Source organism: Perognathus longimembris, chromosome 5, assembly GCF_023159225.1.
Source record: "Perognathus longimembris pacificus isolate PPM17 chromosome 5, ASM2315922v1, whole genome shotgun sequence".
In the NCBI taxonomy this organism is placed as follows: Eukaryota; Metazoa; Chordata; class Mammalia; order Rodentia; family Heteromyidae; genus Perognathus; species Perognathus longimembris.
The window spans coordinates 44,831,832-44,903,920 of record NC_063165.1 but is presented as its reverse complement, the minus strand read 5'-3'; positions in this window follow the sequence as shown (position 1 = coordinate 44,903,920).

Here is a 72,089-nt window from a genome sequence, read left to right as displayed (position 1 = left end):
TGATTTATTTTCTTTGTATTGGTTAAGTATAGTAGAAAGAAGATAGATTAATTATCTAAGCCAAGGTCTTACACACTGATATGGATGCTCATTGGAGAACATGAGTTTATAGTTCATATTTCTATAGCTCTCTGTTGAATCAGTTTTCTCCTAACACAGTAGAGAGATTTCTCTGCAGTTTATATAAAAAATATCAAATTTTCCTTTTAGTAATTAAAAACAGAGTGAAGATATGAATTTATTTTTCTCCCATGTAGACCCAAACAACTTTTCTACAAGTTATTATTTTTGAATGCAAGGAGAAAAGAACCAATACCAATTTGCCACTTACTATGGGATCATTGTACATGATTATCAAGACAAGCTTGAAAGATTCCCATAATTGTGTTCAAATTATAGATAAAGAAACCAGAACTGATTCTTTTTCCCAACAACAGAGAAATGGAAGAAGTAGGGTGTTACTTCATGGATGTCAGATTCCAAACTTCAGTCTCCTTCCCTTTAATCCTATTGTTTTCTAACCAAAAACTACATGCAACAAGTATAATATACTTCTTTGAAATCTGTTTTAATAGAGTAAGTCTCTTATCTCTCAACTTCATATATATATATATTTATTATCAAACTAAATTACAGAGAGGTTACAGTTTCATACATTAGGCATTGGATACATTTCTTGTACTGTTTGTTACCTTGTCTCTCATTCCCCCTCCCCCCTCCTTCTTTCCCTTCCCCCTCCCCCCATGAGTTGTTCAGTTGTTCAGTTCATTTTCACCAAACAATTTGTAAGTATTGCTTTTGTAGTTGTTTGCTCCTAGCTCTCAACTTTTAAAATTCCTTTGCCATATTCTCATTGTTGGTGTAAAGTCATATTTCAGCTATTGCATATGGCAAAGCCTTTCTCCAGAGTCAGAAACACAGGTGATTACTGCTCTGTGCTGTGAGTTACGTCACATGACCACACAAGAGGGTGAAGCATTTTCTGTGTTTGTGACCAGCTGTCATACACATACATAAGGTTTTCCTGGCAGGACAGGGAATATATATGTTGTAGTCTGCCAACCATGTCAGCTCCAATGTGACACAGACTGCCTTATCAGCTTCAGTCCACTTTTTCTTCTGACTTTTTTTTAAAGTTTATTGATTGTTTCATGAGGAATCAACCTTCACTGTTTCAAGGTTTGGTGAAATAGGTTATTTCTAAGTATAATAAGAAGGTGGAGTTTTTGCTTTTATATTCATTTTAAATAGGATTATAGACACAGATAACATTTAAATTAAATGTTTTCTGTTATAAGAATGTCCTAGATGTGTCTTCAGATTACGTCAATATTTCCTTATAATTGTCTTGAAGCCTGTGAGGTTAGGCTTAGGTATGAGAATAGACAAAATAATAAAATGAAAGTTAGTTTTATAGGGTCTTATGAGGCAATTTGAAATGTGTATGTTCCTTTGACTCATCAGTTTAACTTCCATAAGCTTATTCTAAAATACCTGTAACTGGACACAAATACAAATAATGCAATGAAGGACCCATAGTAATGTATTTCTTTTAGTAATCAAAACTGAAAACACCCCAACTTCTTGTCGATTAACATAGTATGCATTGATGTATTGCCCCTATTTCTATATTGCTTCTGTTTTTATAGTGGATGCAATTTACATTTGCAATAAAAAAATTAAAGGAGTGTGATCTTGAGAAGCACATATAACCTCTCCAAGACATTATTTTCATCACTGCTGAGCTTGAAAAATTGTCTTTATCAGGAATGCGGATGTATGTATTTGCAAAGTCCACTGTAACAAATCCCAGAGGCTGGTGGCTTAAAACAAAATGTAAGATGAAAGAAGTGCTTTATGGTTCTGGAAGCTGGAAGTCTTAGATCAAAGAGCTGGTACATAAGGTTTCTTCACTGGGTATTCTACACGATTTCAAGATTTTCACCCCCTCTCCACATCTTCATATGCTTTTTCCTCTGTGTATGGACATCCTTGGCATCTGTTTTTAAACTCAAAAGGGCACCAGTTCCATTAGATTAATGCTATTTCCTTAAAATTCTAAAAGAAAATCCACATAACCAAATGCTCTTCCATTAGGGTTTAGGACATCAGTGAATGGACTCGGGAGGGAGAAACAAAATTCAGTCCAAAATATTGGGGAATGTAGACGATGTTCACAGTAGAAGAGAAACTGAGTTCACCCTCTGTCCTCATTTTTGTCTACCAAATCAGGATTTTATTAGAACCTTAAAGGAAGAAAACAAGAAACAAAGACTAGGTAGAATAAGCAGGTTCACTTGAAGATGCATTGGTGATTACTTAGTAAATTTGGGATGATATGAAAGTGTTAGGGTTGAATTGAAATGAATGGATCACTTGAATCAGAAAGTATCTATAAATTGGACAGAAACGTAGTTCATCAGCATTTCTCTTTGTTGTTCTTTCTTTTCTTTTCTTTTCTTTTTGTCAGTTGTGGGGCTTGAACATAGGGCCTGGGTTTTGTCCCTGAACTCTTTTTCTCAAGGCCAATGCTTGACCACTTTAAACCACAACACCAGTTCCAGTTTTCTGATGGTTAATTGGAGATAAGAATCTCCTGGACTTTCCTGGTTGGGATGGCTTTGAACCTTGATCCTAGCTAGGATTATAGGCATGCACCCTCAACAATCAGCTTAAGGTTGTATTTTTAAAGAAGACTTTTTTTCCTCTACAAATTGATTTCTGAAAATATAAAAAGGTAAAATGCAGATTTTTTTCTCAAATTGAATCTGAAGGGTCCAGAGTCTTCTGTTTCTACACAGCTTCTTCATTGCTCCTCAAGTTTTGTTTGCCCTTGTGTTCCCTAAAAGTTTTATACAGGAAACACATTTTTTGGATCATTTTGTTTCCATCAACCTCTTGTAGCTTCAGTGCTGAGAAAAAGGGTATATATATATATATATATATGCATATCTGTACATATACGTATGTACGGATATATACGTATATGTACATATATACATATATTGATATATACAAAAATATATTTATATATACACATACATATATAGATATATATACACATATATTGATTATACAAAACTTATTTTAAAAGGAAGAAAGAAAGAAAAAACAAGCCTAGAGATAAAGGAAAGTACGTCAGAATGGAAAAGCAAAACCAGTGTGGTTTCTTAGGGATTGGCCCTGGAACCTGTCTTTAACATTTTCATAAATGCTTTGGAAGAAGTAGTGCATGGTGAATTATCCAAGTTTGCAGACGACACTATGCTCTTCCAGGTAGTGAAATGCCAAGCAGATGGAGATAAACTACAGGGAGGGCTTGCCAGCCTGTGTGAGTGGGCAGAAAGGGGGTAGATGATATTCAATGTGGGCAATAAAAGGTAATTCACTTAGGAAGGAATAACAATAAAATCTATGCTTACAGAAAAATAAAATGAGTTATTTATCACTCCCATAAAAGATAACAGACATTTTTATAAAGCATTCTTTGTGACAACCCTTTTGTATATTGATGAATCAAGAAGGGATTTGAAAATAAGCACAGAGAAATGGCCATCTTGAAATAAGTGATGCATTATAACATGGCATAGTTAGTCCATTTGTCAAATAATGCTTACTGAGGGCCCCATATCAGCTTCTCTTCTGGGCATTGAAATCTGTTTGGTTGTTGCATCTCAAAAGACAACAAAAGAAAATATAAAATACTTAGAAAAAGGCTACTGAGGATAGACTGCAAAATTACAAAACAAGTGTCAAATGTTGTTCTTAAAAATTACTAATGATATTTTTCAAAATGATTTCATATTCAAAGGTTTTCCTTCACTCATCTGACATGACAATTCCATCTGGGGTACAAGTCAAGATTTGTTTTTCTAGTAGGTTTACAAATGACACAGGTAAGAAGTTTGGAATGGTTTTTCTAAGTTCACACATAGTAGAGAGTTGGGTTTCTGGCTATGTTTGTCTATTTCCACAGCGCCACAGAGTTTTATATAGTAAGAGGCAAATAGGAGGAACTGGCTATACTCAAAATTGGGAAGTTTGAAATGGAACTAGGTACTGATAAGTATACAATGGGTGGTTATATCAACTTGAGATGAATCCAATGTTCACAAAGATGTCTTTAACCCTATTGCAAACCTGTATTTCTTTGAATGAGTATTTCTTTTTAAAATTTTAAAATAATGTGTGGCTTTGAGTAATCACAACTTAGCAAAAATCTGTTATAGACAAATAGGTGAGATATAAAAGTCCACAGTATTGGCAGAAAAACAAACAGAACAACCACAAAAAAAAAACCAAACACAACAAAACCACAAACGAACAATAAAACTCCTCCAAAGATAACAACAGCAAATAAGGAACACAACGCTTCAGAAAATCAGTAAAGGAGAAACACCTGCTTCCTAGGCTACCATTTTTTTTTAAGGGAATTATGCATAGGGGAACAGGTGGAGATGTGTGTTTTGGTCACAAATCAGTGAAGGATCTGCATATCTGGGAAGAATAAAATCAAACAATTTCAGCAAATAAGGTATGTGGTGGTTATGGGTCTAAATCCAAAGAGAAAGTTGTGGGAGCACCCTGTGCTAATCCCCTTGGCAAAAGCTGATGAGCTTAAATTGAAGAGAGGAAACTGGAGTGATGAAAAAGTATGTGAGACAAAAATAAAATGTGGTGAAGTTAGAATCAGCTATTTCCTGTTAAATTATTCTGGATATTCACGTCATTATGTTTCATTGTTTCATAAGCATCACCTTAGAATAACTTATTCTCATAATATCAGAAAACTATAGTCAGGATTTCTTTTAAAAAGGAAGGGACTTAGCTGGGCAAGGATGAACTACACTTATAATCATAGTTACTTAGGAGGCTAAGCACTGAGGTTTTTAGTTTGAAGCCAGCCCAAGGAGGAAGTCCATGAAACACTTATCTCCAATGAAACATTGAAAAAGCCAGCAATGGAACTGTGGCTCAAGTGATAGAGAGCCAACGTTGAGCATAAAAGCTCAGAGACAGTGCCTAGGCTCTCAGTTCAAGACCAGGATTGGAACAAAAAGGAAAAATAATATAGGAAAAAAAGTAAGGAAAACTAAAAGGAATGGATGAGGAAGATATGTCTGGCTATGGTGGTGGATAAAATCCAGATACTTTGGTTGCACGTATGAAGATGTCATTAATAAAACATCAATTTGTGCAATTAATATATACTAATAAAATGTCAATATATGAATGTACATTTTTTTCCCTGTGGTTAGAACTTTTCTTACATTTGAGCTTGTTTTTCATATATTTCCTCTGTAAACCAATTGCTGCCTCCATTTTCATTTCTGCCTATGATCTCTGGTTTGGTAAATCTTTACATATGCAATATGCTTCTGTGTCAGATCTAATTAATCAGAGCCTACCCATCACTAAATAGCAAATTCAATGACCATTTTCTTATTCCTCCACTTAAAAATATTAAAAATCTGTTGTATTAGGAGACCATTACCTATTCTCACTCAGCTATATTACATAGTTCAAATAGTTTCAGTGAAATTTCCTGTATGGGTCTTGAAAGAGATGGCAGAAAGTATGTGAACTATGGGAAAGAAGGGACTACACTTCTGAGAATTTTACTCAGTACTCTTCATAGTGTTGGCTTTTCTTTTAACTTTATGTGAGATAACCAACCCAGCTAAAGCTTTTAGCTTGTTTCCTACTTTCATCCTACTTTAAAGTTGAGAATAACTATGCATTTTGTTTTTCTGAGGAATTATCTTTTTCTTTGCAAATGAGATTTCCCAAAATACAAAGGGCAAGTAAAATAGAAAAAGAGAGAGAGAAAAGCATAGCCTTATGGCATGGTTTCCATTCCTAGTAGAGTTTTATATCTATTACACTAGTATTCAAAATTTTCCACTAAAAACTACCATTTAATTTTAGCTGTTCTCTTATTTCACCATGTAAAGCGTCCTTCCCAAATAGCCACTCTGACATCTTGCTCATCTTTCATATTCAGAAACTCCTCTTCGTCATTTATGAATAGAATTGGACTTTTTCCTAGAAAAATCCTGTTGTGACAAGTGGGTGTCCTAGCACCTGTTGCTGGTCATTTAAAATGTGAAAACTAAAAAAACAACTTTACAACCATCAGTACTCTAGTACCGAAGATCATATCATAACTGAAGGTAATAAACAACATCAAGAGACACACAGACATTCTGCATTCTGCAAAAGGATCAGCAAATAATAAGAGGCGACTGACAGAGGATTTTGAAATGCCAAGAGCAGAGTGAAAGCAGCAGTGGCATGCTAAGATGTAGACTGAGAAGTGAAGGCCATATACTGGACCACAGACTACACCAAAACAACTCATCATTCCCTAGAACAGCATTTGTAAATAGCCAGTGGGGCAGTGTTGAGCAACTGGAACAAGGGGGTTAACAGGAAAATTGAAACTGTCTTAGTACTACTTGCCAACATGGCTATTCACTGTATTCAGCTCTGCACCCCTAAAGGTACTGCCATGTGGTGACCATGAAACAGACACAGAAATTAAAGAATTAGCCACACACCTGTGGCTCGTGCCAAGACTGATATCTGAGAATCTTTGGTCAGAGCCAGCTCAGGTAGACACAATTAAGAGAATCTTGTCTTCAATGAATCAGCAAAAAGCTATAAGTGGAGGTTTGGTTCAAGTGGTAGAATACAAACTGGCCCAGTGAGAGCATGAAAGTTCTAGTCTAAGTAGCACCACAAAAGAATTATGGAATTAATCTATATGAACAGAATATGTATTTGTTATCATACCAGGAAACAGAGGTAGGGAAAAAGAGCCATGAGCCAGGAGAAGAACTTGGACTTGGTAAACCAGTGAAATGGGATAGGAAATAAGCATTTTTTTCAGTATAATGAGTCAAAAACCAAAGGATAACCATGAAAGAAGTACCAATCAATCTTAGATATGATTTTTGTTTATTATCTTTCTACAGGGTCATCACTCATTATGTCTTTGGTAGACAAACTGTGCACCTGCAAGTAGTTGGGTGGGGTCAAGGAGAAAGGGATAAAAGAATAAATAGGAGAAGCAAGGGAGAATGTAGTAAAGAATTCAAAGTATATCCTACAAAATTAAGAAAAGTAAAGGAAATGGTGGTTTGGGAAGAATGGGTGAGAATGTTGAAAGGGGTGACATTGATAAAGATGTATTATATTCATAAACTGCTTTTGTTAAATGGCAATTCCTTTGTAGAACTACTTAAAGATAATAAATAGAAAAGACTGCTCTACCAGTCTGCTTTCCCTCTGCTTTCAAATTTCACTTTCAAAAATCCGTCCAATTATTTCCCCTAGCTTATCCCATTGTACTATGCTCAATAATTCTAGCAGGGGACTCCTAATTTGTAAATGTTCAGTTGTTCCAAGTGTTTTCTTACCAGTCTTTCATCAATAGCTATTTTAGAAGTGTCTTCATTACTTCCTAATTGTTGGCTGTTCTTTGGTGCACTGCTAAAAAAATGAATTCAGTATTCTAACCATTGTTGAGTAGTCATTGATTGAATGCCTACCCCATTTATTCCGTTTCTTTCCTCTCCCTATCTTTTAGCTTCCAAATTTTAAGCATACTTAGTTTTTGTGTTTTGAATCCCCTTGGCTAATGTGAAGGCTTCTATTTCTTGTGACCATTATTAGCTTTCAGCTGTCAGAAACATTCATATCCTTCTATAATAAACTCTTGCTCATCATTAAGTGCTAAATAACAGTAATAGTGATGACAATACAAAAAGCAGAACATCATTTCCTGCCCTTCCAATGATCACAGTATAAAAAGGACAGAGAAGGCAGGAACTACCTATGACTAAAACCTGCCTACTATCGATAAACTTCTATATGTAGTAAACATTAAGTATTGGAGGATCTAAGAAATTGCCCATGGTTATTATTGATGTGGAATGATTTAGGGATGGAGCCATGTACATGGTTCATACTTTCATGGATTAAGTAAATTTTGATGAAAGTAAATGGACAATACAATGGATTATTGTGATTACATTTGTATATTTCAAAATGTCACAGATGATGTTGGGCAGTAAGGAGGAAGTAGGGATTGAGGCCAGAATTATGCCTCATATTTTTTTGATTATCCAAAAGAGACTAAAGCTAGTTTAAAATACGTTAATCATAAATTAATACAGTCTATCAGGTTGAATTTTTCCAATGTAGTTGCATTTTAAACTGAGAATAAGACAGGCATTTATTTTATATCTATCATTTTATGTTGTTTCTACATAGACTGTGGCTGTAATATAAACTAAACTAAGTGAAGATAGTCGACATGTTTCTTTTAATATTGATACTTTGTAATACAGGAAGTAAAAATATTAGGGAAATTTTCTAGAATATATAGAATATGGTTCCTTCTTGTATCCCAGTTGAGTTCTCTTTTTAATTTCTTTTCTCAAATGAACCTCACTTATATCATGAGTCCTGAAGGTATATTATCATCACTTTTTTTGTTAAATTCAGTCCTTTATTCTTCAGTCACCCCTTTCTTCGTATTATGTTACCTAAAACATACTTTTAAGAACCACTGTGATACAGTGACAAACTTAGTTATGTAATTGTTTTAGCTTTATTTTTTTTAGCTCAACTATGGATTCTTTAACCCAAGTACAGCAATTTTTCTATATTTCAAAATGGCAGGCACTGTGCAAAGGTGTAGGTTTCTAATAAAAATCTGTGGGTTGAAAAACTAAAAAAAAACGTCCATTGTTTTCATGTTATGGAAGCCAAGGGTGTCAGGGCTGAGGGTTGTGATTTTCATTGACTTTTTGGATTCTGAAGTAAGGATTTTACTCCCTAGCTAAATATTATAGCAAAGGGATATTATTTCCATGATGTCTGGACAATGAGCTGTCTCAGTGAATATAAAATGCCACTCACTTCTAAATTCCTTTCCCACAATGAGGTTCTATTCTCTTTTCTGAAGTCTTATAGCATTACATTTTATTGATTGCTGCTTGCAATAACACACTGCTGTTTTGTTCCCATTAAATAATAACAATGACAGCAACAGATAACAAAGTGATCTCTTCCTTTTAATGTCAGAATACTCTAGAGGGAATTCATTTTTCTGATGGCTTATGGTAGAGTGAGCTTATAATTTATTGTTGAAGCCAAGAGAGTTTGCAAAATATATATGAAATTTATTAGTAATTACACAAGAAAGCTGGATGTAAACTAGGACTGTTCATGACAAACTAAGATATGATTATCCTCTGTGTTAGAATTCCAGAAATTTCTTACTAATAAAAACGGTGAGTAAGAATGGAATGGATCCCATGCTAACTTCCTGATTCCTATTCCTCCCCATTTCATAATCCAGTCTTCAATAACTTTGTGGTTATCTTCAGGATTCCACAAACTGAGAATTTTACTCAGTAGAATAAAAACCAGGGGTATTGACTCCACATTTTCCAGCTTAAAATATTAATTATATATGAGACTACTTCCTCTTCTCAGTGCTGAAGTTGACATACAATTCATGTGTATTAAACTTTTCAGTGATGTCAGCCTCGCATTTCACAATATAGGACTTCAGCATTTGGTTGGTAACATGCATCTGAATTGAAGCTCATGGGACGACTGAACCCAAGGTCCAATAATGGTATTTCTAGAGCACCATATATCAGCAAAATTATTATAATTAGTGTTACTCAAAATCTATATCAGTATATTTTTGCTGGATTAATTATGATTTGACTGTTGGAACTTTGAGAGAAATAACATTTAGGAATATATATAAAGTCAAGAGAAGGGCTGGGGATATGGCCTAGTGGCAAGCGTGCCTGCTTCATATACATGAGGCCCTGGGTTCGATTCCCCAGCACCACATATACATAAAATGGCCAGAAGTGGCTCTGTGGCTCAAGTGGCAGAGTGCTAGCCTTGAGCAAAAAGAAGCCAGGGACAGTGCTCAGGCCCTGAGTCCAAGCCCCAGGACTGGCAAAAAAAAAAAAAAAAAAAAAAAAAAAGTCAAGAGAAGTCCTGCTTTATAGAGAAAGCCTGTTTTTGGAAATAGGCTTAACTCCTGATATTTCATTGATTCAAGTCTACCTCATTAATACTATTAGAACTATGGTACAGGTAAGAACTTTCTATTATACCAGTTTAATTCTATTCCTTGAAAATTATAAGTAGAAAACCAATAAGCTTTGAGTTTATAAACAAGAAGTATGTCTTGAAAATCAACCAGAATTAGCAAATTCTCTCAGCTGAGTATAAATTATACATTGTGGGTATTATGTTAAGAAGTGGCTTTAACCCTCAGTAGATGAGTGGATCAGGAAAATGTGGTACATATACACAATAGAATCAATGCCTCCATCAGAAAGAATGACACTGCCCCGTTCTTAAGGAAATGAAAGCACTTGGAAAAAGTCATATTAAGTGAACTGACCCAGACCCAAAGAAACATATACCCTATGGTGTCCTTCATAGGGAATAGCTAGTACATGATTAGGCTAGTCATGGTAGGAGATCAAAATACCCCAATAGCTACACTCATATGATCACATAAGATGATGCCAAGTGAAATGAACTCCACATTAAGGAGACAAGAATTATAACACTGTTGCAATTATTTTCAACATGCCATGTGAAACTGTACCTTTTGTCTTTTTTTATCTTGTCTGTTTGTTTGATGGTTTTGTTTAGTTTTGTTTTTCTTGTATTCCCTTCCTGTGGTTGTACCCCCACTACCACTATATCTCATCTGAGCACCCTGGATACTGTTTATATGGGTATTAGAATTGGGGAATGGAAAGGGAATATCAAAATTGAGAGACAAAGGACAAAAATACAAACCATTCCAAAAGCAATCCTTAAAAAACCATTTGGTGTAAACCAACTGCACAACTCCTGGGGGCAGAGGGGAAAAGGGAGGGGGAAAATGAAGGAAGAGGTAACAAGTTGAACAAGAAATGTTCTCACTGCCTTACATATGAATCTGTAACCCCTCTATACCACACCTTGACAGTAAGGGGAAAAAAAAACTTTAATAATAAAGAAGTGGCTTTAAGATAAGGATTTGTGGGAAATGCTCTAATTTGAAGTCTTCTCCTTGGGTATGTTGGGGTCATGAATTAGATAACAATGAGAATGTCCAGAAAACATGGACTAATAGAAACCACCTCTTAGCCACACAGGAGCATTTAGAGACCCTTTATCGGAGTGGCCTGTTAGAATAGAGAATATTGTATATAATGCATGAGGAAACATTAATCATTATTTGCTCAGGAACATTGATTGCTCTTGCCTCTAGCAAAGATTTTCTTTAGTGCTAGAGGTAAATATGTCAATCCATTGACCAAAAGATGTTTCCTCAACCTGTGTGTGAGATTGCACCAATCCTAATCTGTGTAGACCTGGCTGGTAGCTCTTTATCTGCACCTGTACCTCTATTCTTCCCAGATATTTCCAATTTCTTTCAAATAGAATATAACATTTATATTTTATGGTTTTAATGAAAAAAAGACCTCATTTTCACAAACTCTTCATTGTTGTCGCCTCGTTTGCTTAATTAAGTAATTTGTTGACACAAAGTGGATCATTGGCCCAGCAGAAGCTGTAACAGATGGCATCAAAAACCAAAACTAATAATTAACCTGTCCCATAGAAGGTATAACACAGCCTGCTTAGAATCAAGTGTGGCTGGGAGTTAGTTCTTTACAAATGTCTGAAAAATATTTTCTGTAGACATTTAGAATATAAGATGACAGGGATAAACAATGAAATAAAAAGGGACAATTAGACAAATATAGTATGAGTGAAGACACTGAGTTCTTAAGATATTAAATAAACATAATATTTTAAAACATCAAAGTATTTTATCCAGATGTAAAAGAAACATTTCTAATATGATAGATGTTGTCCTTAGCATATTCCAAATATGATTCAATATATACAACTAAAATTTGTAGCAGCTAACGTAACCCAATATACAATATTTAAATATATAAATATTAATGTTTTCATAATTATAAGTATGGATCTTGTAAGAGCAAATGCAAAGTGACTATTGGTTACCTGTATAGAGATTATTTTCCTCCGCATGGTGATCAATTTTTTTTTTTTATCATCCCACTTACTTTCTTATTTTCACTTCTTAAATTCTTTGATTTTCTTGTTTAAGATGTTGTACAAGTCAACTATGGTTGTTCAACTTAGGCTAATATTTGCATAAACAAGTATACTAAATTAAGAAAAATATAAACTCTAGGTCAAGCTTATTATGACAAAGAATATGGTATTACAAGCTATTTTTATTTTCCTCATTTATACCAGTTGAATTGTCTCAATAGTGCTATCTTCAGGTGTTAAGTACACAGTATTTGTTGTGTTATCTCCTCCAGAAAAGAGTGCTAGCTAAGCAATTCTCTAAAGAAACCACACTAGGTTATGCCTATGTCTTTGAACCATTTTGTGTTCATTTTTACATAAGTAAAAAGGGGTCCATTTTCAACCATCTGCACATGAATATCCATTGATTAAGGATATTTTTTTCTAAAACTTATTTTTAGTATATGTATTGGCAGTCAACTCCAAATGTAGTTCTGGGTTCTCTATTCTGTTCCATTGATCAACGTGTTGGTTTTTATGCAAGTATCATGCTGTTTTGGTTACTAAACCTAAATTAAGTCTGGAGATCAAGTATAATGTCTTTAGTATTGCTCTTTATACTCTGGATTGCTTTAGCTATTTACCTTTTGTTAAAAATTCTATATTCATTTTTCTCTCCTTGTGTTTTATGTAAGCACTTATATAAAAGCAATGTTGCACCTTCAATACTTTGCTTCAAAAGTTTTGCCACCTATGAATTCTCATGAATACTACAATTTATACAGTAGTAGTGCAAAAATAAAACTCAGTGAAATTCTTTTAGCTTTCTTTTTAAACTTTAAGTAGCTGTACAAAGGAATTGTCAATTAACAAAGCAGTTTATGAATATATTGCATATTTATTAATGTCACCCCTTCAACATTCTTGGCCATCTCTCCAACTCACCCCTTCCCTCACTCTTCTTAATTCTGTGGTATGTGTATTGGATTTTTGACTACATCTTTCAGTCTTTTCCTCTTCGTTCCTCTATCCCTTTCTTCTTGATCCAACTCATCCATTTCAAGTACCCATTTCCTTTTGTTTATTTTGTTGAACTTTGCCTTTGCCTTTTTAAGGAATTACACTATTTAAGTTCTCCCTTGAATCTGCTATATTTTAGTTAATTAACACATTTGTATACACTAGCATACCACCCAATTTAAGGTCAATAGAGGAGGAATTCATGTTGGATTAATGGATTAGCACCTAAACCATATTTCCTTCTGGTCATGGCTGAGTAAAATGGTCCAGTCAAAAGGGAAGATAATTGTTAAGGATATGCTTCTGAACTGATTCCATATTCTACACTCATATTTTAGGACTATTCATTTTTGGTCACTTTTCCTTAATGTCAATAATATATTCTTCAATTACATATGATAGTTCATAAAACTTGCTTTTGGCATCTACTTTTCTAACAAAACATTTTTCATGACCACTTATTCCATAGGAAGGTTGTGGCTTTCCCCTCTCCTTCTTTTCCCCTTCTATGCCCTCCTCATAGAGCCTATAGCATCACTAATTTACCTCTGTATTTCCTCTATATTTCTACATATTTGTATGAGAAGTAACCCTGCACCGTACTTCTTAGTACCAATTTTGTCTTTGCTGTGGTGATACAGTGATAGTTTTCATAATGGGTATTGGCCTTAGGATGGAACACCACAGATTATCAAGGCAGAAGTGCAGTCATCAACTGGCCAGATACAGTGTATGTACATTATGGGCAATTGCCCGAAGCTATCTGTCCTATTCTCTGATCCTCCACTTCAACAACAGTAGCCCCAATCATTAATAGCCTCTGGACCTGATGGACTGTCTTGGATTTGAGCTCCAGGAATGATTTGATCTTGATATTTTCTGAAGGGAGTAGCAAATTTGGATAATAAAAGCCACTCTGTATTCTGTAAAGGCCTTAAACCTACTAAAGTTTTCCAATGCCATTTGTTTAGAGAAAAGCATGCATAAGGCTTACTAAGCTTTTATTTTTTTTAAAGGATCTTCCCAATATTTCTGAAATGAGTGCTCTGTATTTTTACTTACTTACTTACTTACTTGCCAGTCCTAGGGCTTTAACACAGGGCCTGAGCACTGTCCCTGGCTTCTTTTTGCTCAAGTCTAGCATTCCACCACTTAAGCCACAGCACCACTCTGGCTTTTTCTGTTTATGTGTTGATGAGGAATCAAACCCGGGCTTCATGCATGCTAGGCAAGCACTCTACCACCTAGCCACATTCCCAGCCCCTCTGTATTTTAAAAGTTGAAACTGGGGTTCAGAAAGAATTTTCCCCATTTGTTAAAAACAAGTGAAAGAGTCTAGTAGCTTTTAAATTTCTGGTTTCAAGACCACTATTATACACACTTATTCTATCCCACTAAAATGTCTTTTTTTGTAAAAATGGTTGGAATCATTCATGTAAGAACAACTGGCAATTACAGGGAGAATCCTCAGCACAGACATGTGCACACCATTGTGCTGTGTCCACAAACCAGGGTATAACTAGGATAGGAGTATAAATAGGGTATGGGTATAACTAGGGTAGGAGTAGCACATAGGAAGAAAATTTTACTTCAAAAGTAAGGACATAGGGGACAATGCTTTTATTTTAATCTTACTTCCAAACTTCTCATTTCAATAAATTAAAAAAAAAGCACTTCAAACTATTAACTCAGTTGTCACTAGGAATAAGGGCCTGAGTGAGGAGAAATGACCATGACCATCCATCTTTTTATCCATTTAATATTTTTATATTGGATATTCTTGCTAGGCAATTCTTAAAGTTAATACTATAGCAAAGAAGCTAAGCAGCAGTTCCATAGTCAAGCAACTACAGTTATGCTCAGTGCAATAAAGAGTGTGACATTGAAGAATGAGATATGTAATATGGTGAAGACTTACAAACATCCACACATGTAAAAAGTATATGAAGTCTTGCCACATGTGGACTAGATGACTCTTGTCTTGTACTTACTTGCCACATGCTCTGTGATTGAAATTTGGACCTTCTCTGGCACCTGTGGATATAACCTTGAACATATCTGTGATGCCCTTCACGGTTCTGTTCAGAGCCAATGATTTATTTTAGGGGCAAAGAATCATATTAAAACATATCTCTGTTCATGACAGAGTCAAGGTTCTGTAACACTTGAGGAAAAAGCATACCTACATTTATGCCATGTGACAGGAAAAATTCTCATCTTCAGAACTTTACTTTAGATTAATTTTTATCTCCTCAATATTCAGAATGGCATCACCTTCCTAGAGTCTCTGAAAAAAATGTGGTTTTAATTTTAGTTTTTGTTTTTTTCATTTGCAAATCTCTACTCTGTCTTTAATGGTTTCCCTTAGAGTAAATCTGGAAATGAGATTGAAAGCTTGGTACTTCTGTCCCATTGACAGTATACTTGCATATGCGTTTGAACACTGGGCTCTCAGGAAGAGCTGTGAAAAGAGAAGGCATTCTAGTGTCTTGGCAGACTATTTATAGTGGCTGTGCTAATGGCCTTGCTGTTTCATTTTTGAGATTCTCTTTTTACCTGCCTAAGTAGATTCACATTGAATAAAAGGTTGCTGTGCTTGATTTTTAAAAATTTAACAAATCATTTCCTTTTTAATTTTTTTTTATTTTGTCAGTGAGATTATGAAATTTTCTAGTGACCCACAGTTCTGTTTTAAAATTTCACCCACCAATACTGATTAAGAAAGTATTTGCATTTTATGATGATGATGATGATGGTTATTAGTATGTGTTTATTTTGCAAGTTATATGAAACTGAAAGAAACATTTATTCCTTTGAGGAGAGGATAAATCCATAAAATAAAAGCATTTGTTAGCTTAGCAAAATGTTTGGTATACAGGGTAGGACATGGTGCCCATGAGATGCTAGCCCTGTTGCTGACCTTGGACAATTCACACATTCTTTCTGGATTTCACCAGTTCTTTCATTCTTTTATAAAATGAAGTCTCTCTCTTAAAGCCTATGATGTATTCCTTTGGCATTTTCCTGGCAGTTATGCTGACCCAATAAAGGGAAGTGCAATGGAAGCTAAAAAACAAAAGCCCCCCTAAACCTATTTCACAATATCACCCTTATTCAGTTTCTACCACTATAGAACTTTGCTAGTGGAGAGGAATTAAGGCCATTGTGTAGTTAACTAAATCGAGACAGACAACCAAACAGGGTAATTCAATTTTTTAAATCTACTTTGGTATCTATATTATCAAGTTTGGCCATCTGCCTTGATCTGATTAAAATGATTGCTAAGGATCTCTTCTTTTTGTGTTGAGTGCACGCAACTTTTATTTTTCAGAGACTATTCAAACTTGGAACTACATTCTTAAGTTCAACCAAGGAGACCTTCTCTACATGTAGAATGATACATTTTCTAATGTGATGTAAAGATTCTCCAGCTCCCCATAAATTGTGATGGAACATTTTGGGGGCTCCAGTCAGAGTTTATTCTACATATTATGGTGATACTAACATTCTGATGTACTAAGTGCAGAGAATACTACATTGTTAACTCATCTGATAGAGTATAGGATAATTTAATGGCTAGACAGATGCAACCCTGGCCTGCTGTCATGGTTCTGCTCTGGGTCTATGCGTATTCTAAATAGTTGTTTTTGTTGCTGTTGTGGGGGAAAGTCCCATTGTGTTGTATGTTTTGGTTAGAACCTCACTTTGAAGCTGAATGGACTGTATGGGCTCATGGGGAGAGGTGGATATGAAGTCTTCGAGTTCTGCAGTTGATATTAAGCTCCACATTTCTCTATTGCTCAGATGCTGACATTCAGAGCACACAAGCAGTTATGCAAGTATTGATTTTTTGCCATGGATGGGGTAGGAAGGGGTTGAGCAAGCATCTTGGTCAACAACCAGTTCTGGAGGGGATGTGAAACCCGTTATTGATCCAGGGCTGAGAAATCAGTGACTGTTGTATTATATAATTATTGATGGAGCCAGAAAATGCCACGGGCAAGGCACGACTTACTATTTGTTATGCTGGATTGTCTCTCTCGTCTGTGTCAGGCCGCTGTATTCAGCTCTCGAGTTCCCATACCATGTTTATTTATACTATGTGCAGTTAGCTTTCATATTTCTCTTGTGATTCTAGCTTGGAAAATGAACACTGGTTTTGTTCAGGGACTGAAAAACAATCTTTTTTCTCAGATACTCCTAAGTGCCAACCTGAATGCCAAAGTCTGGACAGAAGAGTTATGGGATGTTAAAGAAAAGAATAACTAGAGTGAGAATATCAACTTCTAGTAGCTTCCATACGCTTTCTTTGCTTATTTGTCCTTTGATTCTTTTTTTTTTTTGACAGTCCTGGGGCTCGAACTCAGGGCCTGAGCACTGTCCCTGAGCTGCTTTTGCTCAAGGCTAGAACTCTACCACTTGAGCCACAGCGCCACTTCTTATTTGTCCTTTGAAAGAAAGGTACAGGTTGTTGGTGTGGCTCACTGGTGAAGAAAACTTACTGAAAGCCTACTGTCTCTAAGGTCAAATACAATTCCATAAGGATGAGTTAAGGGGTTTGAGGACGGAAAGGTCACATAGGGCTCAGATGCTGGAATACTTTCCTGTTATGGCATTCTATAATTTCCCAGCTTCAATGGATCATCATTTGGTTGTTGTTCTTTTTCCTTTCCTACTTATCAGTATACTGATAGCTTCCAGATAAAACACCTTCTATGATGAATTCATGTACTGCAGTTGAATTTATCTGCTGAAGTGAATGTGTTAGAAACTCATTTCCTAAGAAGGGGAGACATTTAAGAGGTAATTAGTTTATGGTGCTCTACCATCATGAACAGGGTGGCAATTTATTGGACCAATGGGCTATCTTATTTTAAAAATATTAATTCCCCTTTCCTGCCACCTGATGAGCTCTCCTCCTCCTTTCTACCATATGATGATAAAAGCTAGACATCCCAGATACAGTCTCCTCATCTTTGGGCTTTCTAGCATCATAGAACTGTAAGAAATATGTTTATGCTATCTCCAAATTACGTATTGAATATTCTGCTATAGCAGTACCAATTTGACTAATACATTGCTTTGGTGATTTTCCAGCCACACATGGAATTTGTGAACTTGTGTACTATAAATATAGGACTTATTGAGAAATCTTAAGCACTATCTGTTTAAATTAACCTATCTCAGATCTACAGGGACATGAGGAGGCTATCCACATTGAATTAGGAGTATTATATTTTATATTGATCAGCTGCTGTTTGCTACAACATGGTTACAGAAAATTATTAAATTACAATTAAGGTCATAATCAAATGGTTTATTTTACTTATAGCTGCTGCCAGTGACATTAGAGAAACAAATATGTCAAAAAGTATCTCTTTGGAAATAAATAGAGCAATAACTTCTAAGTAAAATTAATAATTGAATAAAGAGCCTTTGAAAGTTTTATGCTAAAGAGAAAGTCCAAAATGGTTAGAGGAAAATATTTTCTCTTCTTTTAGATGAGAGCACTAGGGTCAAATAAAGAGGAAGCTTTAAGAGAACAACAAACTCTCACCCTTCTAAGATGCATACATAGGGATTCAAATGAACTTATTCTGTAATAGTCTATTTGAAATATGTTTAACTTGAAACTTAATAAATGTTTTCCTCAATGTCAAGTTCAATATTTTAATGTTAAACTGTTAACATGAGTACTTTGGGATGAAAACAAGGTATGGCTGTGTCACTCTGTTTCTGGATGGATAAACGCCACCACTATGTGAGTCCTGAAGAAAAGTCTCTTGCACTTGAATGTGAACTCTTTGTATATATTTTCAAGCTTCTGGCTCTTAGGGGATTTCTTTTATTTCAGAACCCACAGAACTATCTTCCAACTATTGCAATGTTAATTAACTCTTTGCTTGCTGTTTTGTTTATGCCATGCATCATGCTTATCTTTAGTTCCTTGTCTTCTATTTTGTATGCTGTCCAGAATCATTCAGTATAGTAGGAATGTCGCTTTTAAAAATTACAAGAATAATTTGGTTCCTCTAGAGTAATTTAATTCTCTTCTATTCTATTACTGAAAAATAATACACAACGAAATAGAATAAAATCAACAGAGCCTTTGTGTAAATAATACATAATTTGCTTTTCTTTTTTCTTATAGGTTTTCTATAAGAAGCTAAGTGTATATGGAGAAAGAGGCAAATAGAACTGAATAATAGAAAATTTAAAATGTTTGATAAGGAAAGGTTTCCATACAACAGGCTGATGTTTAGATCTGAGGACTGAAGAAAAATATTCCATTGTATATTTTCACCTTCAAAACTGAATCTCATACCCAAAGGTATTATTTTATCTCGAAGCCATTCCACCCTTGTAGTTATAATATTAACCACCATAATATTAAATATGTGGAAGTTGAATTTGTTTGAACATGACATTTGATTATTTTCCTTTACTCTTTTGAGAATTCCAGTGTGTGTGTGTGTGTGTGTGTGTGTGTGTGTGTGTGTGTGTACGTGTGCGTGAGAGAGAGAGAAAGAGAGAGAGACTTGGGTATAATATAGAATATAATAATGCTCAAAGATAAACTTACTAGAAATATTTAAAACTCCCACAGTTGGCTCATTATTAAATCTAATCTAACAGCCATTTTTCTCTATTTCTAAGCTTTGTCAAATGCAAAAGGTAAAAATAATCAACATTTTGCATAAGCAATTGGTCAAAGTTATTAATGAGGCAATTCTTTCTGCATAAGCCATCAGAGAAAAAGTAATGAGAGAAAATGGGACAATAAATTGAAGCCTATTTTAGATTGTGTGACATTTTTATTAATAAAAGAGTCAACTTCAATGAAAGAGATCGACTTACCATGCACTTCAAGTCCTATTCTCATACTTTTTGCATTATATACCTCTATACTTTTTTATCTTTAACCTGGGAAACATTCAGTTTTTGTTGACTCTGAAGCTTTTATAAATTGTGTCTGCTCCTAAGAGAAAGAACACACAAAAAATTTTACTCTTTTTTTTTTTTTAAATTTTACTCTTAAAATGTTACAGCCAGGCTCAGGTAGCTCATGCCTGTAATCCTAGCAACTCAAGAAGCTGACATCTAAGGACTGTGGTTTGAAGCCAGTTTAGGCAAGAAAGTTCATGAGACATTTATCTCCAATTAAACAGCAAAAGCCACAGTAAAGCTGTGGTACAAGTAGTACAGCATCAGCCTTAAGCAAAATTAGGTCAGAGACAGCACCTGGGCTCACAGAACAAGCTCCAGGATTAACACACACACACACACACACACACACACACACACACACACACACACACACACACAACACGTTATTTGGGTAGTGTCTTGGAAGGGAGCTCTACTCCTGTTTTCAATAAAATTTAACCTCCCTAGCTTCATGATAGACCTGAGGTAGCTTTCCTTCTTTCATTTAAATAATCAGAAATTTATTATTGACATCTAATATTTTTATTCTGTATATTACTCAGATCATTGAATTACATACTCATTTTATTAATCAGGGTTACTCTAGGTACTGTGCCAAATAAACACATCTCAGTGGATTAATTCAAATAAGTGTATTACATGTAGAGGTATTTGGTAATGTTGCTTGTGACAGATCTCTATGGCCCATCATAGCTCTATAGCATGGGAAATTGAACACAAATCTCACATGCACTGAGGATTTCTGCCATCAGTGAGAGTTGGTGAGGACGTGAGAAACAAACATGGGCTTTGGACTTATACAAACCTGGATTCAAACTCCTATGCCACCATGTAAGATCTATGTGACAATTTCCATGTATTACATAGTCATGGAGAATCTTTTCAAAATCTGTACTGTTTTGTCATTCAACCTACTATATACCAGATACTGTAACTGAAATTGGTGAAAAAAAATATCTAGTAAGGTATTTTTACAAACGGATCTAATGGCAGTGGAGGAACTGATAAATAGCATAAGAGAATTAATGTATAGAGAAGCTCATCCCACCCCCTTCATCTTCTTTCATAATTCTCTAATTACCAAAGTCCTTTTTTTGCATACTTCCTGTGGGATTTTAGAATCATTTATGTTGAGCTGCAGCAAATTATGCCAAGATATAAAGGAACTTCCTGGAATTAAGTTTTGAGGCATGCTTTTTTGGAGGAAACATGCACATTCTGTAAGCAATGATTTTTTTCATATTCCATTTGAGTTTTCCCAGAGGAAACAAGACTCTTTGACAAAATAAAAGTTCTTATTTAAAAAAAAATCTGTTGAACATCTATTTTGATTTTTCCCATCTCCATCAGCCTCTTATCTTACCTGCAGTCCCTGAGGATTCTTTTTTTTTTTTTTTTTTTTTTTGGCCAGTCCTGGGGCATGGACTCAGGGCCTGAGCACTGTCCCTGGCTTCTTCCCGCTCAAGGCTAGCACTCTGCCACCTGAGCCACAGCGCCCCTTCTGGCCGTTTTCCATATATGTGGTGCTGGGGAATCGAACCGAGAGTTTCATGTGTAGGAGGCAAGCACTCTTGCCACTAGGCCATATTCCCAGCCCACCCTGAGAATTCTTGTTTGTGAACAGGTCTGTCCTGACCAATTTGGGTTACCTTGGGTTATGCAAGTCAGAGTCTTAGTTTCTTCTATTTAGCTTCAGCTTCTGAAGATGACCCAGCCTTTACTTATCATGGTGGATCTTGAGTAGACTAAATGCAGGCCTGGTGGGCAAGCCATGGAAAGAAGAATACAAAACACAATTCAGTGTGATGAGTCTGGAGCCATCTACAATAAACAGTGGCATGCCACATTTAATGTTTGGGGAAAAGAATGAAATAACCTACAAGGACTCTGTAATCTGAGTATTATATCTTGTTGGCATCCAGAGGCAGCCCATTCAAACTCTTAATTATGGCTAAAGTCTGCCAATGGCCTGGGAAGTGTTGATAATCTCTGATGCAAAGCAATGCAGGTAAAAGATTTTAACCTAGGTAGATGACTTAGTAAGATAAAAAGCAATTATAGAATAATAGGATTGAAGACTGAAGGAGGGGCCTGGAACATAATTTTCTATATCTAATGAGGTGAAACAATTATTAAAAGGTAAGGTCATACCCCAATAAGCATGGCAGCTGAGGAAATAGGGCAGACCTTAAATCTACAGAAGAGACCATTTTGGGGGATCGGTATGGAATGAGAAAAGCTTGAGATTAAGTGACTATTCCATTATTTAAGATTTGTGCTACAGTGTGAAATCTCTCATCTTCTCCAGGCTTCTGTATTCTTTTTTTTTTTTTTTCAAATTTTTATTATCAAACTGATTGATGTACAGGGAGGTTACAGTTTCATACATTAGGCATTGGATACATTTCTTGTACTGTTTAAAATGCAATTAATGATTCCTCTTCAGGGCTATATTATGAACTAATGTGTTTGTAGTTGGCTCTAAGGGAGGACTCCAAAGACTTTTTTGGATACATCTTTATATCATTCTAAGAGATTTAAATAAATATATATATATATATATACATATATAAGGGAGATCTTTGACATCACATAATTGACTAGATTGAGGTTTAGAGGTCTAAGTAACTTATTAATCTTATACCATAAAGAAAGGACAGAGAAAAGTTTCTAAATTTGGAGTGATCGACCCTCACATCCAAATTTTATTATGCTATAAAAGTTTTGAGGCTTCATGTACCTTCTCTAACTGAAGCTAAAATAATCATCTTTGATAAAATTGGCTACAGAATTTACTGCCTTTCTTTTTTTATATTTATTTTATATATGTATATTTTTATTATCAAACTGAATTACAGAGAGGTTACAGTTTCATATATTAGGCATTGGTTACATTTCTTGTACTGTTTGTTACCTCGGTCCCTCATTCCCTCCTCCCCCCTCCCCCTTACCCTTCCTCCCTTCCCCCCGCCATGCGTTCTTCAGTTCATTTACACCAAACAGTTTTTCAAGTATTGCTTTTGTAGTTGTTTGTCTTTTTTTTTTTAACCTTGTGTCTGAATTTTCTAAGGGAAGTGTTTTCTACTGGTTGGGGAGCAGAACCAAAATTTTCATAGGGAAGTGAATTCTGATGGCTCTGTATAGCATGAGGAGGACAAGTTCTGGGAAGGTGGAAAAGAGAAGCTTGCAGGCAAGGCTGCACTGTTGCCCTCTGCATGCTATGGGAGGCCTCCCTTTAATGGTGAGGTTCTGTGAGAAATAAGATTGTATAATAAGGAGTATAGATGACTTTCCTTTCCTTGTGTCACTTGAATGCTGAATCAAATTTGTATTTTCAGAGTCTGTGCCAGTGTTATGTCTACTAATTTAGATGTCGATTTTCCACTCCAATGTAAATTTTACTTTTAATACACTACTCCTGTCTTCTATGACTTTTTCATCTCCTACTTTTACAGTCATTTTAAAACTTGTCCTCTTCTTTCCCCCATAGGTTATCAATTCCCGGACTCACCTCTTTTCTTAGATAAAGGAAATGTCCACCTTGGCCTTGAAACTGAGGAACTGGACAATTTTGGATACTGTTCTGATCACATTTGCTTAAATTACTAATATACAGAAATATCTCTATGGGATTCCCTTATCAGTTAGTATCAGTTATATGTTGAGGTCATGGTGAAGGAACTCTAAGGAATTTCAAAATGGCTCTAAGAAGGTTAAAACATACCATCATGGAGGACAAGTTACTTAGTATGGGATTGAGCAGAAGATGAGGGAAAAGCTTTGAAACTAGACTAATACAATACAGGCTTTGGGAGGGTAGTGATACCAGGGTGTTTTATCATCTATAAAACACTACTAATGACAAAGTTAAGAGTTAGCAAAGGGCAAGGTAGGAAACATTTCAGCCTTTGTATACCATCTAACCTCTGTTACAATTATTCACTTCTACTATTGTAGCATGAAAGTATCAAATGCAGTGTTTAAATGAAGTTGTGTGGCTGAGTTCCAGTCAAACTTCATTTATGACAGCTGAGTTCTAGATGACTAATCCCTGGCCTAAACTCACACAAAGGTGAACCTAAAATCTCATCAAATTTGACTTTCTCATTTTATAGATAACAGAACAAGAAGTCCAGAGAGTAGAGCTTTCTAGTATACCAAGAAGGTTTCTGAGAGTTCAACTTAGTTTTGTGATTTGTAGAAAGATAGAATTTTCACTGTACTAACCATCTGGACCCTATTGATTCATCTTTCTCCAGAAATGCCTTCTCTACTTCTAATTACGATGTGAAGTTCTTTGTATTGCTGAGGCTGGCAAAGACAGTTCTGAAGGGAATATTATTCTTAAAATCATGCAAAACTTATTTTTTAATTATATTGCTCTTGTCGAAATTTTACATAGAAAAATCACTCTAAATTTGAGTGGCAGAATTCTTACTCTGAAGCATGAATTCATATAAAAGGAGATATTGCTGGAAACTTTTTTTTTTCTTCTGCTTTCCATTCACAATTAAATACTCAAAGTGTGAGGTTTGTCTTAAGTTAATAGCCAAGAGCCACATCGTGTTTAGAATAAAGTCAAGAATGACCCAGATTTTAGAGAGGCTTTTGGTATGAGGCCTTCATAATCTTTTTATCTTACAACTTAGGCATAATTATAGTTTATTCATTTAGAGAAATAATAGTCTTGATGAAACAAAGGATCTAGACAGAGGCAAGATGATTGCTGTCCTCAGAGAATTTGTGTAACATGTATTCATTTACTACGTATAGCATTTTAACTCTTACCAATAAACAAGAGAAATCTGGGCTAACTTTCAAATCTGCTTCTCTGGTAGAAGACGAATCTGTTTAGAGTTTAAATTTGTACTTTATAGGCATCTCAGTAGTGTGTAGGTTCCTATTAATCAGGAAAGCATAATGAAGTGCTTCTTAGGCATGGGGTACACACCAAAATGTAGAGTGCATTTCTGGCCTTTATCCAGTGTATGTGGTCAATGTAGACAGTCCATCTAAGTAATTGAAGGTCTAAATTGGATTTTCTGGCCATAATAATTCCTGTTTGTCTATACACATCCATCAAATGTATCAAATAATTGCCCTAAGTTCATTTTGAGCTTTCCTGACTTAAGTTGGCTGAAATGGAAAGAAGATTGGCCTAAGAATGCACCTTGGGCTTAGTTTTGATTTTGTCACTAAGTGTTTGGGTGACCTTTCAGAAAATTGCTTAACATTTGTGGATTCTTGTGTCTTACTGTGTTTGGGCATGTAAAGTCTTTGCAAGGTCTGCATTTGTCTTCAGTTGTAATAATCCAGAAGTGACTCAAGCAATAGGAAGTAACTATTTTTAGTTTGTATTTTATTGAATTGTATTTTATGCATAAAATTGATAGATTTTGCCTTGTGACCATTGTTTTAGTCACAGAGATGCCAAACGATGATTAGTCATTGAATATTTGATCTGTCTCTCACTTGACTATGGGGACTGAAGCTTGTGCATGCTCTAGGGCTGAGGGCTGCTCATGCTGGCAGCGGGGTTGCAGGGCACTAGGAGAGATAGCTGTACTGAGATTTCTCCACTTTGAGGACTCATTACCTGGTAATGGGAAAGCCATGTGACTTTCTTTCCAGCCCATGACTTGTGAGCTAATATCTTGTATTTCCCGCTTGGAAAAGAAGAGGGAAAAAAGTGATCTGACCAAAATGATTTAGTCTAAGGTAAGCACCAGTATTCTAAAAAGGATGTAAATCAGGCAGGCAATGTACTGCAGGGAGCACAGTGAATCATTCAGTCCACAGAAGGAATGATAATATATGCTCACTTGTTAGTATCTTGTAAATGACCTCAACTTAATATCCTGAAAAGAGAACTCGCTCTGGATTTAAAAGAAGGGACAGTGTTTCTTTCCTCTCTAATCAATCCTAGTTCCTCCTACCTTTTCATTTCCCTTGGCTCTCGACCTTCTGGAGTCTGACTACCTTGTTATTGCTTGCCATTTCTCTACTTTTTTCATTCCCAAATCTGACTAGCTTATCCCTCCCTGATTGCCTCATCCTGCTCTTTGTGAGCTGTCAGCCACTGAATGAGGCTGTTTCACTCGGCACTTCCTACCTTCTGCAATTTTCTGCTCTGGCAATGTAAAATTCTGAACACAGTTATCTATGACTTGGAAATCAGTCATTCCTGGAGGGGCTGGAAGTTTTCTTCTTATGCTGCAGTAGTAATTCATTTGACCAATGGCAATTAGAAGAGAAGTATGAGAGGGAAAAGCAAAGTGTCAGAAGGTCTATACACTAGTTGTCAGCTGCTCAGAAGAATTAAAACCCTGAAGAGAAGTGAGAATATTATTCTCCTTTGCAGGTCTTTACTTCAACATCACTAGAGACTTATAGAAACAATGACTCCTATTTCATTCTCAAGGCACACCAGACCTTCCATATTCATGGCTAGTTAGACTGATTTTTACAAATTCTTGACATTATCTTTATTCTTTTTCTTGATATAAAGCTTGACAGTTTTGTAAATGCCAACCTATGTTGGCTGTGGCCTAGCTAGTCAGAAGTATTAAAGCATCCATCTTGTATCCTTTAATTTTAAAATACTTTGTCACTGTTGTAATTAAACTGCTAACTACACCTCCACTGACATTCTAAATATTACCACCAATACAATTTTCTAAATACTTTAATATATGAAAATAAACCATTTTAATCAATAAGTATGATCACGGTCTGAATTGTTACAGTTAGTACAACTTTCCAAGGAACCACAGGTTAAGCTAATTTTTTTTTTGATTCTAGCATTAATTTATCTTTCAGACAAAGAACCACCTAGATTTCTATTTTCTTTAAAGGAGAGTCGATTTCAAAGCCAAGATTAATGTCTTACTTTTAACATAACAGCACATTTAATATAGCTTTGACAGAAAAATCATATAGATAAGGATAAATCATAGTGTTTGTGTTAGTAATGTGGATCATACATTCTGAAAAGAACCAACAATTAAGCTAATTAACATTTTAATCAACTCTGCAAACATATCTTCTATGTGTTATTTTGATATGTCTGTATGTACAAGATTATTTTTAAAATGTATCCTGCTGGCAAATTCCAGTCAACTATTGAAATATTTTTGACTATTGATAACAAATGTTCTATTATATATACTAGAATATGGAGGTGTTAGAACCATTAATACACTTTTTTAGTCTAAAACAAGAAGGTAAAATACAATAGGAATGTTTTAGTGCTCCAAGACGCAAAACAAACAAATCTAGTAGGGTGTAAAATAAGTGTACTGAGGGGCTGGGAATATGGCCTAGTGATCAAGTGCTTGCCTCATGTACATGAAGCCCTGGGTTCAGTTCCTCAGCACGACATATATAGAAAAAGCTAGAAGTGGTGCCGTGGCTCTAGTGGTAGAGTGATAGTCTTGAGCAAAAAGAAGCCAAGGACAGTGCTCAGGACCTGAGTTCAAGCCCCATGACTGGCAAAAAAAAAAACTGTACAGAGAGAAAAATTATTTAATGCAACACCTAAACCTTCTCTACAGGTTAAGCTAATTGTTAATATGTAAATAGCATGGAATAAACATGCATCTAAGGAGAATTTAGAAACATGATTTCTACAGTAATTCTTCTTGTTAAGATAAAAGCTGCTCACACTTAGGTTTTGGATTAATGAGTTACAAGGTAAGGCTAAATAATTTACACTTGTAACAATTGTAGAGATGATAATGCTTCCGTTAATGTTTTGTTATAGTAGATACTATTTTGATAGACTCTTATAAAGCCATTTACAAATTTGTATGGTAACTTATTTAAGGGTATATATTCCTTTTCTAATAATCTTGTTTCACCTACCACATACTTTTTCATACAGATAAGATTTGATTAACTTTCAGGAAGTGATGACGACTTACAATGGGAAGACTTGCTTTGTTTGTTAACTCTTCAATCAAGTGTCTGAAGAGTACTTTTTCCAAATAGATTGAGTTGAAATTGACAGATAATACTGTATGTATTAGCCAGGTGCCAGGACTTATGCCTGTAATCCTAGCTACTCAAAAGGCTAAGATCTGAGGATCAGGGTTCGAAGAGGGGTAGGCAAGTCAGTGAGACTCTTGTTTCCTATTAACCATTAAAAAAGCCAAAGCTGGGAGTGGGGTTGTAGTTCAAGTGATAAGAGTTCTAGCCTTGAGCACAAATGCTCAGAGACAGGCCCCAAGTTCAAGCCCCAGAACTAACAGAAAAAAAGAAATTATGCGTATTTACAGAGTACAAGTGACATTTTGATATAGCATACACATTGTGAAATGATTGCCATTGTTAAGCTAATAAATACACCCATCACACTGTGTAGCTATATTTTGAGGAGTGAGAACATTAAAGACCTGCTCTCAACATTTCAAGTATGTATAATAATATTAACTGTAGTCATTATGCTATAGCACAGACAATCCAAGCGGCTTATACTGAAACTGTACTTTCACCACATCCCATTCTCCCTGACACTCTTCCCAACCCAGAAAACCATTATACTACTATTGTTTTTGTATTATTTTAAATGTGTTGATGCTTTTGTGTTTATAATTAAATCAATACTTCCTAGTAAGCTTATATACTAAATGTTAATTTAACGTGCTACCTTAAGTTCACTTTCTTTATATGTCCATTCCAGTTTCACCTGTATTTATAAAAAACTATATGAGTCCCATCTTTTTGTATGGATGAGTAGTATTTCATGAATATTATTTGGGACATGCTGTATATATGGTATGATTATAATATAGAATAAATGTTATTTATTCATGGGATAGTATTTATGTATAAACAGACATACACAAATCTACACAAACATACATATCCATGCCACATTTTGAATAAAGGCCTCTTATTGCCTATAATTGATTCATCATAGTAAATTTACTAGTTGACTATCATGATGAATAAAGTTTCCAAAAGGCATCATATGCATAGGTCACCACACAAAACATCTAAGTGCCATGTGCAGCCCAGATTGCTCTATTTTCTTCCTTTTGAATTTTATTGTGTCCTCTTCACTCCTGTTGCCTGGGTACCAGGTGACTAGCAATGCTGTGCGCTTAGATGGTGCCGTTATTCACAATTTTAGTGACTGTAGAACACAAATAGGCTGATGAGAAGTAATTTTTGTGGACTGAATTAGATCAGAAATAGATACACTGTCTCACATTGCTCTGTATGGCATTGATGTAAAGTGTATTCCCCAGAAACTTCAGAAAGAACGAGTGATTAACACATACACTGCTTCATTTGTTTATTGGATAAATTTATGTGAGTCATGTACATTAAGAAATAGTATTTATGGTCAGGTTCTAGCAACTTGCCAGTTTTCATAGAGTTAGGTCTGCTGCAATATAATTAAAGTGGATGCTACAGTGAATTGGGGGCCCACTCCCAGGGACAAGTGGAGTCTGAAAATGCTACTTGCACCACTGGGAAGCCTTGGGTGAAGGACTAGGATGCTTCTTGCCCTCACAACACCTGTGCCTGTCATTGCAGGGCTACTTGCAACCTTGGAAAACTTCTTTTTTTTTTTTTTTTTTTTTTTTTTTTTTCTCAAATTTTTATTTTCAAACTGACGTACAGAGAGGTTACAGTATCATACATTGGGCGTTGGATACATTTCTTGTACTGTTTGTTGCCTTGTCCCTCATGCCCCCCTCCCTCCCCCCCTTCCCTCCCCCCCGCCCAGTTGTTCAGTTCACTTACACCAAACAGTTTTGCAAGTATTGCTTTTGTAGTTATTTCTCTTTTTTTACCCCGTGTCTCTCGAATTTGGTATTCCCTTTGAATTTCCTACTTCCAATACCAGTAAACACGGTTTCCAATACCAGTACCAATACCAGTTCCAATACCAGTACCACGGTTTCCAATACCAGTAAACACGGTCATTGCAGGGCTACTTGCAACCTTGGAAAACTTCTTAAAAGTCCCCTGACCGCCTTACTTTAGGGCAGTCCTGAGAGTAGGACTCCCCAATTTAATTTTGTCAATTATCTTCCCATCTGACACTAACAAATCTATTGGGACGAGGATAATGAGTCATGATGAGTATTGACAATAACTTTGCCCATAGGAAAAGGGGATAGTGTGTTAGAGCAGGATTATTTAAAACAGAAGTTGTTCAAATGAGGAATTAAGAATGGTATGCTACTCAGACTACTAATTTTTAAACTACAATAGGAAGATAAGAGATTTCTTGTCTTTTCAGTTCCTGAACCATTATCCGTTAGCTTGGAGTGAATTAATCCAAAGGAAACACAACTTTCTATGCCTACTGAAGATGCTATTCTGATTTAATATTTTATCATCACTTCAGTTGTCTCTTATGAATCTGTTCGCTTAAGTGATTTCCATCAATTTGCTGATGTAATTTCTTTAGAACCTAATTGGCAAACATATGTTTCTTCAGTGGTTCATATCTTATCCTTAAAAGGCTTTACAGTTTGTAATTTTGAGTTTTAACAGAGAAATTGCTTTGCATTTATTTAAAAAAGCCATGTCCTTAGGTGCAGTACAGAATTGACCCAGGTAGTAAAAGCGATGAGAAGGGTACATTGCTAATGTACATATCATCTTGTGACTCTCAGCCAGTCAGTAGCCAATCACACATTTCCAGAATCCACTACATGTAAATCTTGATTCTTTACAATCTGCTCTATAGATGCTGATCAGTGTATAATGGAATCCAATGGGACAGAACAAGATGTTACTAAAAAGACACAAGAGTATAGATGATGTAAAAGTATATGATCAACCACTGTATGTGCATGATGAATAGGATGTATATTTATGATACCCTATAATGCTGAATTTGTTTCTCATCTTGACATAACTTCCTTTTCCTTTAAAAGTTGAGTTTGTCTATTATGCATTTGTTCTTAAAAGCAGATGTATTGTATCCAGGTCTTTGCTCTTAAAGCCATTCTATATAACTTTATACAAGTACTTCTGCTTCCTGATAAATGACCACTACATTTATTCCCCCCAAATCCACAGTAGCTAACTGAAGTACTTAAATAATTATTAGCATGTACCAAAATATTGTATACCTAAACCACTTTGCACAAAACTGATGATAGAAATTAATATTCATTATTTACACGCACAGAAAGATATACATATTTATTTTTCTTTAATCCTATCACTGTTTCATAAATATTGTACTTAATCCATCAATAATACAACATGCTTCTATTAATCCCAAGAAATAATTAGAAAACATTTATGATAATGATAGTATTCCTCTGTACAAATATTATACAAACCCATTAAACCCTTAGGGAAAAATCACAGCTGGTAAGAATGTCAGATGCTGTCTTCTCTGAAATAGGTAGCAGACGGCTGGCTTGGTATTCAATGGAAGATTAAGCTAATTAAACAATATTAGAAATCATATATATCCTACCTGGTCCTTACAGCTTAGCTAAAATAGATTTGTCTTTAACACTGAATCCTACCTTATACATTACCTATTTTGTACTGATTCCTGCACTACATTCAAGTTCAGTAATCTTTAGAAGTTGTGTTCTGTGACATTTAGTCATTGACAGTGATTTTTCATCATGGGTCAAGCTGTTTCATTGAGACTTTGCTATCTACCTTTATTCTGAGTTTGTAGCTGCTGCTGCACTGAACTTCAGGGCCTGATGTGTCACAGAGAAGGGGTGACCTTGTTTTGTGTCAGGCTACTCTTGCAGCATGTTTTCAAGTGACTACTTAGTGACCACATGACTCCCTACATGGACTGCCATAATGCTGACAAATTAAAGCTATCCACACCAACTCACCTAAAGGTTTATCCTCTTTGTGAGAGCATTAGCATTTTTTAAAAATAAGATGATGTCCATTGTATAGCTAGGATTGTTAAGTAATATGTTTGGGCCTAACAACAAAATCTCAGATTTTTATTATGTTTATAGAATAGTAGCTACAGAACATTTGCTTGAAAGTTCAACTTAATAGTATCATCCCCCAGGCCTGGAGTTTTCATTGACACTAACAACATGGGAAAATTACTTTTAAGTTCATATTTCAACACCTATATGTATAGGAAAATTATAGAGAAGCTGTGAGTTATAAACTTATTAAATCATATGGAGCATTAAATATCATGTTAGTAATGACTATACTGGTTCCTATACAAGTAAGGTGTGTGTGTATGTGTGTGTGTGTGTGTGTATGTGTATACACGTGTTTGCATGTGCATGTGTGTGCCAGCCCTGGAACTTGAACTTGGCTTGGGCACTGTCCCTGAGCTTTCCACTCAAATCTAGCTCCCTACCACTTGAGACATACCTCCACTTCCAACTTTTTTCTGGTTAATTACAGGTAAGAGTCTCACACATTTTCCTGCCTGGGCTGGCTTTGAGCCATGATTCTTAGATCTCAGCCTCCTGAGTAGCTAAGATTTCATGCTCCAGCTTCATGTAAGGTTTTACTTCTCCCTTTTTGATTTTTCACAGTTATATTTTCCTGTTTCCAGGAGATATCTTTTCTTCTCTCTTTGATATATTTTGTGTATGCATATGTATATGTGTATATGTGCATTCACAGGCATGTGCACCATAACAAGAGCTCGAACTCAGGGCCTTACAGTCTTGCTTGGCTTTTTACACAAGGCTGATAGTTTTCCACTCTAGTCACCCTTCCACTACTGTCTTTTTACAGGTTAATTGGAGAAATAGTCTCATGGAATTTTCTGCCCATGCTGGCTTCAACTGCCATCCTCATATCTCATCTTCCAGAGTAGCTAGGTTTATAGGCTTGAGCTACTAGTACCTAGCTTGTTTATATCTTTTTTAATGCACTATCATTCTCTTTAAGTTTTGATTATTCTTGCATGGAAAGTCTAAGCTTGTTGTTGACATTTCACAATTACTTACACAGAAAAGTCTGCAGAGAAAGTATTTTATAGTTGGATTGATTCTTTGAACTCATCCGCATGAGTATTTCATGTTCATTGCTTTGAGGATCAACTTGTCTGAAAGGTAGCCTTTCCTGTCTCACAAGATCCATTAAAGTACCATAATCTTTCTACGTTCACTGTTACATGGGGTTAGGAATGAAGGAAAGGAGGACATAGAAGAATGAACACCTCCACACTTGCTGGAAGAAGAAGAGAGGGAAAATACAGTCAAGAATCCAATATCTAACCTAGAAAATTAAGAGTAAGGGAAGGTGTGGTTAGGGAAGGGAGGGGTGAGAATATTGAAAGGAGTGCCACTGATGAAGATATACTGTAATCACAAACTGCTTTGTTAAGTAGTAACTCCTTTGCACAACTACTTAAAGGTGATTTAAAAAAGAAAAGAAGGAAAAAATAGAGGAAGAAAGAATATCATCTCGGGTGAGATAGTTGGAAATAAATATAGCAATGAGGAAAAAATAAATTCAAGAACTGCAACTGAATGAGTCAAAATACCATGAAACAGCAGGTTAAGATGGAATTAAAGACATGATATTCAGGTTTTTTTTTTTTTTTTTTTTTTTTTTTTTTTTTTTGCCAGTGCTGGGGCTTGAGACTCAGGGACTGAGCATTGTCCCTGGCTTTTTTTTTACTCTAGGCTAGCACTCTACTACTTGAGCCACAGCTCAACTTCTGGCTTTTTCTATATATGTGGTGTTGAGGAATCGAACCCATGCCTTCATGGATACAAGGCAAGCTCTCTACCACTAGGCCATATTCCCAGCCTGATATTAAGCTTTTGAGGGGTGATATTAGCCTGTGATTAGGAAAAGATTTCCATGCAGAAGGAGACACAAAGAACATTTTGTTTGCCTGATGCTCATCAGATTTTGAGCCTAGAGCATGGCCTCCCAGTGCTTTACAGGTTTTATTACTTTCCAACCAAGTATCTTCAAACCATGGTTCTTGTTTGCAGTGAGCTTAACAATCATGTTTTATTAATTAATCCTTACAGCTTTGCTCTGGGATACATCTGTATTATTAGCCTCATTTCATAGACAAGAAAGCACACAATAGCATTCGATATCTACGTACAGGCAGAAAAATTAAAGGTCCTGGTCAGACAAGAAAACAGGAGACTTTACTTAGACAATGAGAAGCAAAACTGAGAGAGGCTTTGCTGCCTTCCTGTTTTACAAATTATGTTTTCCTTTTTTTTTTTCCTCTGTGTCTACTTAACTACCCCTTCAGATCCAGCATGGTCAGAATGGGTAATCCTATTCTGGTTTAAGTGAAAGAAAATAGAAGAAACATGCTACAAGCCTGTCATGCGAATCCATTAATCATCTAAGCAATAAAATAGTGGGGTACTGAAATAAATATTAGCAACTAACTGATGTCCTAAACTATCCATTTGTGCTGATCATGGGTGACATCCCAGCCATCTTTTCTGTTACCTAGGGAATACACAGGTAATCATGTCCAAACTAGAAGAGATGAAGTAGAAGGCAAGAATCAGCACCAGCTCTGCCTGCATGCTTTGATGGAAAAGACGCTGTAAGGACAGGTTTCCTGGGAATAGTGCTAAGATTGTTAAGAATTCTCTTATCAAAACCAGCAAGTCATCCTATGTAAAATTCAAAACTTATTTGGTGAAGGGCCTCTAATGTGAGTTAGGATTTAATTCAGTATATTCAACATACTTACAATGTTCTTTCTTTCTTTCTTCATTAGTTAATCCATTTGATATCCCCTGAAAGCGCTGCTCAGAGCCATATAGCTTTTAGGTAATTCACTGTGTGTATAAATGGCCAACATAGATTTTGGGGTATTTTGTTTCTTTTTTTAAACCAATTGTATATATATATGGGATGAGGAAGTGATTTCTTAAGTTGGTAGTGAAATCTTTTTTTTAAATTCCCTCCTCCCTCCTCTCCCTTTCCCTTCCCCCCCCCATGAGTTGTTTAGTTGTTCATTTTCACCAAACAGTTTATAAGTATTGTTTTTGTAGTTGTTTGTCTTTTTTTACCCTGGAAATCTTGCATAATCTTATTTTTTGTAAAATTTTTCTGACTTTAAAAAATACATTTGAGTTAAAAATGTCCTGGGTGTTTATTTGTAATCTATATGTCATCAAACCAAGAGACTGCCAATCTCATACCTTACCTTTGACTCTAAGCTATGGGGGGAAAAGGAAGGACCCTGCCTACCCCACTATGTGTTTGAGTTTCAGTGATGGCTGGTTAGTCATGTGGCTGGTGATGAGTAGATAGATTAAAATAAGAAGATTGAGTCATTACATGGGACCTTCTGCAATATTTAGTCATATCTCATTTCTTTGTCAAGTAAGAGAAATTTGGATGAATAAAGATTAAAGATGAAAACCTGAGTGTTATAAGCTTCTGTAGTATGTTATCAGAATTATTGTCTTTCTCCTTGATTAATATACACAGAGCACAAGCTGGATGCGTGCCAAGGCCTTTCAGGAAGGTTGTCACACCTGAAGAAGAAACAACTGCCAAGATGACCAGGAGAAGCCATGATATTCCAACTGCTGTCAGCCTGCACATCCTTAGGCCATTGGCTTCAATGCAAATTAGCATTGCTGATGTGAGATGTGCTCAGGAATTTCAATAAGATCCACAAGCTAAACTGCTCTTTGCAGCCTCCAGGCCCCTCCCCTGTCCTCCTCTGACAAGAGGGTCGGTCAGTGGTCCAGAGTAGAACTCCCGTGGCATATTAAGTAAGATATTATTTTGTCTTTTCTTTGTCAGGGTCTCTGGTGGCTAGATTTCTGAGCTAATTAAAAGAAGCACAGACAGGTCTTTCTTTCTTTCTTTTTTTTTTTTTTCTTACCTTCTTAGCAAGTTATTGGCAGGATTTCTTGTCTTTCAGGCCAGAGTTTGTAAAAACAAATCAGAAAGCATATTGAATGACTGACTGCCCAGTTCACTTCTGTGGCCCTCAGAAAAGCCACAGTGTGAGCACTATCAGAGTTACTGTTGAGTCATGTGGCACTACCTCCTGCAGCCATAAGGACTGGTCACTGTCTCTTCCTTGACACTCCTTTAAGAGGAGATCGCTGATGTTTAAGGGACAAAGGCTGTTTAGGCTATTTATTGTTCTGTCATCTGCATTTGGTATAGCATTTGGCACAGAGGAGATATTTACAATATACTTGAATTAAGTTGATTTAGTTGAATGTTCTTTTCAAAGAAAATGAGATTGTATGAGCATCATGTAACTCTGCCCTGGAGAAAGGAAGTTGACGTCAGACACCTGAAGTTGGCTTTCATCTTGACCCCAGTACTGCTATAGGAACATTTGACCTCAATGCATGGATTTCCTCTTTGGTGGTTTTTGCTTGGCTATTGGTAATGTTCCAGAGCAGGCCATCTGTTTGCCTGGGCTAGTCCTAGAGAATGGCATCAGACATTTTCCTGCTCATAGAGAGGTCATTGTCACAGAAGGAGGAAGGTCAGCTATAGCAGGACACTCTAAGGAGCTGTTGGAAGAAGATCCATGGAGGACAGATGTTAGAATATAGATGGACAGGATACTGGACAAAGACTGGCAAATGAGCAAAAGAAACATGAAAACTAGCTCAATGTACATCAAAAAAGGATGATGTTTTATTCATAATAACATACAAGCAACACTTTGTTATGCTCTTTGCAGTTTCTCTACTTGTTTAAAATTTTATTTTAATTTAAAAAGTCCATCTTTTCATAGTCACATGTGTAAAATTACACATAGTACAATCTGAAGTCGTTTAATGGCACCATTTAATGGCACCATTTTTCTGAGATCACTAATTTCTATAACTGAAGGTCTCTTTTGTCAGTAAACAAATCTTTCCACTCTGTTTAAGTACATTAATATGTGAGTGACCAGATGTGACACATCCCTTGGGCATATGTTTATCATATAAGATGAAACAAAATAGTGATGAGACCAAAGATCTAAGTTGTGCACGGCAGAAACAAAGTGTCACCAGTAATCTGTAGGAAGATAAATTTATAGACTGCTTCTTTCATGATACTAATCAATTCTTACTACTCAAAGCTGATCCTGCTTACATGTAAGAATACCTCAGCCCACACACATAACAGAAGATACAAGCATATACTTAAGGCTAAAATATGTGGGATTAAAATGTTAAGAAAATCATGAGGCATTTACTCCATATATATTCATTTCAAATATTATCATTATAGGCTAGGGGTCAGTGGTTCATGCCTGAAGATCTAGCTGCTTGGTAGGCTGAGATTTCAGGATTAGTGTTCAAAATTAGCTCAGGTAGCAAAATCCATAGAGCTTTATCTCCAATTAATCACCATCAGTTTTTATGGAAGAAGAGTTGTAGTTCAAATGGCAGAGTGCCAGGCTTGAACTGAAAAAGCTAGTGACAGCCCTTAGGCCTTGAGTTCAAGATTTAGTATCACCATACAAAAATATTAGCATTATATATTGGAAATACTGAAAAAGTCATATTGTATTGTATGCCAGTGGCTCATTCTTATTATCTGCAGGTTGAGATCTGATGATCATGCCGTGAGATCTGTGAAATTACTATCTTTAATTAACGAGCCAAAAACTGGAAGTAGGTACATGGTTCCACTGATAAGAGGCCCAGACCGCTGTAAGCAAAAAAAAAAAAAAAAAAAAAAAAACAAAGAAAGAAAAGAAAGAAAGAAAGTGAAACAAACAAAAACAAAAAAAAATAACCCAGAAAAACAGAAATGACAAAAAAGCCTAGAGGGAGAATGAAGCTCTGAATTTAGTCCCAGTACTAGCACACAAAAAATAGGTAAATATATTAAAACTCAATAATAAATGCATAAAATATAAATGTATTAAAGTATTACAGAATATTCAGTTACCCAATATATTCTTATATAGTGACCAAGAACTATTCTTTTTTTGTTCGTTTGTTTTAAAACTAACTTTCTGGCCTGGTCACTTAATTTTTTTATTTTATTTTCCAGTCCTGGGCCTTGGACTCAGGGCCTGAGCACTGTCCCTGGCTTCTCTTTGCTCAAGGCTAGCAATCTGCCACTTGAGCCACAGTGCCACTTCTGGCCATTTCCTATGTACATGGTGCTGGGGAATCGAACCCAGGGCTTCATGTATGCAAGGCAAGCACTCTTGCCACTAGGCCATATTCCCAGCCCAAGAACTATTCTTTCTAAAGAGCAATAACTGGATCCTTAACATGAACCGGTGAGCTGAGTTACACTTTTAATGACTCAATTTATTGAAGCCTGATTATCTCTACTCAGTTTTTCACATTATTGTACCTTTTCTTGGTAGCTTTCTGCCTTTTTCTTTAATGTTTCTATATTTTTCACTGTTCTCATGCTTGTAAAATATGTGACCTCTGTTTTACATATTTTTTCTTTTCTTTTTCCAGTCCTGGGGCTTGAACTCAGGGCTTGAGCACTGTCCCTGGCTTCTTTTGCTCAAGGCTAGCACTCTACCACTGGAACCACAGCACCACTTCTGGCTTTTTCTGTTTATGAGGTGCATGCTAGGCAGCACCCTACCACTAAGCCGCATTCCCAGCTCTGTTTCACATATTCTTTGGACTTCTTTTGTAGTTTTGTTTCCTACTTGTGACAGTTTTAACAGGCATACCTTCAGTTGGGCTCTTCCCAATACAGATTTCTTGTAAGAATTTGCATTAGCTTTTTTGTGTCTTATCTCAGGATCTCTTCCACAGTGAATGGAAGGGAGTCAATAAAGGTTATGTTGTATTTTATCCAGACTCACTTCCATTGGGGAAAAGCAGGACACAGTGAGGATCTAGTCTCTGTCTTCTTACCAAAAGGCACAGATGGTGGACATGGTACCTGTGTCCTGCAAATTCTATTTGTCAGGACATGAGATATCTTCTCCAGGGTTCTAACTTCTCAGCACATCCAGGCTACTGCATGGAAGTCAATAAGAAGCCTTCATTGTTCCAAAAAGCATGCCCCAACTCTGGGAATATGTTCTAGTGGAAAGAGTGCTTACTTCCCATACATGAAGCCCTGGGTTCAATTCCCCAGCACCATATATACAGAAAATGTCCAGAAGTAGTGCTGTGGCTCAAGTGGCAGAGTGCTAGCCTTGAGCAAATGAAGCCAGGGACAGTGCTCAAGCCCTGAGTCCAATGCCCCAGGACTGGCAAAACAAACAAATAAACAACAACAACAAAAAGCATGCCCCAAATGAATTTTGGTAGTCAACAGTATCTGCTATGATAAGGTACTAGAGGACCACTGAACTTACTGACTTTAAAAATTCTCATATTTTTGCCTAATTACATTAAATGATCAGAAGAACATCCCAAAGGTTATGCTCTTTTGTAAATCACATCTCAGCCTAAAATTTGTCATAGCATCTTCATGTTTTATTTCTTTCCTGATTGTAATTTGCTCACTTTCAATGACTAGCATGGTCAATGTGAGCTTGCTTCCTGAGAGTAACTCAGCACAAATTAGCAAGTTCTCAGCACAGTATCCTGTTGTAGAAGTCACAGTTAAGGGCTTGTTTACATCTGACAGGTGAATTGCACATGCCCCATAAGATGAGGCTTCTCACAGCAATGTTCCGGATGTCATTTTGTATAGTGTCTGCTTGAGCGGCAGAGATGTTTTATTTGGTTGTGCTCTGCCTCGTTATGATTGCATACACTGCCTTTCCCCTAAGCCTCATTGCCCTCTACCCTCAAGTACAGATGATGTGTCTTCGGCAGACAAACCATTTTCCTCATATACAGGCAGCAGATGTGATTAGAGGGAAATCTAATTTATCTGGAGTACTCTAGAAATGGAAGGAAATTACTTCACAGCAATATTTGCAAATGCATTCATCACAGACATCCAGACACTCCAACTCTCGCAGATGATGGTTGCGTGATCTCTATGTGGTCTGTGTTGAACTGCTTTCCAATGGTCTGCATAAATTCATTCCTTTTTATGCTTCTGTCTTGTGCTTCTATTACAAGGCAAACATGTTGGAAAAAGGAGGTTTGTGCTATTTGGACAGATTTTTTTTTTTAATTTTTATTTCCAGTGCTTATTCTGATCTACGTAGGAGATGTCTCTGGATCGTCTGGTCAGTTTGTTGAAGCATGTGTTTATTTGGATAAGATATGTAGAATGACTTTGTATCTATAGTTCCTCATAATAAGTATGCGATCTCATATTACTTTGAATTTATTAATTTGTAAATGTATTCATAGTTCAAGACATTTGGTTGTATTTGTAGACAATGGAGTGAATGCATTCTCTGGATAGTAAGTCAGCAATACCTATCTTATTTTCTATGTATGTGTCCTCGAGTGGTTAAACAGAGGAGATACAGGGGAGAAAATACAGGAAAGTGATGTAGTGCAATCCAAGAATCTTCTATAGGCATTTCTTTGGTATGAAAAGAGGAGAAAGTAGGAGGTGAATTTAGATTTAACATGTGAAACAGAATAGGAAACCAGAACTAAAAGTAATTCTTTTGAACAGAGTAGCTGCCTTTAACCCAAGTGTTTGAGTTCAAGAACATGAAATGGCACTGCCCTGTTGACTTTAGGTACAAATATGCTTCTCTCTGAAACACTAAGTAAAACCTCTGGGCTTCAGTTTCCTCATGAAAGGAAATGTAGATCACAGAGCCTCTTAGGTCTGTACTGATATGATGCTCTCTGGCTTTGAAGTGCAAGCATATTGCTGTTTTGCTTCTCTTTATGTTATTCCTCATATTACCATCCTATTTCTCTCTTAAAACAATTAGGCATAATCTAATAATCATCATTATAGACTTTCTTTTCTTAGATATGCCTACTTAATAGAAAATCACATAAAAGTACAGTATACAAAGAATATGCATATATATCTTTCAGGAATAATATAATTATACATACACAAAAATGTTCACAGTTCAAAGAAGAACCCACCACCACTTAAAAGATGGAGTGACAGTAAATGTCATGGAATGTGATCTATTTATACATATCAGAGTATAACCTCACACTCTGCATTTCATTTTTATATTTTGCCATTTTTATAGAAGTTTCTCAAAATGTTGTAGAAATTGGAAATAAATGAATGCCCATAAAATAATATCTCTAGGCTATTGCAATATCTGATATGAAGAGTTTCTACAGTTTGTGAATTTTAAGCACAGTTGGCTTCTTCTAAAAATGCCTGTAACAAAACCCAGAGGCTCTTAAATCTGATATATCCAATGGTTTGGGGACCAAGTAGATAGATGCTCTCAACTTATATTTAATTAATACATAATAGATTTAGTTGTAGTCAGTTTCATTTTGGATAAGGTGGAGCAAATCCAATTTTGCTGCCTTCTTAAGAGTTTGGAAAACTAGCTTTGGGGAAGGAGTCAAAACAGCAAGGGAGGAGAATATTAAGTGGACATATGAGACTCCCAATGATATTAGCTTTCTTGATTTCAACAGACGATATTGGTGCATGCATCTTCTGTATTTTAAAATCTGTACATCTGAAATATGCTCAAAGAACAGAAAATGTCAATATTGATACATTGCAAATAAAACCAATATATAAATGTAAGAATAAAACATAAAAACAAATACACATTATTTATAGAAAAAATACCATCATTACTCTCTACAAAATAATTTTGTCTAATATTCTGCTTTCAGGATGCTAGATATCCAAGCTGATCAAACTACCAGGAAAAAGATGCAAGAAAAGTCAGCTAAACATTTATTTACTTAAACCATAATTTTTGGAGAGTAGTCAGGGAAGAAAAAGCTGTGTGTTAAATATGAGCTTGCTGTCCAAATGACAATATACAGTGGCTCCATTTAGCACAGCTTCTCCTGGCTGCATATGAAGAGCTGGGACCTTACTCACATACAATTATTAACTCTCCCAATAAATCCTCAAGATCCCAATCCTGTTGATATATGTCATGGCAGAAATAGCTCTGTACAAGTAGTGGCAAGAAATGCTGTTCCTCTCCTGGAGAGAGACTGCCGTCCACATTAAATCAGGGGCAGATGGAGACACTGAGAGCCGATGTTTATAATCCCAGAACTTGATGTCCACCACTGTTTTAAGTCTGTCTGAGACATTTCTTCCCCATCAGAGACTGGGCAGAAGATGCCGCGTCTAAGGTATGGTTACCTATATCAGCTAGGCACTGATAATCTTTTCTTTTTTCTTTTTCTTTTTCTTTTTTTTTGGCCAGTCCTGGGGCTTGAACTCAAGGCCTGAGCACTGTCCCTGGCTTCTTTTTGCTCAAGGCTAGCACTCTGCCACTTGAGCCACAGTGCCACTTCTGGCCGTTTTCTGTATATGTGGTGCTGGGGAATTGAACCCAGGGCTTCATGTATACGAGGCGAGCACTCTTGCCACTAGGCCATATCCCCAGCCCGATAATCTTGTTTTGTTTGCTTTGCATTCAGTTTTAATTTTGTTTATGTAAACTCTGGCATATTTTTATGACCTTCATTCTGTGCATTTTTACCATTACACAAAGAACAAAATATTTACTCTGTTGTACAAGAATGCTAGAAAAATTATACAACCTTATTCTCTCCCAGACACTAGGGAATATAAATTCATTTGTCCATGGAAAAATATCACCTTCACTTTCCCTATTCTTGGATCAGGCTTGTTTCTAGGGTATAAATAGAATCCCTGAGCTCTTAAAAGAGGACTTTGGCCAGCATACCTTGGTACACATTTCCAGTGGAAGTGAAATGGTACTTTGTGAGTGGAAAGGAAGTTGTGAGAGCCTTGTGGACATTTTGAAGAAGGAGAGGCATTCATTTAAAGACAACTTGGTGGTGATTTTCACTGGCTTTGTCTTTGGCAGCAAGGAATGGTGCATTCAATGAGTACACTCAACTTTCTTTCTCTGATCCAGCCAAGGTGAAAGATACAATTTCACACTTAAGACTTCTCTCAAGGCAAGATCTACGGGGAAGGGAACAGAGAGGGAAGCTGGGGAAGGCAGAAAGCCATATAGTTCAGTTAGCTTCCCCATTCCCCTGCAGAGAAAGGAAACCATAACTCAAAGATTATCAACCACGTGCTGAGTGGCAGAGCAGAACATATGATTTGCAATCAAAATCAGATCTATGCGACAACATGCTGTTCTCAAATGTCCAAGTTAGGGTTTTAGTGATTTTATTGAGGCTAAATGTGGAAATGTCATAGGAAAAGACAGAATCTCTCTATAAGAACCCTGGGATTCCCACTTGAGACTGTGTAAAAAAATCAGTATGAAATGACCTTTCCAGGCATGTGTAGCCTTGGTTCTTTTGATCTTTCTATGTCTAAGAGTAGACACATAAATTACATTGAGAAACAAGGAAAAAAGAGGGAGTTGGAGGTTAGGATGAATGTGTTAAAAGCATGTAAAGGCATGCATATTTCCTCAGAAGCTGGGTTTAATGCCAGACAGAATGAAGCAATGAGACAAATGAAGGGCAAGAAACAAAAGCCCTGACTTGAGAAGGGCCAGTGTGGCCAGGTGCAGCATGGATGCTGAGTGGGTTGAGCTTGGACTGGAATGTGTAATCAGATACTAAGCACAATTGAGTCGCACTCAGACTGCTTTTACAGCTCCGTGAGGAAGGATGGCATTTTCTATTCTTCACCACTACCCCCCCCATTTTTTTTAGTTTTTATTTCAATTTTTTCCCCAGTCAGGTATGAAAGCCCAAGGTGCTTTGGTACTAACTTAAATGGTTTTGATTTATTGTCTGAAGCCGGGTTTTCAACGTCCAGGGGCACTTGCTCTCTCTCAGCCATTTACTATTTGGAATAGTAAGCTGACTGGTTTGTGATTTTTTTTTTCTGGTTCCAGATGAATGATTTTGACCTCTTCTCTGCATTACCACAGAATTGGAAAATGTAACCCAAATGAAATGGGAGGGAAGCATAATGTATTTGGAATAAAAGCTGATGTGAAGCATCAGCCTGGCCTTTTGGAGGAGAACTCTACAAGGACAGGCCAATGTGCCGGATGTGTGATATAAAGACTGGGAAGCATGCTGTCTGTGGGTAAGGATGGGAGACAGGAAGTCACACTTCATGCCAGCTAGACCCCCATAAATATGAATTACTACATCAGGCTAGTGGAATGCAATATTATTTTTTCAAACAATTGTCTTTATTATTATAAGCATAATTGGAGCTTGCTTGGTCTTGCACATTACAGAGCCCTGACTCCATGATGCACCTGGTGGAAGAATTCTACTGGCCATTAGAATGATGGGGAATGATTTGTTTTCATTTTAAGGACACCATGAAACTTTAGCTTACCCATATTACCCTATCGATGTGTGTTTCAGGGCAGTTCAGAACAAAGTCCTTTACCTATTTTGAGCAAATATAGAGAAACATAGGTTATAGTACCCTTCATTTCCTTTTCCTAGTGTGTTATATAATACTGTAGATCAGAGATTCAACAATGGGGTAAGACTCCTTTGGGAGATGGAGATTGGAGGATCATGGTTTGAGGCTCCATCTCTACCAAAGAATGTCCATGGTGGATTTACACCATTTGTCTAAGCAGGGAGCAAAATGACTCAGAGGAGTGACACACATCTGTCATCCCCAGTGACATGGGAAAGCACAAGCAGGAGCATCGAGACAAAATATAAAAAATAAGGCACATTGTATACATCAACTGCTTTGTTTTAAGTGGCATTGCCTTTGCACGACTACTTAAAGATACTGGACAATATGATCAAAGCAACACAATGCTGTTTCAGATGCTAGAGTACCAATCTTATAAGTGCAGGGCTCTGAATTTAAACCTCAGCACTGCCAAAAATCAAAGAATGGGGTGAGAAGGATATTCCTGAGAATATATTCCTCAGCATGGAACCAAATATATAGTGTATCAATATGTTACTTTATGTAAAATATTCCAAACACTGCACGTTAACCTATCTTTAGCTCTCACTGAATAACACGTAGCACTAAGCACTTCTAATTGCTAAGTATCTTATTTGTAGAACTTATTCAGAAACTCATTCTCTTAAAGAATGGTAGTTCAACTATCACTGCTGGGAAAATGACATAATCTATTTTACTTTCTGTTTCTCCAGTCCCTAGAATATTAATAATAATGTTAACAATAGTAATAATACTCATATCAAGTGGTAATTTACATGTTTAGAGGTATGTTCATCATTTAGAAGGCATCACATAAATCACAAAAATATGAACTTTTGTTATAATATTTAAAGGGTATGACCATCATACACATAATTACAAATTCTTTCATTACACGTAGAGACATTTCTTCAATTAATCACATCTAACAGCTCTGTGCACATATGCCCTGGCAGTGGCTATTCCCAGGAGAGCCTGGGTTGGAATGCACATGTCTACCTTTCAAATAGAAGGTACTGCAAGGTCAGTGTGTCCCAGGAGAAGGCCAGCTGCCAAGAGACCTTGCAGAGCAGCAATTCCAGGGTGAATTCATCACAGCTGGAGTCCAGACCTCAACACTGCAGGGCCCAGCACTTGGTCTGGTTCATGCCCAGAGCTGATTATTCAAAGGGGATGATTTATAAGAACGCAACAAAAACCACAGCATATAAATTAGAAAGTCACTGTATTAATTTACAATGAAAAATATTAATGTTAACTAAACCAGACATTTGTATCCACCTGACCAGTAAATTCTTGCCCCTTAGGTAACAACATGGGGACCCACATTAACAGAAGGTTGCTTGGTGAGCAGAATGGTTGTTTCCAATGTTTAGTCTCATCAGGTTCTAATGGAAGACTGCATCCATCTCCATCTACTTGTGAGAATGAACAGCCATTCAGATCAGCCTCGTGAAACCAGGATATCCCTTCTGAGGATTGGACCAGAAGAGACCTTTATAATTTTTCTATTCATATATTCTATGTATAACCAATATTTGCTTCATATTGTTATTATCTTTGCATAAAAAATATTTCACAGAGGACAAGGGCCCTTCCGTTTCATGTAGCATGATCTTTGATCGCTCAATAGTTTAACTTATAGGAAGACTTTCATTGTCTTTCCAAATTCTTGTGCTTGCTTCCTAAACCACATATACCTACTCTAATGAATCCCCAACATCATCCTTTTCAAACTCTTTGCAATCTCTCTGACCATCCCTTTATGTCCCTTGCAAATGAACCCCCAACTCCCTACTAGCGTGCATGAAGAGTATTTTACCTCTCATAAAAGTCAGTGTTACTAAAATATAGCCAAATAGGTGGATATAGCCGCCTCTATCAGAACATTTAAAACAAAGTGATATAAACACTATAATGACTTGACTTTTAAAAGGAATGGTAAAAGCTCTAAGTGATAATTGAAATCATGGTACCCTACTCATCATTACAATAGTAAAAAGATCTGATCACAGTTATTGAACCATTTTCTAGGGCTTATCATATCTACAGTAATGTAAAATGTCCTGGATATGTCAAGAAGTACATGCCTGATCTCTCCCTTGGCTGCCAGACTGATTTAACTTCCTTTAATGCAAATCCCTTTCGCACAGATTCCTGGATGAGTTAGGAATGTGATGAGTTTATTTGGTGATTTTCCATAGTTATGTTGCTTGCCTGTGTTTTTCAGTCTCATTTGCATTCACTTCAATTCCTCTTCTTCCTTTATTCAGTTTCATTCAAAAGTGACCTCTGTAGAGAAATCTTCTGACCATTCCATCTGCCATAGCATCTACACAATTTTCCTTCGCCTTGCTTTGTGTTTCTTCTTTTCATTCATCACTTTCTGATATGCTTGGGCATTGTCTTCCTCAACAGAATGTATCTCACAAAGCAGAGACTCATTTATATTGGCCATGAATGGTGCTTAGTAAGAGACTGGATAATGCTTTATAATGTTTTGTAGATCTTTAGGTTTCATTGTCTTTCATATTGTGTCAGCCTCCCTAGTTTGTCTAGAATACCGCATAGCTTTGCCTTCACTAGGATGTTTTGTTACAGCTATATCAAAGGAAGTGATATTGATGGTTAGATGGTCCTAGAAGTATATTCAATGATCAATACTTATCTAACTCATTGCCAGCTCTTTTCTTGAGTTTTTATTATTGTTATTTGCTTTGAAGGTCCTAGAGTTTCAACATAGGACTTTATTCTTGCTATTCTGCCTTTTTTGCTTTATTTTTTTTTATATGATCACACACTTTATTTTTTTTGCCTTAGTCTGGGTTGGTATCATAATCCTACTGACTTTCTCCTGTGTATCTTGGATTGCACACAGGTACTCCCATGTTTACTTTGTTTTACTGTGATGGGATCTTTGCTAAGACTCTTTTTCTTTTCTTTTTGATGGTCATGAGCCTTGAACTCAGGGCCTAGGCACTGAGTTCTTAGGCTAGTGCTCTACCACTTTGAGCCACAGCTGCACTTCCAGTTTTTGAGTGGTAAATTGGAAATCAGAGTCTTGTAGACTTTCTACCAGGGCTGGCTTCCAACAATGATTCTCAGATCTCAGCCTCCCGAGTAGGATTACAGGTACCTGGCTCTTTACCAAGATTTTTGCCTCAGGTGGACTTGAACTAACATTTGCTCAATTTCCACCTCCTTAAGAACTGGGCTTATAGATGTGAATGGAACAACAACCAAAAGGAGTTGTCATATGAATTCAGCAAGGGACCTATGACTGAGTGAATATTCACTTATATAGGTAAAATGATACATTTGGTCACCATTATCATGATTTGAAGACAGAGGTGTGAGGCATACAAAGCCACAAACCTTTAAGTTATATACTAATAATGGTTCTATGACTTAGGACACATACCAGTGTGAAAAGGTAAAATGACTAATGTGCAATTTAATCAAAGATGAAAGAAGAGCACGGGCTTTAGCTCTTCCTCAAGGAATGTATCTGAGCTTGGTTGGTGGAGATCTTCCTTGCTTACCACAGTTTGATTCTGCAGATGGGAAATCAAGGAGTTCTATACACTTTCTAAAGCATTAACAAGGAGGTACATTAGAATTTTCTATCACTTTTTCTCTCTGCAGAAATATCAACCCGAATAACCATGAAAATACAGGAAGTATGATTGAGAATGTAAAAATTAGCTGGAAGTAAAACAGAAGTAAAAAGCATCTAGTCATTCATAAAACGTAAGGCTGGAAGTAATTCAAGATTGATAGATTACAAATGTTTCAAACATTTTTTTGATTTACTGTTTTTTTCTAAGAAAAGCCAATATTGATGAATAATTATCTCAAATAAACACAATATTTGCACATACACATGAATAACTAGTTATACGCAAAAGATTTTAAACAAAATAAAAAGTCTTACACAAAATCAAGGTTCTAATACAACTGAATATGACTTATTAGTATTTAAAACAAGCTGAAATTTTAAATAAATATAATTTTTATTTATGATTTTCTTCAATGGTAACCTGATAACGCAAACATTTCTATTTGTTTAAGTTCCTTTATCAACAGCATTCTGATTACTGCATGGATATGTGTCTTGAAATTCTATCACTTTCTTAATATCTTCTCTAATATTGAATATTAGTGATGGAACACAAGATACAAATATTACATGACAACTAACAATATACTGTTGGCATTGTATGTGGGAGGGTGTTTTGTGTTGTTGGTAGGGAGTTTGGGATGAAAGAAAATGTGCTTGATTGTCCTTGTCTCATATTAGATAGGGTTTTAATTAATCTTTGACTTCATTTCTGACTTATCTTTATGGTCATAAGAAGAAGCAGAGATATAGAGGGAGAAGAAAGAGACAATGTATAGGTGTCGGGAAAGAAATGGAAGCACAGGTAAAAGTAACATAGAGGGAAGGAAGGAAAGACGGTATAGAATAAAACAACACAGTCTGTCAATTATTTTCTTACAACTTGCCAAGATGGCCAGGATGGAATTAGGCTTTCTGAATATTGTATTGAGTAAAACACCAATCTTCTTTATCTCCCCTGAAGCACAACTTGAATTTTGCAGGAGTATGTGAATTTATATATGGCATTTCCCTTCTGCTATGAGTAATTGTAATATTTTAGAAGCCAATTTTGTTTCCTGGAATCTGTATTATGTTTGCAAAACTCTGGAATTAGATTTCCCACTGCCCTTTCACCCCCTCAACAGCCTATATCACTATAGCCTTCTTTGTGATAGAAGCCCTGAATCCTTGGCTCAAACCAGCCATATCCCTGGGGGCAGCACACAGCAATACTCTGAAATTCCTACTTACTAACTCCTTCAACAAGATGGATGCTGAAAGGCCTTTGCTTCTGCTTTCAGCATTCATTACATTCCTTATAAATGAAACATGAATGTAATTCATATTTCTTCTAGGGAGAAAAGTTTTAGAGGCTTCACTTATTCATTCATTCAACAAATATTTATCGAGTCCCTTCTGCACTAAAATATCATGGCAGGCACTCTGAGGGATACAGAGACACATAGTGCAATTCTTTCCCTTCGGAGTCTGTTCTTCCACCAAATGTTGTTCATATTAACTATTCAAAAATTTCCTATATCCAGCTACCTTGTCCATTGTACCAGGAGCCAAAATTCAATTTTAATATTATTCTGCTTTTTTTCAGAATAGTGAAAAACCTTATCTAAAAATTCTTATATATAAAAATATTAATCACCAGGCTAAATTTTTAAATCATAAGGATTTAGAAATAATATAATTTCTCCTTCAAACTTCAAGCCATCTTGATTCACTTTTAGTTCCCTAAGTGTATAATTGTCTTTGTTATTGCTAAAGTTTTGGTGTGTTGTTTCCTTTTCTACCAAGATTCCTCCCATTCATATTTTTCATTTCACCATTTATTTATCTAACAAATTGCTTATTTTTAGGCTTGCAACTGTATTTATCTGTCGGAAGAATCCTGCCCTGGTCTTTCTGATCTGGGAACCCTATTTGTGCCCTTTTCTTTGCCCTTGCCTCCCTTGCTTCCTTTCGCACATCACTCACTGCACGTCTGTTGTACGTGCGTGTAACTCCACTAGGTTAAAAATTCTGAGATGAGCCCTGTGTACATCTTGCTCTCTTTTGTGTACCCGTCATGGAATGCAGTGCTGTATATACTGTTATATTTAGGTGTGAGTATTTTAATTGAATTTCATATTATGAAATCTGAAAATTCATTCAGGAACCTTGATAGATACCAGCAAACTCCTATAGAGCATGGAAAGACTATTCATGAAGAAATGGTTGGTCTGTAGGAATGGTTACACATTCCAGAGGCCACACAAATGTGAATGTGTGAGAGTCTGGGAACTGGTGTAGAGGAAGAAGAAACTTAATTGCACCATAAAAAAGAAGCACAATTTAATGTATGAAGGAAAATTATGGTGGTGGACATTCCAGGCAATAACATGCAAACGACTTGTGTTGTGATGAATAAATCATATTATATTCTATTAAAATTATGACAATTTTTTGAGAGGAGGGTCCCACTGGGTAGGGTAGTATGGCCTCACACTCACATTACCCCTTCCTCAGCCTCCTGAGTTTAGGGATTACAAGCCTAAGCCACCACAATGAGTGACAAATATGCATTTTGATTTGGAAATAAAGCAACACAGTGAAAAAAAGAAACTGAGAAAATTGAAAAAGAAAAGTAATTGTATACATCAATGTACATGATGGGCTCCAGAACTTGAATGTTTCTCCAACTTTAGTGATTATTGTGAAAGAAGGGGATATTGGACATAGTATTTTTGAAAAATAAATCAGATTGTCAGCTGTGTGTCTATTGTGCAGGGGGAAGGGAAAGACACAGCTTGTGATAATGAGGCTCAAATACTGTGGCAAGAATGGAAAGATTATGAGGAAATATATCATATTCATCTTGACTTGGAAGATAAATTATATGTCTAATTAGGTAGTACTGAGTCAAAAATAATTACAAGCTTTCAAGCATTGTTTTCCTAAAAAATATGAAACTAATGAGCAGTTGGGAAATTACAGTCAATAGGATATTGCAGTAGCGATGGAACCATGGTGGGGATAATGCAAATTATCTTGGGCCAATACCAAAAGACAACAATTGGCAGATTGGCAAAACTATTAGGATTGGTTAGATTAAAGCTCTCCTAAACTACAAGAGGCTCAAAATAAAGCCGAGATCACGGTATATATCATCGTAAAAACTAAGAGTGAACGATGAGAGATGAATCAGTATGGAGCTGTAATTTTGGAAATTTATAAAACTGATTATGGAACCACTAGAGGAGCATCATATAAGGGAGAAGACACAGATTTACTAGTGTCACGTTTATTGAAAATAGTTGGAGTATGCACTGCTTAATGTAACTGTGGTGGCTTGAATTTGCAGGATGGGGAGGGGGAGTGGGGAGGTGGTTAGAGAAGAGGCAAGAAATAGAAAATTTCTAAGGTTCTTAATCCTTTATTGCAATAACTATGGTATATAATATGGTATATTTCTCTGAGAGGGGCCAGAGTAAGTTAAGTCCATTTGACTAACTCAGTCAATGAATAATGATAATATCTATGATATTTTCACTAGTTTGTAAAGATACATTGTTAAATTTCACATATTAAATGAAATTCAAATAAATCAATGTTGAATAAGGTGGTCCTGGACTAGATAAAGGAGGATAAAAGATGAGAAAATTTGAACCTACTTATATGGATCTAGGTGAATTAATAAAACTAACATCTATTGAACATTTTCTAACATCCAACCATTCTTTTGTATAGATTGTATTAGCAGCAATCATTGCACCAAGGTGGCACTATATTGTTTCATGCCATCAGTGAGAAAAACTAAACCCAGAGTGGTTAGTATGTGCTGTGTGTACAAGAGTTCCCATGCAGGATTGGGCAGGAATTGGAGTGAAACAATGATCATGAAACTCAACCTTACTACAGTGAGGGGTTAAATAAAAGGTAGAGGAAGTGAAGGAAGAACAAAGATGGAGCTATTAGGAGATATCAGACTAACCTGCTTTTGACAATATAAATGAGAGAGAATTATATATGGCAAAAAACCTCCATGTTCTCAGAGTTCCTTCCTCACTTGCCACATACTTCTGAAAGCTGAAATGGTCTATGCCAAGAAACTGATGTCTGGTACATGGGCCAGAAGATTTTTCCAGGTTAGCAATTAGGAGCCCATAGTTGTCACATGTCACATGTTCTTTCCTTCTCAGGGAATAAAAAGGTTCAGAAAAAAATTAAAAAATAAATTGGTGTGTATAAAGACAATTAGAAAAGGTAATCATAGCACATACACCCACAGTCATTGCTGGGAATACCATGAAAATTCAGAAAATGATTTCTACAGACCATGTGCTTCTTTTAATCCACCAGGGGGAAACCATGAAGAATTCCCTGCCACAAAGAAAATTATAAGAGGGCGGAGAAACTCACCTTCTCAGCTTCCCAGTGACCTAATACCATGAACAATACATTCAGTCCAGGGTCAGGAATCTCTCTGGCTAAAAGGATGAGCAACAAATGAATCTGTTGCTTGACATCAGCCCAAACAGGGGCCTTTAATATGTGTGGGACCATTTCTGAGTAACCTTTGCTGTAGTTGACATGCCACTCTTAGATGCTGGGGATCTGTGCTACCACCTGGCTGGCCCAGACTGGTTTTTAATTAAATCCCACTAAAGGATGGTCAGATCGACCTGTCTTCCCTCAAAGAGTAGTTGTGACCCAGTGTCTTGAGAATACAAACTCCCCTTTGGGCCTTCACTCTCCCTGCAGGCACCATCTCCCTTATTGCATCACTGATCAGTGTGAGGGGTGGTGAAGACAGAGAATAAAAGCGTAGAGTAGTTTCCATGGTAACTATTTTTAGAAAGAAAGAAATGAAAAGGAAGAAAAGAGAAGGTCTACGATGATTTGAATTCTAAACATCAGTGAATGAGCCGGCTGTTTTAAGCAGTCACTGACAGGGTTTGTTTATGTATAGGAACAGCAGAGCTAGTATGTCAGTTGCTCCAGCTGCATATTCTTCCACTAGGGGTGAAAATACAAATAGCATGAGACTTGCCAGAAGGAAAGCACAGCCCGGAGGTATCTTCTTGCTCTGATACTGTTCATACAAGTTAGAACCATGTTTGGTGGATGATAATCCTATTGACTCAGGTCTCTACTAACTTTGGGGAAGACAGTGGGTTAAAGGGACCTTTCTATGACTGTGATAAAATTCTTGAGACAATGGATTTATTGAATGGAAAGGCCTTACAGTTGAGTTGACTGACAGTTTCAGAGGTTTCAGTCCATGGTCACCCCATGGCCCTGTTGCTTTAGATCTGTTATTGCACAAATGGTATAGCATAGAGCTAAGCCACTTACCTGTGGCTGTTAGGATAAAGCGGGGAGGGATAGCAGAGAAGAGGAGGAGAGAAGAAGAGAAGAAAGGTAGAGAAAATGAAAAGGAGAGAAAGAAAAAGGAGATGGGTAATCCTAATGCCACTTTCAAAGGCATGTTTACTGTGACCTAATTTCTTCCATTATGCCCCATATCTTAAATGTCTCTACACTTCTAATAACTCCACAGGCTGGAGACTCAGCCTATTGGGATCACTGATGTTACCATAGTGATGCCATTTAAAGTGTATCTTCTAGATGGTGGAGCTCACTTTATAAAGAGCTTATTGCCATTTATGGTAAACAAATAACAAAACCAATTCCCAGTTAAAGTGATATATAGCATACTAATGAAATGAAAACTGAAAACCAACTTTTGGAGTGGCTTATGGATTGAAGAATTTTTCACTGTTGAGTGGCTATATTGTAGAAGCCTTCAGTGAAAGTTGGAGGGTCTCATAAAAATAAAGCAACATGAAACATAGCACGAGGGGTATTGCTTGTTTGTTTTTGTTTTGTTTCTGATTGCAGTATAGAATAAATGAAAACTTGTAGATGAATTTTGCCTGGGAGATTAGGTGACTTGGCTATGCTACAATAAAATGCCTATAAAACATAAGAGAAGGCTTTGGTAGTGCCAATGAGTTAGTGAGGAGTAGAGACATTTATGTTTAGTTTGAAAGGTCATTCCTGAGCTACTCAGGGGTCCTCTGAAGGAAGTGCTTAAGAAAAATTTCACATAGCTTGTATGGAATAAATTCCTTGGCTGGAGGTTAGATGTTCCTAAGGGCACAGTGAAGAACATAAAGTGACTTGAACATGCATTGGCTCTCTCTGGGGAATTGGGGCTAATCATTTTAATAATGCAGGATAAGAATTCATAGAATATCCTTTCCACGGTGGGATTTGCATATGACCAATGCCACCTTTTATGATTCCACCATGTGCCAAGCAATGAATTAAGTATATTTCCCGTATTGCCACATTGCAATCTTCACAGTAACCATGAACATTTTCGTTAGGATGACTATTTTACTGTTGGGAAGCTGAAAGCCAAAGAGGTTCAATGTCCTCTCCTGATGATGACTTTGAGACTGTATATTTGAACTGGATTCCAAAGCCCCAGAACCTTCAATTACAGCACATGAGGTGCATATCATTTGTACAGTGACTTGGAAGTTATGAAAATGAGATTACATATCTTAACATGAAATAGGCATACATGATAAATAGAATACTCTAAAGAATTAGAACTACCATCTTGCCATCAGAAGTCTTGAAGCCTATTTGCCCATGCACTTGAGCAGGTCATTCTCAGTTTGGGGAGAGGCTGTCCCTGTATTTTTCATTGACTGCACTTTAATTGGTAGCAGCAGGGGTAACAATGTGTATACCTTTTGATAAGCTGTCTGGAGTTTGAAGAATTTGAGATGGGAACATGCAAGTTCAAGCAGTGTCTGGACATGCTAATGTATCCCCAGGAGGCAGAAAAGGGTTAGTCTGGTGAGATACACCAGCAGCTGTTATTAGGATCCTTGCTCCCAGCCTTTAGCAAAACACCCTTGTAACTGTTTCTAACTTTATCCTGAAAAACGGAAGCTTTGGGGTTTAGAATTTAGTAAAAATTTCATCTGTATTTATTGCTCAAAAGTTAATGTATGTGTCTAAAATTAATGTAAGCCTCTCTAAAAAATTATGCAAAAGAAGAAAACATGTATTATTCCTTTTCATGTTTTGTGGGCAACATGGCTCATTTTTATAATCCCACCTGTGCAAGAGGCAGATATAGGAAGATTATGGCCTGAGACTGGTCCAGTCAAAAAGCATGAAACTCTGTAAATACATACAAGAGGATTTGGAGGAATAGCTCCAGTGCTAGTGGTTTTGCCTAGCTTACAAATGGTTCTGAGTTCAAATACCAGTGTTATCCAGAAAATTTTTAAAAAGGAAAGCAGAAAAAGAAGAAAACAACAATGACTTGTTCAAGAGAGAATAACATGAGCAGGTGGATTTTGATTTAGCTTGAATTTTCAACATTTGATAAGGCAGATTCATATTGAAATTCAACAATTCTGACATTGAAGCTTCTCTGCCCCTGGATAAAAAGCAGAAAATTGTTGGAATAATGTTTAGAATTTGGATTCAGCACCCAAACAGCTGCATTCCAGTCCCTGATTTAGGTGTTCCTGATTTCCCAGGCAAGTTACATATATACTTCAGCCTCTGTTTTCCCATCTTAGAAATGGAAATAAATATAGAATCAATAACATATAACAATGTGTTTTAAACAGAGTCTATGTCTGTATGTGGTTGGATGCTGCTCCTGATATTGAGATCATAAACAAATAGCAGATAAGTGAACTTAATGCAACAGAAGAACCATGTTATGTTCTGTTTCAGAGCCACAGAGATGATTTAAAAATGAAGAGGCATGATATAGAGCTAGAACAAATCAATACATATTTCCTTAGAACAAAGCCCACCTTGCAGTATGTTCTGGGAGATACAGCTAATCACCCTGCATAGTAGGCAGAGAATGTACATATGGGGGTGCGTGGGTTGGGGTGCACACACACAGGCACATGCTTGTGTCCAACCTGAGATTGGCTTGCAGATAAAGTCCATTCTTTTTCTTCCTTGTCCATTCTTGAATACACATGGAAGCTATAGCAGAAGGAACATGTAAACCTTTAACACTCTCATGTACACATGCACATGATAATGGTTCCTATCAAAAGGAAAGCTGACAACAGCTAGTATTGTTAGAACAAAGTCCCACTTCCTTGTAAGATATCATTGTCATCCTTACTAAAATTCATTTCATCACATTGCTTGTTCCTCTGGCAGAATATTTTACAGAATACATCCTTGACAAATTATTTCTCTAACCACTCTAGTTCTTAGGAAACTATCACTGGGTTTAGAATAATTTAAATACCATAACAACTATTTAGAATAAAGTCATCTTTTTTTATCTATGAGGTGTCTATTATTTTAAGAGGATCAACTTAAAAATCTCTAGATTTTTCAAGAGCCAGTTGTTCAGGTCCTGAAAAGTTGTCCAACTTAGATTCAGTTACCATTTCTCTCTCCTGTATTTTATTCCACATTTTTAAACTTGGAAGGAAAGTGTTGCTTTGGCACTTCATATATTTGTTCCTCTACCTAGAAACCTCGTAGGAGAGTTTCAGTCTATTCTTCATGTGGGCTATGGGTTTGATACACTACACAATATATTCCCTTCAATAACTCCTAAATAATTAATTCAATGCTAATATTGCTTTTCTTCTTAACTATTGTTCTTAAGTGTTAAATCAATCACAGATTAATTGAAACTTCCTCACCATTTTCTCTGTTCTCTTCGTAAATTAGCTTTAATTTTCATTTTCTTTCACTGACCTTTTTTATTCCCCCTCCCTTCTCTTCAGGCATTCTCACAGGGCATCTAACAGTGTTTGGCTCTGTAGTTTTGAAGTGTGAAATTTGGAAGGAATGTGGGTCTTGAGGGTATTAAATTAACTAGAAGCTCTCTGATTTTTTTTATTAAATTACTCTTTCAGCAATATTATGGAACATTCTAGGTATTCATTTTAAAATTTCTTTCAGTATGTAAAGAAAAGGCATTAAAGTTAAGGCAATTTTGGTTCCTTTTGTTTCTTTACTCTTAAGGACTATGCTCAAAACACCTTGATTTTGTTTTTAGTGTACAGTTCCAAACATTATGAAAATACATTTGTGAGATGTAATATGGTAAAACTGAGAGACATAAAACAGAGAGTGCTCAACAAGTATAAAATGAAGAAAGTCATTGTAGTCAGGCATGAATGAGTTATATCCAAAGGGAAGGCGAGAATTCCAAATGATCAAAAATTTAGACAGTGGTCAGATATCAGCAGAAAAATACAGAGGACGAAAAAAAAATCAGTCCTGGAGTGGAAATTTTCTGTGTATGTAACTGCAAGACAGAGTGAGCCTATAACAGTTCTATACAGCTGGAGTGGAAAAATCTATAAGAGCCATTGTGGGTGACAACTAGGCCTCTAGTCAGCACTTTCTGTTCCCCTTTGGACTGGTAAAAAGCAAATGTGTAATTGTGAGAAATGAAAGAGAACAGCCCTTTAAAAATAGTCCATGTGACCAAAGCCTTGCCTAGAATATTGTATCCAGTTCTGGGATTCTTAACTGAAGGATATGCCTGACTAAACACCTCCATAGAGATGAAAGAACAGAATCAAGCAAGCACTGGGCATTGACCATCTGCCCACTAGATTGAATACTCACATGTGGATGGCAAGTTTAAATTTTATGTCCTTTTAATCATTTTAGTTTGTTTAATCAGATTGATACCCAGAGAAAATATAGCACTTAAAAGCAAGCAATAGTTACAATTTAGAAAATGCTAGATTGTTCTCATTGAAAGAAAACTGTATTCTGGGATCTTATTTCTCAAATACTAGAGTAGATTCCAATTATTTGCATGAAGGGCAGGCACAATAAGATTAGTTGAAAAGGTCTGTCTTTCACACCCAAAATCTTAGTGCAATCTTTATTTTCATTGTCACTTTACTGCTTTTTCTTCTAGTAGCTACTGAACAACTTGAATTTTTAAACTAATACAAAATGTTCTTTTCCAATTTGAGATAATTTGACATGTTCTACCCTCTCTCAATTCATAGCTTATTCTTTGATCTCTCTTATTTTTTTCATGCAAGATGGGTATCAAGTATTGGATTACCCAGGTGAATCTTGCAAGTGTGGCTCAGAATCCCTTCTCTGGTCTTAGATACTTGTGTTACCAAGTTACTAATGTGTCCACCTCTACTGTGAGACTGTAAATAGCTTTGGGGACATTCTTGTCATCAGATACATTTGTACTCCTCTTCACTTAGCCATTTGGCTGCCACTCACATTTTGGTGGGTCAAAATGTCAAATAAATTGGGGAAAGATGGGAGAGAGAACAGAGGAAGGGTTCACAAAGAGCTAGATACTCATAATGTGACTTCTGGAATTGAAACCTCTTTCTACAAAAACTTAATGAAATTACATAAACATTAAAAAAAGATATAGAGGGCCTGTTATTATAAATGGTATGGTATCCCCTCCAAGTTAATATATTGAAATCTAGACACCAAATAATATGGTTAGGAGGTGACACTGTGGGGATGGATGCAATTATATTTTTAGGGTAGAACCTATAGGAATGGGATTAGTTCCCTTAACAATGAGAGTTCAGAGAGATGGCGTGTCTCTTCCACTATGGAAAGACACAGTAGAAGACACAACCATTTGGAATAGGCCCTTAACAGGCATATACTCTGCTAGCACCTTGAACTCAACTTCCCAGAAATATAACGAATAAATGTTTGCTGTGTATAAGTCACCTGTTAGCCACAATTTGTTATAGTACCCTGAGTAGAGAAAAAAAATAGGAAAATAACTAGGATGGAGGAAATGAGGAATATAAATGGAGAGTATTCACATGTTGGTGAAAATGGCCATTGTTCTATATAATTCAAAATGAAAGCTTCCCTATAAGAGTGAACTAACTTAGAGTCCTCAATTTTTTTGTCTCTGTGTCTTCTTGTATTATGTTTTATCTTTTACGTTGTTATCTTATATGTGTGTATATGCATATGCATAAAAATGTATTATGTAATTTTTTATAAATTAAAAATGGTGCTACTTCTTTGTATTTTTTTAATCTCTGGAAGGACCAGGTAGAGTCCCACATACACATTCAGCATTTTCTATTTTTTTTAAGTGTTCACATTATAAATTTATTTATTTATTTTTTCTTATTTATTGTCAAAGTGATGTACAGAGAGGTTAAAGTTTCATACATTAGGCATTGGATACATTTCTTGTAATTTTTGTTACCTCCTCCCTCATTCCCCCCTCTCCCTTTTCCTCTTCCCCCATGAGTTGTTCAGTTGGTTTACACCAAACAGTTTTGCAAGTATTGCTTTTGTAGTCATTTGTCTTTTTATCCTGTATCTCTCGATTTTGATATTCCCTTTCACTTTCCTAATTCTAATACCAGTATATACAGTTTCCAATGTACTCAGATAAGATACAGAGATAGTGCAGGTACAACCACAGGAAGGGGATACAAGAGGATCCTCAACAATAGAAGCTATGGTTTCACATGGCATGTTGAAAGTAATTACAACAGTGACATATCACTTGTTTCCATAGCATAGAGTTCATTTAACTTAGCATTATCTTATGCATTCATAGGGCATAGCTATTAGGCTCTTGTGATCCTCTGCTGTGACTAGCCTGAACCTGTGCTAATTATTCCCTTTGAGGGAGACCATAGAGTCCATGTTTCTTGGGTCTGGCTCACTTCACTTCGTATAATTTTTTCTAAGTCCTTCCATTTCCTTAAAAATGGGGCAATGTCATTCTTTCTGATAGAGGCATAAAATTCCTATTGTGTATATGTACCACATTTTCCTGATCCATTCATCTACTGATGGGCATCTGGGTTGGTTCCATATTTTAGCTATGAAAAATTGTGCTGCGATGAACATTGTTATGCTGGTGGCTTTAGTGTGTTCTTGTTTGAGGCATTTTCTAGGGTTACCCTTAAACAGGTCTAGTAAGAGGTTGAAATTTTAAATAAGATGATGTCAAATCTACAACTTACGTTTTTTCACACTGGTCATAATATTTCTTCAACATAGAAAAACTGACATTATCAAAGATGACACTATCCTGGATATTTCCTTTTATCTCTTAGTGGAATTAAATATTCTTCAGCAAACTCCATAACTACCTCTCAGTTATGGCTATTCATACCAATGTGTTCACATAGTGTCAAAATGTAAAAGTTTTATATCAAGCAGAGAGAAATTAACTCATTAAGCCTTTAACTTTTAATTTTAGGTTTGTTTGTAATAAATTTTAAATATGAAGGTGGGATGTGATTATCATAAAACTCAGGGTAAGATTATTCTAGAAATGTACATATAATCCAGTGGAACATTAATTTGCAAACAATGTTCCTGGGCAAGAAGCCTGGTCATTATTGAAGAATTTGTTAAAAATGGAAAATTTTAAGACATTCCACCGTTTTTAAGTAAGAAACTGAAGGAGTGACACCCAGTAATCTATGCTTTAGAAGGGGTCCAGGTGATGCAGGGTAAACATTTGAAATCTATAGAAATAAACATATTAGAACACCACGACAAAAGGTCAGAGGTGGCATGACAGCATTTGAGGAACATAAATTTGCTGAGTATTAGGGAGTCTTTAGGCACTGGGCTCTGTCCTGCACATTTCCATGTTCTCCGTCAACATAAGACTTAACATGCAGAACAAGTAACAGGAACCACATCTTCCTGCTAGTAGGTAGCATGAGCTGTTTGTCATGAGTGGCACAAGGTCTGACATGACCTAAACCTTTAGACTTTGTGTTAGCCTAACAATAGAACATTTTATAGTAAAGTTTTCATCAAGTTGAAGATGATCATAAATACATTTTCCACTCACTGTGCCGTACTACCGTCCATGACAATTTTGCAAGTTTGAATATAGTAGCAACCAGGAATTGGGAACATTTTTTGCTAGTTGCTATGAGAAAGTAGGGCTCAGATTTAAAAAAAAAATGTCATGACAGGGCACTAGTGTCATATGCCTGTATACCTAGATACCCAGGATGGTGAGATCTAAAGATTGTGGTTTGAAGCCAGCCTGAGAAGAAATGTCCATGAGATGCTCCAATTAATCAGCACAAATTCAAAAGTGAGGTTGTAGTTCCAATGGTAGAGCACTAAATGTGAGTGGAAAAGTCAAGGAAGTATGCTCAGGCTCTGTGTTCAATCCCCTGGATAAGCACATATACACAAAGTCATGTCTATACAACTGTTTTGTTTTGTAATATATATATATATATATATATATATATATATATATATATATATATATATATATATATATATTGCCAGTCCATGGGCTCGAAATCAGGGCCTGAGCTTGTCCCTGGCTTCTTTTTATTCAAAGCTAGCACTCTATCACTTGAGCCACAGTGCCATTTCTGGCTTTTTCTGTATATATGGTACTGAGGAATGGAACCTAGTGCTTTATGCATGCTAGACAAGCACTAGGCCACATTCCCAGCCTTTATACTCTTTTATACACTCACACTGTTTAGGAATCATATCCAATGGATGTCCATTAATCCTTTTTAATTCATTCAAAACTTGACTGCTCATACAAAGGCTATGATTTCAGTATGAGCTCTAGTCTTGTAACAATGTTTGCTGTTGGAGTGGTCAATGACAAAAAGCCTCTTAAGAAACAATATACCATTACCAGATAGTATTATTTTGGAGAACAATTTTGGTGACTAATATCTCCTTATTTCATTTAAATGCCTTTTGAATGAAAATAGCCCTTTTGAATAAAATTGTATAGCCAATAATCTCTGCTACTCAGATCAGAGTAAAAGAAGAAACATATTAAAATCATTTTTGATATGTATGAATATTCTTACACTCATACACATGATAGAGAGAAAATGAAAAGTTATAGTTTCATTTTCTTATATCTCTAGGAAGCTATAAAAGTACATATGTGACTCAGGCCATCTTATAAAGAAAAAAATACTATTTAACATCTAGAATACCTAGATATTTAATAGAGTTATAAAATCTCAGCCACCTACTTATTTTCCAGTAGCAAATTTATTCATTATTGTCACTATTAATAATAGGCATATCATTATGAATTTGTGCATATATTTAAGGAGCCACTATTTGCATCATCTACAGCAGGTAACTCTCTCCCTGGGATTTAATTGTGGCTTTTTGAGCACGAGAGGAGTGAAATCATTATGTAAAGCTGAGACTCATGCTTTCCTGCTCATGTACATAGTTCTAACACTCATTCATATTCATGTGAGGACTTTATTTTGTGTGGGAGAGAAAAGGGTTAAATAAATGAGTGTAGAAATGTGGTATGTTCCTCCAAACACTAATATAAGCAGCAGTACCTAGGTTGGGAGGAGGAAAAAAAGTTTTCCCTTCAGTAGGAAAATAAAAGAGGGCTGGGAAAGTGGCTTAGCATAAGAGTGCTTGCCTAACATGCTTGAAGCCCTGCGTTTGATTCCTCAGTACCACATAAACAGAAAAAGCCAGAAGTGGTGCTGTGGCTCAAAAGGTAGAGTGCTAGCTTTGAGCCAAAAGAAGCCAGGGACAGTGCTCAGGCCCTGATTCTCAAGCAATCCGGACTGGCAAAAAAAGAAAGAAAGAAAGAAAGAAAGAAAGAAAGAAAGAAAGAAAGAAAGAAAGAAAGAGAGAGAGAGAGAGAGAGAGAGAGAGAGAGGGAGGGAGGGAGGGAGGGAGGGAGGGAGGGAGGGAGGAACGAAGGAACGAAGGAACGAAGGAACGAAGGAACGAAGGAAGAAAGGAAGGGAAAAAGAAAAAAAATCACTATTCTGGAGGTCCTGAATATTGAACTGGTGAAAAAAAAGATGTTCTGCAGTAACTTAAGAGGCCTCTGATGCCTTATCTATAGAAAGATCTGGAAAGTTTGGTTAACTTTTTTGTTTTTATTGGTTGGTCATGAGGCTTGAACTCTGGGCCTGGGTGCTATCTCTGAGCTCTTCAGCTCAGTGCTAGCACTCTGGTACTTTGAGCCACAGTACCATTTCCAATTTTCTGGTGGTTAATTGAAGATAAGAGTCTCATGGACTTTCCTGCCTGGTCTGGCTCTGAACCGTTATCCTCAGATCTCAGCCTCCTGAATAGCTAGGATTACAGACATGAGCCACCAGCACCCAGCTTGGGATACCTATTGTATATTCTTGTTCCATGGTTAATTACTACTTAACAAGTTGGATAAGAAATGTACTCATTGCCTTACCTATGAAACTATAACCCCTTTGTACTTCACTTTGATAATAAAGAAAAAAAAAGATTAGTGTGACTTGCTCTTCAGCAAGATTCTCTTATCTAAATATGAGCTATTGGGGACTGAGTTGCAGACAGTCCTTTCCAAAGTGAGATACTTTAAGTATTTTTTGTTTTTTTGCTGAAGTCCACAGTAACTTTTGCAGAATTCCATACTATTACAGCATACTATGTCTTACTATGTAGATTTAGAATAGTTTATAACAGAGTTGAATGAACTGGGCTAGGCAAAGAGACCTTCAACCATAGTAAGCATCACATAGACCAACCGCAAATACTGTGTTTTCTTAGGATCTTTCCTAAGTATTAAATAATTCTGCACAGCATCACTTAAAAGTCCTCATGAATGAATTGCGTAAAGAATCACCAGGACTGGAACAAGAGATTATATAAAAGGTAATTTTAGAAGCTTTTTTCCACAGGAGCTATAAAATGAAGTCATGATATGGCAGGTTGGACCCTCTTCTAAGTCAAAACTGAACCACTGCCCTGTACCAGTAATAACCTAGGGATAAAATAAAGCATCCTCCAAGGAGGCATTTAGTGGTGAGCTAAGGCTGAGAGCCTTCAAGGACATTTATCTCCATAAAAGAAACATTTGACTCCTTGTGGTTTCCACAAATCTCTGTAAAAGGCATTGATCACCACTGTCAGTGTGATTAGAGGAAGCACCGATGCATAGCATGTTTATGATTTTGAAAAGAAAACAAAACTCACATACTTAACACATATAACAAGGAGATTTTTATTTACCTGGGAAAACACATATTTTTCTCTTTCAAAGAGATGCTTTTTACTTTTGACCCTTTCTTTACCTGGTGTTGGCTTTTATGTAAGATGTAGTCCAGTTGAAGGACTAAGAAAGAAATATTTTCTGTGACCATCACCAATTCCCCTTCCTTCTTGGTCTTCATCAACTATGTTTGAAAAATGAGGTTGCTGTTCCTCCACCTTAAGTTTTATGGGCTTCTAGAACACAGTCATTTTTGTACAAAACACTCCACTGTGTGTTCTTAAGTCTATCATAAAGAGTCCATGGTTGGGAAAAAGACTATTGCCATCAGATTCGTGACACTTGTCAAGCATCATCTATTAGTTATTTGAGACTGCTAGTAACTCTTGGAGAAGGGGACATAAGAACACAAAACTATGTGCAACAAAACCTATGAACTCTAGAATATTCAGTCCATTCTATAATGCAAGGAATGTAATATTAAATTCCATAAGAAATTTACAGACAATGACTCTCATTTATTGGGATATCTCAATCTTAAACTCCAGGAATTTTGCAGTAGGTAGCTATTGTAATTCTTCATGGGGGATGATGCTCTATGCTTTTTAAGCAACATTTACAGACTCTGAAGCACAGTGGAGAAATATTGTGCTAGAGAAGGAAAACTCATTAGAACAAAGACACTTAACCTTGGTCTTGAAGTCCTGGGAGTATGCAAGATTAGAAATACAGTTTTGCTTATATTTTAAAGGACTTTGATCTTTCCAACATTAGTAGGTGATACTTGAGTGAGGGTGTAAACATAAAGTATTTGAGCATAGCCTTTGAAATTGGACAAAATTGGATTTTTAATTTAAATTGTATTATAAACGTGATGTAACAGAATTACATATGTCAGGAAATGAATACATTTCTTTTTGAACACTGTCACCCTCTCCCTCATTTTCTTCTAGTTTGTCCCCTCTCAACCCCCCTTGCCCCAAGTTGTATAGTCCATTCCCAGCATAGTGTCTAGTGGGTGTCATTTAATCCTTTATCCGTAACTGTACTGGAAGTGTGACATTGAGTGGGTAATTTGATCCATCTGCTTATGATTGAATATAATGTGTATACAAGATACTGGAACACACATTAGAGGAATTATGTAGAACCATTTCTATAGCACAGAATCCCACCGTATTTAAAATAGAGAACATATTAAAGGAGGAATAGGACCATGGGTGGTACTAAAGGAAGAATATAAGCATGGAGGTGGGAAGAATCAGGTCATAGAACAAAGGTCTTGTGGTCGTTTTGAGAATAGATGATCATGTAGCAAGCCCACAGTCTTCATGTTTTAAAGTCAGCCCATGAGTTGTGAATTTTGTTCCAAGTATCGCATGATTTGTAATGAAATGGCTACAAGTAGGAATGATTTTATTTTTATGTTCAGTAAAAAGTGTCAACAATATTTCTAGTGATGATAGTCTAGGTATTCTGATAAGCTTTCTTGTTTACCAGAAAAAATAAAATTAAAGCAGGCATATGAAAATTGAGAATCCTGCAAGTGTTGAATCAGCAAACATTATAAGCAAATATCAGTCTTCTATATTTTAATTTGATGACTTGGGGGTTGAACTTGTGGTGTTACACTTGCTTAGCATGATTCTAGCCCTGTATTTGGTTAGTATCAGAGTCTCATGGTTTTTACCCTAAGGCTATCACCTGACAATGATCTTCCTACCTATACTTCCCACCGAGCCAAGATTACAGAGATGCAGGACCACAGCTGGCTGGTGATCGTCCTGATCTCTGTTTCCTGAGTTAGCTAGGATTACAAGCATGAGTCACAACACCAGGTCTTAAATGTCAATACCAATATGGGTCAAGTCTAGAAATGACTGCTTTAAGGAATTGCTCAATTTGGAACATAAAATGACTTTCCTAGCAGACCTGGTGTGACAGTTTCCAGTCCTTCATGATGCTGGAAGTGGAGCCCTCAGCTGTGTGGACTTCCAGCTGTTGGACATAGAAGCATTCCAGTGATTGGCTCTGAGCATTTGCTTAGAAAGGGTAGGAATTGGAATTTTGGCATCCTATATAAATATAAATTGATTATAGAGATCTAGTTTTTAACATTTTTTTCAATAAACTTTAGTTAGCCATTCAGATCATTTTGTTAGCACTGCCTTGATTTGGGTAATTGTAGGGATTAAAACCCATGGTTTCCAGTATTGAAAATTTCTGCATCTGCAGTTTCAGTGTATTCAAGTCTTGAAATAGCTGGTCATTTTAGAGCTAAATTAAGGCAAATTTATATAATACTTAAAACCGATGGCAGCCAATTCCCCCAAGGACAGCATCACTTCCAAGCACTGAATGTTTGATTCCTGTGGGAATAGGGTTTGCTTCCTGACTGTTAAGTTTGAACCTTATTTCAAGGTTCTTACTTTCCAGCGCTGCTGATATGAGTGGAGTGTTGGATTAGTGTTAAACCGTGCAGTACACACGTGCAGCTATTGCTGAGAGGTGGTGGCTATAGGAGTGGCTACTTAAAGCATCTGTGGGAGAGGCCTGCCTGGGGAAAAAGGTGATAAATGTCACAATGAGAGATTAATTGCATATGTTCTGTGTGACATGACATCCCATAGGACTTAGGAAGATGTTTGTGGCTTTATAAAGCATACTGTAAATATCAGGCTTGGCTCTGGCGGTGACCCTGCCAAACACAGGGCTAATGTCATTTGTCATATTCAGACATTGCCTTTTAGAAAACATCCTTGTACAGGCTGCTACCGAGATATGATGTGTTTGATGGCTCTCAGGAAATTGTTCTCTCCATAATAGGGGGATAGAGAGAGCAAAAACCATTAGGGAAAAATGAGAGGTAGTGAACCCTGGGATGGAGTGGAACCATGGCACTGGGAATGGAGAAGTTATATTCTTACTCTTTGATTAATGTTACTAGACAGATTTTTTTAATGTCTTTTAAGGCTCTCATCAACTGACCTGTTTTTAGAGGAAAATTTTTTACAAAAGAGAGCTTTATGTCTTGCCCAGGAGAAGTTAGATCCTTCTAGGGTTTACACATAGTAAAGTATTTTGGGGGTTCCTATATTACTAGAGAAGAATGAAGTGAACAGATGTAGAGCATAGTGAGGAAGATCTGCTTCTGTCAGTGTAGTCAAGAATTTCACAATTTTCTATGCTGAGCTTCAGAGTTAAGGCAAAAATCGATATTGGACTTAAATACATGCTTTGTTTTCATTTCTTGTATGAACTGTTCTTCTTCAACTCTGACACTTCAAGTTGCAAAGCCCAAATGACTGACCTGACTTGTAGAATTCCTACCACTCTTTAGACCGGTGCATACCTCATCCTTTTCAGACCTAATAGAAATAGAACATTTGTTTTGCTTGCGGTAGACAGATGTCCAGAATTTGCAACCCCACTGTAAGGAGGGGGCTATGATACATTATCATCCATCAAGCTACTGAAATGACCAGCCATGGCTGCTATCCATTAAGTAATTACCTACATTTTGAGTAGTACCTCTTCCATGGGAGACTTTAATTCCATGATTGCCTTTGCTTGTTTTTCCATCTATGATTTGACTCAATGTGCAGTTTCTCCTGACTAGTAAGTCTCTGGTGGCAGGTGAGAAGATATAAAGATGAGTCATAGTGCTTCTGAAGGAATATACAACTCCATCTCTCTTTGCTCATTCAATTATTATCATGATGTCTTGAGCAGAGTCTGAGCATGAGGATCCCATGTGATGTGATGTATGTGTGTGTGCACATGCACGTGCATGAATGTGTGTTGTATGTGTGAAATAAAATAAAATATACTTTTTGCTACAAGTAACTCAGACCTACAGTTAAGAGTGGAGCATTTTATGTCCTCTGGCTATTTATTTCTCTTCATTTCTGCTTTATTTGCCTCCCACAGCTCCATGTCTCTCCATTGTTTCCTCATGTCTAGCCTCAGTTTCTTCTTTTCTACCTTGTGTTTCACAGTTTATATTGCACTGTTGAAGATAACAATGTTGGTGAATTTAAGGAGATGCTTCTATGGCTCAGCCAGACTGTGATCAAGAAATTGCTCCTCTGTGATTATCTCCATCTTGATTGAACACTAGTTATTCTTTCCATTAATGAATACTGTCACGTATGCATTCTCAACAATTCTTTTGTGAACATTTACTGTGTTTCAGTTATTGAGCTGAGAAAGAACAGCCCATGAGGCGCTTAACAATAATTACAAGGTAGTGTCATGAGTGTTATGAAGAGAATATTTTCCAAGTGCCACAAGAGTGTTATAAGAAATTTGTAACAGGGAGACAGAGAGGGGAATTGGTATATGTATCACAGAGCAATGATGTTTGAGATAAAACTGGATAGATTAGGAACTGGACAGGTCCATTCCAGTCACAGGCAGGTACAAATGCATAGATGCGTGAAAGAGCTTACACTAAGGCTTTGAGTGAGAAAAGTAATCTAATTTGATATGACTTGAATAGAAGATCACAGTGGAGTAACTGCAGAAGGAGTTAGGGGGAATTTTTCTTAGCTCAAAAATAACATTGTTAGAAATGTATCATTTAGATTGAAAAGAGTGAAACATTTATGGCATGGAGATCTATATACCGGCAATTACAATAATGTGGGCATAAGCAGGGGATGATAATATGATGGGAAAATAATAGACATATGTCGAGAGTAGTATATGAGTGCAGGTAGAGTTTAGCTTTCTGAATGAAGATTTTTTGGATGAGGTGATATTGACCTAAGATGCAATGGATGATGGCCTGAAGAATAAGTTAAAGAAAGGAAGAAGACTTCCTCGATAGGACAGGGGTGAAATCTGGTTATCCAGAAAGATGGATTGTGCAGGTCTGAAAGACTGAGAAAACAATTCAGTGAGTTTTATTGGAATGGAACTTGAGAAAGAAGACAAATGAGACTTAAAAAACAGTACACATTGTATGATATGGATTATATTCCACAATCCAAATCTTAGAGCCTGCCTTGTTGATGGGAGACACTGATTTTTTTGTTCAATGAAATAAGAGGCAGATATGACATTGTACTTCCTATTGTAATTATTTTATGTCAATTAAAATGAAAAATTTCACAAGGTACATATTTTCAATGTACTATATGAAATTTTGCATTTTACTTTTGTTTTTCTTTCCTATAGTTTAGCCCCTGTTGGCATTGTATTTCATTTTGGTACCCTGGGTATTGTATTAAATTAGGGAAGGGAAGGGGAGCATCAAAATGGTTAGAGAAAGGGTAAAATCAAACTAATACAACAGCAATACTCACAAGACAATAGGTTGTAAACCAACTGTACAAGTTGTGGGGTTTAGGGGATGAGGGAAAGTGGGGAAAAAATGAGGGAGAAGGTAACAAGTTTGACAAGAAATATTTAATGGCATCCGAGGGTGGGTGTCCCCCAACCCTACAAGATTCCACCACTCAGAGACAGTAAAAAGATGAATTTATTGGGGAAGTTCCAGATGGACTGGTCCCAGGTGTCAAGAAAACAAATAACACAAAACAGGACAGTGGCACAGAGACTTACTTCCGGTGGATTTCCAAGTACCAACAAACCAATTCAGCTCCAATGGAGAGCTGAATTGGGACACCATGGGGAGGAGAGACACAGACTCGAACATGTGGCATGGCATAAGGGTGACTGAGCTGGCCATAGGGTCAGGGGGCAGGGTCACAGGAAGCTCCCAGTTCCAAGCACTTAACAGACAGGCTCAGTAGTAACCTACAGGCAATGTGTCCGCCCTGCCCCTGTCTCTTGGGATTCAGGCACTCCCATTACCTGGGGGGATGGGGCTTCCCTTCCTGTAGGAATCCAGTCAAGCCCAACAAAAATTGGCGCTTGGGGTGGGGGGTTGGGGGTAAGGAGGGCGGCACAAGGAGAGGGAATCTTCCCAGGCTTCTGAGCAGATGGGGCTGAGGACATAGTGGAAATAGAGTCAGCTTCTGCCCTCTTTTGCTAGCCAGATCTGACCTCCATATTACAAAATATACGCACTACTTTACCTATGTAACTGTAAATACTCTGTACATAACCTTGACAATAAAAAATACAAATTTTAAAATATCTCACTCTTCTAGCTGTATAGAGAAGAGATTTGAGACAAGAAGGCTTAGAAAAACAAACATGAATAGCAGGCACTTGGAATATCCTAGGGAAAAATATGTGGAATATGTAAAACAGGGTAGAAATAATGAAGATAGAACCTGGACATAGTTGCCAAGTCCAAACAAGTGTCTGATTCTGTAATCAGATAAAAGCTGCTTTTTTTAAAAAAAATCTAGGTTTTTTTTTTTTTCTTTATAAGAAGACCTTAAGATGAGAATTTGAGTAGTGGTAGTTTAATTTGGAAAGGAAGAAAATGCCAGCAGGAAAATAACAAAGTAAAACAGGGAAGAAATTTTAGTGAATAAAGGGCATATTTTCATTCAAATTACCACTGTGGGCAACTGGCACTTCATCCTGCTGAAAAATTCTGGAAGAGAGTGTAGAACATATGCTTTATAGATAGCTTAAGAGATCCACATAAATGTATCCCACCCAAGGTAAAAGGAGGTAGGCTATTTATAAACGAACTCTAAACTGTCATTGGTTGAAAACAGGGGACATTAATTCATTCTTGTACTTTCTACCTGCTTTGTAGGGAAGTACAGCTGCTGGCAAAAGCAAATCAGACCAGCATATACCGAAATAAGGCCTTAGGAAAAAAAGGCAAGATAACCACATTGTCTGCCAAACTTAACCTGGGATAACTCCCAGATTTTTGGATTAGTAGATGACTAGATGATTCCAGAAATCAAGAAAATAAAGGAAAAACATAGATTTAGGGGGAAACCTCAAACGTGATTGGATTTAGGTATGTACAAGTGATTATGGATTTCAGACTCAGAGAAAAGATGAGGATAATATTTAGGTTTGAAGGCAGCAGAATAGAGATAATATTCAAATTATGCCAACTAATGAGATCACACATATAAATGGTCCAAGAACAGTGGGCAAAGGAAGATCTTCCAAGATCATCACTAGTTGAATGGTGTTAGGAAGGTGATATATGCAGAGACAGAGAAAAATGTAGAAAGTGAAGTCATAGCGACACTGAGGCTAGAGAGTTTCCAGAAAAAGAAGTCATCTGATTTAATGGTAACAAATAACAAAGGTTTGATGTGGTTCATCTAATTTCAATTGTTTCATACTAAATGATCCTTATATGAACTATTCCATGCAGTGATTGATATAAGATTGTAGCAAGTTTAGTAGTGAGTCTGCCACTTTTTCAGTATGAAGCTAGAGATATGTTTCAAATGATAGAGTCCCTGGCTGGTAAACATGAGGCCCCGAAATATAAAGATGAGCTGGTAACCATATTTAATTTGAAATCAGAGTCTATAGTATATTCATAGACCAAATAGAGAAGGAACTAGTAGAAAATAAGAAATGGAATTCATTGAAATGGGAAGGACTGCACATGGGACAAAGTCCTAGAAAAGGTAATAATGATAACTGGTTCAAGTGAAGGAACGCCTCAGAACTTAGACCATCTCACATTGTGAGCACAGAAGAAAAGGTATGAAATGGAACTATTTGTTAGAAAATTTTGAATATGATAATTTACAGAAGGGTATCTACCTCATAGGCTTAATACTCTTGAAGATTCTGAATGTCAGGTGCTCTTTGAACCTGCATGGAGCAGAACTCAATGTAAGGCCTCTGGAGAAAGACTAAGGTTTAGAGTTAGGAATGTGAGAGAAAAAGCTGAGCTCTAATGACAAAGGTTGATGAAACTTCTTAGCCATGTAACTGCCTTAAGTTTCCTAGTAGTGCTCAGTGAGTGTATAGACAAAAAGGATTGCATTTTAGTAAAGCTCTTTCTTTTGAAGCACCTCTGAAGTCCATTAGGAAGGTGAGAAAAGAATAGTTTGTTTCCTTCTAAGTCCTATTACCTTTTTTTTTTTTTGTTAATATCAAAGTGATGTACAGAGTTTCATACATTAGACCTTGGGAACATTTCTTGTACTGTTTGTTACCTCCTCCCTCATTTATTGA